The sequence below is a fragment of the Wolffia australiana genome, chromosome 9 (assembly GCF_029677425.1).
Source record: "Wolffia australiana isolate 7733 chromosome 9, ASM2967742v1".
Lineage (NCBI taxonomy): Eukaryota > Viridiplantae > Streptophyta > Magnoliopsida > Alismatales > Araceae > Wolffia > Wolffia australiana.
In genome coordinates this window covers 9,026,710-9,098,798 of record NC_135843.1, presented here as the reverse complement: position 1 = coordinate 9,098,798, position 72,089 = coordinate 9,026,710, and the positions used below count along the sequence as shown (strand labels likewise).

General features: G+C 43.3%; 1 non-coding gene across 1 annotated transcript; it reads left to right on the top strand.

Annotated features, from left to right (window-relative positions):
* The first annotated feature begins 41,109 nt into the window (after nucleotides 1-41,109).
* Nucleotides 41,110-41,216, top strand: LOC144708092 (small nucleolar RNA R71). The gene has a single exon (XR_013582640.1). It is a non-coding gene; the product is annotated as a small nucleolar RNA R71 (small nucleolar RNA).
* The last annotated feature ends 30,873 nt before the right edge of the window (nucleotides 41,217-72,089 follow it).

Here is a 72,089-nt window from a genome sequence, read left to right as displayed (position 1 = left end):
GGTAACATCAGAGACGTTGATAGTCACTGGCCGGCTGATACGATCTGCCACAGTGCAATGAAGAGGCATAGTAATACCAAGACCGGCCGCAACGTTACCCAGAGTCGAGATTCCCATCACGAGAGGAGGCATCCGCCACGGCCGAGTATCGCCCAAGAGGACCTCGTGATGACTACCAGGGAGGACTTTACGAGCCAGCCCCTGTGCAGTACTCGACCCGTGACACTTACATTCAACTATACCCATGCGGCCATCCACCGGCACACAAGGAGCCATTCTACTCGTCAGCCCCTCGCACGACTCAGGCCCCATACGGATAAGTGAAACCCACACGCCACCGTATGGCCCACATGATTACCATGAGGCACCTCATGCACCCTTGGCACCACTACAGGTGACTTTTGCTATACTGCCAACCTACGCACCGCGTGATCCCTACGCTGTCATTCAGCCATCCGCCGCACCACCGCCGCGCCCCCAGCTTATGCCCAATACGCGCCCCCTGCCCAAAAAGGCAAGCATACCCAGCCAACGCCACCCACGCCGTTGGCTGTAGATGTGCCGCCTGTACCGCGTGCAACTCAATATCACTACCTATCTCCTCGTTTCCTGGCTCCCGCGCCAGCTCTAGAGCCGTAAAACCCACACAAGCCACAAGACATTTGTCCACAACAGCCAGCGCGTCATTGATAAACAAAAATTGGGGTCAATTTTACCAAATTTAATCCCTCATCATTTTCAATTTTGGCTTAGACAATAAAATTTATGAAACCTTACTGAAGATGTATAATAATAAGTAGAAGTATCATCCAAGGGAAGCTAGTAAGGCATCCAATTTGATGATCTGCTTGAGTAATTTGGCCCTTATTAGAGTTAATTTCAACTTCAATGAAAATCAAATCAACCTAATCAGACAAGGAAGTTAAAAGGGGGGTAGAAGAGATGAGAGGAATAGAAGAAATAAGGCGCTCTAGATTGGCTTTTTACATCCAAATAGAAGGGTCAAAGGATTCAATTAGAGAGGTTGAGAGGGAGATTTTGATTTGGCTTGGTTGGTTTCGTAGGTTTGATGATTCATAAATAACTACACAATTAGATAATAAAATGTGAAATTAAATTTCCTAGAAATTGAAGTTTTTCTATAGTTTTCTTAATGTGCACTTGGAAATGCTAGGTAAATCTCTCAATCTCAATAAGGGCTTGTACATTTCCTTCAAGCATAGTGACTTAGAAGTTCAGACCAAGATCAAGAAGAACGAAGAAGAAATTTAACTAAAACACCATCTAAAATACACAAAAAGTTCAAATACAAAGAAGAAAAAGGGTATCAAACAGGTTGATCCAACCTGGAGCTCCTCTCTGTCTTGTAGGTGTGATAGAGGACCATCTTGAATGAGCTCCCCCTCTCAAAATTCAGCTTTTATACTTAGGTTACATGGTAAAAATTACTATTTTATCCTCAGTTAGTAATTAATTTTTATCTATGAATGTAGGCTTGATTTCAATGGTCCAACAATATGGATAGAAAGATGGGGTCAAGACGCGCAAATCCATAAAAAATCATCTCAATCGGACTTCATGATCAAAAGTTATTGAAAGTGATAACTGACCAATCATAGCCGTTCGTTCAGTTTCATTTACTTAATTTGAATTTTGTTTTACACGCCATAATGTGTCGACTGCTGATTGACTGGTGCAATCTGAAACGTAAATTTTGGCTTGAATCTGCGAGCGCCACGTACCCCCTGGCGAAAATTAAATCAAAGAGAAAATATGAAGAAAAAACATTGTACATATAAAATGCACTTACGAGTGCGTTTATGGCAGCGCTTGCGAATAAACAAATGCCACGTCACCGCCCTGGCGGTGAACTTACAACTTGGTGACCCCCCTCATCAAGCGTCGTCAGATTCTCATCCGACGGCCAAGATGAGGCCACGTGGGTCACACGAAAACCACTTTTCTGGTTTTGCACTTAAGTCCCTTTTAAGATGCAAATTTTTCATTTGACATCGTCCAAAAATAATTGTGCATATGCCCTTCTGCATTCTCACTCCTCCAAATGTTTTCCTAAAATTACAAAAAAAACCATGGCATAATTGTATCTATGCCCCTACCGAAACGACCAAGAGCCTTTTTTAGGGGTATAACTGCAATCCATATTTACAAAAAACCCTTAAACGCTTGCAGATTACTTTAAAACTTATTTTCACCTTATAAATATATCCTTTTGCTTTTTAAAAAATCATTTTCTCCTAACATAAATCCCAGAAAAATCCAATAAAATCCTTAAAGCTCTTACAAAATTTGCAAAAATTGTAGAAAATTCGAAAAATTCAGTAATTCATCCCCACACTAATTCACCTCCAAATTTAGTTTTAAACCTGCCATTTCCATTTAAAAATAATTATTTCAAGCTTAAATATATCTCAGAAAATTCCTAAAACAGACAGACAATTAGGGAAAAATCAGAAATCACATGGAAACATTTATTGCATGTAAATATATTATAACAACCCCAACTTAATCTTGCTAAATGCATACATTTGTGATAAATATCTTGAATTAAAGAGTGAAGTCAGGGTGTTATTATAAACCCTTCTACTTTGACATTGCTAGTCCCTTAGCAACGTCTAGGTATTTTTCCAAATTCTCATTTTTTCATCATGTGGCTGAAAGAAACGCGTGTTGGAAGAGATAAAAATATCAATCACAAGCTGAGATAAAACACTAAATGACAATTTGAGCTTCTACCTTTTCAGGAATGTGGGCTTCCTCTCTCATTGGTTTGGATGATTACGTAGATGGAAATGGAGTATACTTGTTGCTATGTATGATGCTATACTCCTAAGGCAATCTTGCCACACTCATTTGCTACTGGCCTTGTATCTCTCACAAGCAAGATCACACTCTCCCCAGGTGGCGCACACCTACTACTTGTCTCTCCTTTTATTTTCTCCTACCCAAGAATAGAAGATGCTAATTTCCTCCTTAATAACTCGCAAATTATCATGTCTAATCGACTATTACATTATATTTATGTGTTTTCATGGGCATATTTACATGTTATCATATATAAATGGAGATAAATAGCTTACACCTTGATTTTATTATTATTTTGAATTTTTAGTATTTTTACATTGTATTTTACCTCTTTGCATTGAATAGTTAATTTTTTACTGGCTTAAAATACATGGCTAAATGTTGATTAGGGCTTTCCTAATTTTTCTGGAATTTTCCATATTTTTTATAATTTTCTGACCAATATTTTGGCAAGAAATAGTTTTTATATTTAAATAATACATATTTTCAATTACTTGGCATTTTATAATATATTTATATATACATCATGTGGCATCCACGTCATTCGCCCAAAACTCGGGCGAATAAGTGGATGCAATATTTTTTTATTATAATAAGGAGAGAGGCAGAGCATTATTGGCCAATTACGGATGCCATAATGAGTGAATGTTGGTTTTATAAGCATCTAAACATGCATTCATTAAAATAGATACCTTGTACTTCGTACCGCAATCGGTTAGCCATGTGTATTAAATGCACCCGGATACGGACACACGTGCTTTAATTAAAGGGTAGTTGCACCGTATTTATACACACCTGCAATCAATTTTCAGCGTGCATTAAATGCACGCGGCAATCGACTGCGTATTACTGATTTTAACAAAAATTAAAAGGAATCTTTTGTCTTTTTATGTTTTCTGAATTAAAACAAGGCGACGTGGCATTCTCTTGTCCGTTCAAATTAAGGCATAATTAATTTATTCTTGAATTAATTTATTTAAAATTGGATAAAGTTCTTGCTTGTTGCCTCCCTGTGGCTTGACCTCTTGATTGCTCTATACATTGTATTTAGTGATTAAGCGTATTTATAAATTTCTATTGCACAAGTCTAAAAGCCCAAACAACGACGTATTTACACATCATTTTGAGGCTTATCAATTGGCGCCGTTGTCGGGAGGCACATTTAGTATTTTTTATTCATCAGGAATATTTTTTTCTGGAGTAATAAACTGTTTTTGATACATTCTTGAGTTGAATTTAATTTTGCATTTATTTTAGGAACTTTAAACGCATAGTAGAAATTGCAAAATTGTTATTTCTCTCTATCTTATATTTGATTTTTCTTTTTCATCTAAGCTGATTGTCTTAACTATTTGTGAGATTGACATTGCATGAATGGTAGGCGATCCTTTAATCCCTATTTAGTGAACCTTGAGACAATTAGTAGAAGTCCTAGCGTTGATAATATTTTTGAAAGCTCGGAAGGGGAAAATCAACAAATTGGTGAGAGAATGGAGGATAACCAAAATTGTAGAGCTGAAAAGGAATGAGAAGAATGATATTAAGAGAATATTATGATTCTACAGAGAGTGAAACTTACACTAAAATTTATGCTCCTTTACCTGAAAATGTTAACTTTAGAATTGACCCAAATATGATCAATCAGCTACCTACATTTTATGGACGATTTAATGAGGAGCCTTATGAGTTTTTAGAAGAGTATAATCAGATATGTTCTGCTTATAGCTATGCAGGTGTTCCTCAAGAAATTCTCAAACTTAGGCTATTTCAATTTGCTTTGAAAGATATGCCCAAAGAGTGGTTCAAAGGAGTAGGTCAAGAATTTTAATCATGGAGTGAGATGCAATCTAGTTTTTTAAAGAAATTATATTCTTATGGAAAGACCACTTCAACTAGTAAGGCCATAAGAGATTTCTATCAAGGAACTAACACCTTTGGAGAAGCATGGGAAAGATTCATGGCACTTAGTAGTAAGTGTCCACATCATGGAATTCCATCTCATGAGTTAGTTTAATTTTTTTATGGGGGATTGAATGATCAGGAACGACACCTAGTAGATATATCTAGTGGAGGAATGTTCCTTGACACTCATGCAGATGAATCCATGAAACTCATGGAAACGTTAGTGGAAGATTTGACATATCAACAAAGTTTTTCGTACACTAACCGAAATGCAGGTTCAAAGCGTTGAGGAATCATTCACGTCAAAGGAGTTGAACCAAAGATCAGAATGGATAAATTGGAAAGAGACATGAGCAAGATTGGTAAAACAATGGAGAATATGAATAATAATTTTAAATCTTTTTCGTAGAAAACTAAGGGAAAGGCGAATGCATATGATGGCAACAAATCTTCTAACATCCTTTGTTGTTTTTGTTCTAGTGAAAAACATTCTGATGAATATTGTCCCATGGTTGAACAGGTAAATGCATTTGGGAGATAAGATGCAGGACATGCTCAATGGAATGCAATACCTATTTTTCCAATCAGAATTGGAGCAAAGAAGGAAACAACAACTTCGCATCAAAGCAATTTGCTCCACAGCAATATCCAACAAATATTCAAAATTTCTCTAAGTCTTTTTACTCTCATCCTAACAACAATAACAAAAACACTAACTCAACTTTAATGGACTTTATCATGGAAATGCAGGAAGAGAGAAAGAGCATGCGTGAAGAAAGGAAGAGGTTGATGCAAACTTTAGAAGAGCACTAGAGAGAGATTGAAATGCTCAAGCGAGGATAAGGTGCTCAAGCACAGCAACCTTCCCTCAGAATGAAAGGTAAATTGGAATAAATCCTTCTAAGAGAAAGCCATCCATGTCAACTCCCTCAGCCTAATATTAATCCCAAGAATATCATGTTGTGTGTAGATAGGAATTCAGAATCATCCGGTATTTTATCTTGTGAAAATATAAATGAATCTTGCATAAGTGAAGATAACAATGTTTCATCATGCACTAGTTCTATGAATAATTTTTTGTATAATTGTGAAGAAGATATGAATAAACAAAATAATGATGAGCAAGTGCATGCAATTTCGAAACTTAGAAGTGGAAAAGTTTTACTTGATCCTCGTGAAAAAGGTGTAGAAATGCATGAAGCTAAAGAGAAAGAAAATGGAGAGATGGAAAATGATCAACAAAATGAGGGTTGCCAGGATGTAGAAAGGCATCCAAAAATGGTAGACCCTAATCCAGTTGATTATAGACCGCCCATTCCATTTCCTATGCATTAAATTTGACCAAGCAAAAACCAGAAAATCCTCATTTCCTTGAAATATTTAAAAATGGAACCATAACTATTCCCCTTACCGAGGCAAGACAAAAAATTCCTTTTTATGCAAAATATGTGAATGAATTGTGCACCCCTTCTAGGAAACAGAAAAGAGTACAACTTTCTGAAAATATTAGTTCAATTCTATTCAAAGATATTCCTAGAAAAAGAAAAGATCTAGGGGCTCCACTAATTAAATGTGAAATAGGAGGAACGGTTTTTAGCAAATCACTTCTTGATTCAGGTGATAGTGTTAACATAATGCCAAAAGCTTTGTATGACAAGTTTAAATTTGGTGAACTTTAACCAATTTTTCTTGAATTACAATTAGCCGATGGATCAATTAGGCAACCTTATGGAAAATTAGAAGATGTTATTGTGAAAGTACAGAACTGTAAATTTCCTGTTGATTTCATAGTTGCAGATATGAAAATAGCAGGAAATCTTAGCCATGCACCTATTATTTTAGGTAGACCATTTCTAGCAACGGCGAAAGCCACAGGGGATTGGGATAAGGGCATAGTGGAACTCAAAGTAGAAAATGAAAAAATTGAACTATCCATCGAAAAATTAATGAAATATCCAAAAGACACTAGTGAGGATGTTTGTTTTCTAGGGTTTGTTTTCTTGTGAACCTAATGAGTATTTAAATGAAAAATCACCTATCCAGCAAATATTTCATTGCATTCTAAAATTGAGCTTAAACCTTTACCTTCGTCATTGAAGTATGCTTATTTAGGACCATGTAATTCTTTTCCCGTAATTATATCATCATTGTTATCCTCTAAACAAGAATTTGAGCTATTAGATGTTTTATCTACTTACAAATCTGCTATAGGATGGACAATATATGATATCAGGGGCATTAGTCCACGCATTTATGAGCATAGAATTTTCTGAGAAGAAAACTCTAAAGCAACAAGTCAACCTCAACGGCGACTCAATCCACACATGTTAGAGATTGTTAAGAAAGAAATCATAAAATGGCTAAAAGCTGATTTCACATATGCCATTTAAGATAGCCCATTTGTAAGTCTTATCTAAGTAGTACTGATAACACATAATTTCTGTCTTTATTTCATGTTATTAGCATGATTTTATGCATTTAAAGAGCTTAAAATGGGGTTGTTATCATATATTTACATGAAAATAGTGTTTTTAAGTGATTTCTGATTTTTCCCTAATTTTCTGTTAATTCTATGAATTTTTAAAGGATTTATTGAAGCTCAAAATACCTATTTTTGAATGAAAATGGCAAATTCAATATTTAATTTCGACATTTAACAGCATGGGGATGAATCAGTGAATTTTCTATAATTTTCTAGAATTTCTTCCGAATTTTTAGGATTTTTCTGAGATTTATTTGAAGAGGAAATGTATCTATTCTAAGGAAAAAAGGTATATTTATAATAGAAATAAAGTTTTTTTATCATTTTTGAATTTTGAAGGGCCTTTTTTGCAAAATTTTGTTGCAAAAGACCCTGAAAACAGCTCTCGGTCGCCACTGCAGGCGTAAAGATGTATTTTAAAATCTTATAGGGTTTTATTGCAAATCATCTATTAATTGTTTTAACGTTTTAGAAATATACGGAGGAGAGAGAATACGCGAGGGGGTATATCTAGAACTACCTATGGGCGGCGTCAGGCGGCAACTCCAGTTTTTTTTAGGGTTTTTTTTACAAAAGCGCAGTGAAGTTTTCGACTGCTCAACTTGGCCCCATCGTGGCCGTCGGATGAGAATCCGACGGTGTGTGATGAAGACCAGCGTCGGGAGGTAAGTTCACTGCCCGCGCGGCGCGTACAACGTGCGTGCACGGGCGGTGACATGGCGAGGTATAAGTGGACAGAGAGATGAAGAAACGCACGTTTATGTGCGTATCAAAATTGATTCCAAACGCGCCTTTTGACAATTTGTTTTGTTTTTATTTTTCACCAGGGGGTTACGTGGTGCGTCAAGGATGTGCCCGCTTGGAGAAGTTGAATAATCGCCGGCCAATCAAATGAGGACACCTCAGCGTGCGAGAACAAAAATATAAATATGAATAAATGATTTAAATCCAATGGTTAATCTTGGTTTAAATTCATTATTCATAACTTTCAATCCAGAAGTCCGATTGAGATGATTTTTTATGGATTTGCTCGTCTTGATCCCCTCTTTCTATCTGCATGGTTGGATTATTGAGATCAAGCCTGCATTGGTAGATAAAATGTAATTACTCATTAGGGGTAAAATGGTAATTTTTGCCATTTTACCTAGGTATAAAAACCGAATTTTGACAGGGAGGGGTCATTCTTGATGGTTCTCTATCACAGCTGCAAGACAGAGAGCAGCCGCAGCCTGGATCAACCAGTTTGGTACTTTTTCCCTTCATTGTATTTGAATTTTGATGCATTTTGAATGAAATTAGTTAAGTTGTTTGTTCCTTCTTCTTGACTCTGATCTGAACTTCTAAATCGCTTGGCTTGAGTGGCATGTACAAGCCCTGATTAGGATTGAGAGGAGAACGTGAGGAATTTAACTAGGCATTCAACTGCATTCCCAAAGAAAAACTCTAAAAAAATTAGATTTAATTTTTAGGAGATTAAAGTTCCCCCATTTCATTTCTGAATCAGCAAACTCGCTAACCAACCAAACTCAAATCAAAAAAATTTCTTCCAACCTCTCTAATTGACTTCTTTGACCATTTTATTTGGATCAAAGAAGCAAATTTAGAGCTCCCCATTTCTTCTTTTCATCTCATTTCTTCTACCCCCCTTTCTAAATTTCTCTTCTAATTAGGGTGAATGATCCTCGTTGAAGATCAAATTTACTCTAATTAGGGTTAAACTACCAAGAATACCATCAAATTGAATTCCTTACTAGCTTCCCTTGGACGACACCCGTACTTATCACTGTACACTTTAAGTAGAGTCTTTATAAATTTATTGCTTAAGCCAAAATTCACAACGACAAGGGCTAAAAATTGCTTACTTTCTACCCCTATATTTGGCTTATCAAGTACCTAAGAAAACAGGAATAACAGTGACGAAGGATGAAAATGGAAATGAGGTTCAAACTAGAGTGGCTTCTAGTTGGAGAGTATGCATAGATTACAAGAAGCTTAACTCGGTAAGAAAGAAAGATAATTATCCATTACCATTCATTGATCAGATTCTTGAAAGACTTTCAGGCCAAAACTTTTATTGTTTTCTAGATGGATATTCAGGTATAAAAAAACGGAAAGTAACAAAAGTGATCAGGAAAAAACAATGTTTAGATGTTCAGTAGGTACTTTTGCATTGAAAAGGATGCCTTTTGGGTTATGCAATGCACCAGCTACTTTTCAAAGATGTATGACTGCTATGTTTTCTGATTTAGAAGGGGATTTCTTAGAAATTTTTATGGATGATTTTTCAGTCTTTGGTTCATCCTTTGATATCTGTTTATTTAATTTAACCAAGGCATTGGAGATATGTGTACAGAACAATCTGGTGTTCAATTGGGAGAAGTCCCGCTTCAAGGTGACAGAGGGAATTGTCCTAGGGCACCATATCAGCAAGGATGGACAAAGGGTGGACAAGGCTAAGGTCGAGGTCATCAAGAGCCTCCCCCCACCCACAACCCTAAAACAACTTAGGGGATTTCTAGGGCATGCTGGCTTCTACAGAAAATTTATTAAAGATTTTGCTAAAATCTCTAAACCTTTATCTAGTTTAGTCTCTAAAGATACATTGTATGTTTTTAATGAAAATGCTAAAGCATCCTTCTTGCACATTAAATAGGCTGTAATTCAAGCACCAATCTTACAAGCTCCAGATTCGAGTAAACCTTCTGAAATCATGTGTGATGCCTTTGAAAATCTAGTGGGAGCTATTTTAGGACAAAGAATTGACAAGAAGCCAGTTGACATCTACTACGCAAGCAAAACGTTAGGAGGAGCACAGGTAAACTACTCAACAACTGAAGAAGAATTGCTTGCTATTGTTTTTGCTTTAGAAATTTTTTGTTCTTATCGTTTAGGTAGTAAAATAATCATTTTTTCAGATCATGCAGCTTTAAAGTTTTTATTAAATAAAAAAGAAACCAAGCCTAGATTAATACGGTAGATTTTACTTTCACAAGAATTTGATTTAGAAATCAAGGATAAATGTGGAATAGATAATACAGTTGCAGATCATCTTTATAGATTATGTACAGAATTATCTAGGCCTATCCAAGATGATTTTCCTGATGAATATATTTTAGAAATTCAAGGTAAAAAGCTTCCATGGTATGCTCATATTTTAAATTTTCTTGTCATAGGGTTATTACCTAATGATTGGAATGTTAGTGGTAGAAAGAAGTTTTATAAAGATATTAATTAGTATTACTATGATGAACCTGAACTTTTTAAATAAGTGTTGACCATGTGTTTAGAAAATGTGTACCCAAGGAAGAACAATGGAGCATATTAGATGCTTGTCATTCTTCTTTATGTGGTGGACATTATGCCAAAAAATTAACAGCATTTAAAGTTTAAACTGTTGATTCTTTTGATCAAGATTTTTTTTGGATGTTTTTAAGTTCTGACCTGGTTGTTTAAAGTGTCAAGATGTGGTAAACATCAAAAATAAAGATAGAATGCCACTATATCCCATAATTGAAGTGGAAATCTTTGTCCTATGGGGGATTGATTTTATGAGACCATTCCCAAATTCAGATGGACATGAGTACATCTTGATGGGTGTAGATTATCTCTCCAGATGGGTTGAAGCAATCCCCACTAGGTCAAATGACCATAAACTAGTCCTTAAATTAATTCAACAACATGTATTTTACAGGTTTGGTTGTCCTATAGCAATTATTAGTGATGGAGGAAGTCATTTCAATAATTCTCAATTCAGGACGATGTTAAAGAAATATTGGGTTCAACATAGAATCACTACCCCATATCATTCACAAGCCAATGGTCAAATTGAGAATTCAAATAGAGAGATTAAGAAAATTATTAAAAAGATTATTTGGCCTGATGGGAAAGATTAGTCAAGTAGGTTATATGATGCTCTTTGGGCATATAGAACTGCTTACAAAACACCCTTAGGGATGTCTCCTTATAGGGTTGTTTTCGGTAAGGCATGTCATCTTCCGGTGGAAATAGAACATAGAGCTTATTGGGCTATTAAAAATATTTATCTCCCTCTAGATGCAGCAGGAAAACAACATTTATTGCAGATGCACAAACTCTAGGAGCTGAGGAATGAAGCTTATTAAAACTCAATAATTTATAAAGCCAGGATGAAGCATTTTCATGACAATAACATTAACCGCAAACATTCTCAGAAACATCAAAAGGTGTGTTTTGTAATTCTAAGTTGAAACTTTTTCCACGGAAGTTAAAATCAAGATAGGATGGACCATTTATAATTACTGACATATATGATAATGGAGCAGTTTTGATTTTTTATCCTAAGGAAGAAGTTCACTGTAAATGGCATGCGATTAAAGCCGTATTTGGAAGCAGAAAATATACCACCACTCACAACACAATATTGGTATACCCGATTGCACCCACCGAATAGGAAGCACCTACTTAGGATATGGATTCTATACTTTTCTCTTTGTTGCATTTTCATTGAGCAAATAATGGGAATTAATCTAATTCCCTAGCTTTCATTTTTGTTTGTATTGTTTTCAGTTTGTAGTTTTTCCAGGAATAAAGAAGAAGAAGTAGAATTCGCACACATAACGAGATGTCGGCTCATCATTCGTAAGTTCTTCAAAGAAATTTAAGGATCACACCTAAGCAGGTTCACAATTCTGAACTTCTGAATTATATTTATGTTCATTCCCATGCATTGAGGACACTGCATAATTTAGCGGGGGGAAGAACATTTCATATACGTAGAATTGCAAACCTTTATTTGGTCTTTGTCATATAAATTCCATTTATAATTAAAAACCCACCTTTAGGAGACCTTCATCCATGAATTCGAATTACATGTGTAGGGAAGTTTGGCTTTATATAGCGGATTATGATCATGCAAAAATCAAACAAACCTTGATTTTGGATAGTGTGGGAGTCAATTTCCAAATGGCTAGGGTATCTAGTGGGTGTGTAGGGGATAGGAAAATCGAAGGATTAAAGCACAAAGACTGAAAAAGGTCGAGAGCTGAGTGAATTAAAGACCCCCACCGCGCCACCATTCACTGAGCCGATTCTACTTGAACATTTTTATTTTTTATTTAGTAAATCTTACTTTAAGGTAGAAGATAGGCATTTCTCCAAGTTTTTAAGCACAAAATTTCCTTTCCTTGATTCTCCATCTACTTTACCATTCCACTAAGCCATTCCATTTGCCATTCTAGTTGCTATACCATATGCCATATACCTTTCCATTTCTTTGAACCTTTCTCTAACCAACAACTTTTCATATAAAATTAAATCAAAAAGAAAATAATGGTGTACATATAAAATGCACTTACGGATGCGTTTATCGCAGCGCTAGCAAATAAAAAATTGCCACGTCACCGCCCAGGCGGTGAACTTACCACTCGGTGGCCCCCTCAGCAAGCGCCGTCGGATTCTCATCTCATAGCCGAGATGAGGCCACATGGTTCACATGAAAACCACTCTTCTAGTTTTGCACTTAAGTCCCTTTTAAGATGCAAATTTGTCATTCGACGTCGCCCAAAAATAATTGTGCATATGCCCTTCTGCATTCTCACTCCTCCAAATTATTTCCTAAAATTACCCAAAAAACCATGGCAATTTTCAATTAAATCGCTGGAATGTTTTCATAATTGTATCTATGCCCCTACCGAAATGACTGAGAGCCTTTTTTAGGGGTATAACTGCAACCCATATTTACAAAAAACCCTTAAACGTTTGCAAATTACTTTAAAACTTATTTTCGCCTTACACATACATCCATTTGCTCTTTAAAAATTCATTTTCTCCTCAAATGAATCCCAGAAAAATCCAATAAAATCCAAAAAACTCCTAAAAATTTTGCAAAAAATTCAGAAAATTCCAAAAAGTAAGTAATTCATCCCCACACTATGATGTTGGACATCGCCGGGGACGTCGTCTGGCCGACACCAAATATGATGGTTTGGTGTCAATAAAGGGTGATGGTATGGAACGTCGACAGTGTCGTCATCCGACGGGAACCCTAACGGGTCGATCTAACTACAATGCAAGTATGAATGTCCAACATGTTGTACGTGCAGGGTCTGACTCGAGGGAGGCGCCGAGCTCCAAGCGTGGATGGGGTCGACAGGTGATGGCGACAGTGGCCTCTCGAACCTTGTCAGAGCAACGAAGGCGTCTCCGGCTGAACGGAGTTCTATCCGTTGGGCTCGCACGTAATGGACAGTCTCATCCGTACCGGTAAGACACTCACATAGTCGTAGTTTTCTCTCAATTTGCCTCTCTTACCTACCTTGCTCGAGCCCGGTGGAGTCAGGTTGTAACCTACTACAAGATGCAAGTAAACGAGCACATGAGAAGATGGCGTACGTGACGAGTCACAAATCAGGTATGTAAATCAACATTCATTATGAGTTTAAGAAGTCATAAAATGAACGAATTATGCATTTTTATGTTAAATTCCACCTTTATGCAATTTTTCAGTCATTATGTAAAACGTCACATTTTTAATAAGTTTTTGCGTTTATAAGCATAGAATGAAATTCGATGGTTAAATAAAAAGAAAATCACATAATAAAAAAATTATAAAGAAAAATAATACTAATAATATAAATAAAAAGGATCCTGAAGACCGGCAAGGCGCACCCAAGCCGAGCGCATTGCACGCGCCACCCAAAGCCACAGCTAAGGCTACAACCGTAGGCGGCACACGCAGCACAAGCCCAGCCCAAGGCCGCGCCTTAATACAGTCTCAAGGAATTTCAGAGTGAGCACCCAAGACCCAAGGTAAGTAGGCATTTTTGAATGTACCTTAGAAAGAACGGCGGAAATTATATACCGCTTAGACTTTTTAAAACAATCAACATGGGACTGCAAAATCCCATACCTCAGATGCGAGCAGGCCATGCTAGATCTCCCAGTAGAATAATCGTGGCCCATTGGGCCAAGATTTAAAGAGGAAGATAAATAAACGCGACCGGGCTTCGAGCCAACCTGGCCTGAAGCCCGAATCAAAATGGGCTTTACTTAAAAGCTGTGTTTTAATCTTGACCGTCAATCTTCCTTAGGAAGATCGAACGGTCAAGATCTTATTTTAAACTCTTTTCTCTTCTCTTTTATTTTCAGCTAAATAGCTCAGCGCGGAGCGCCAGCCTGGATGAATCGAACACGGACAGCTGGATGTTGAGGCTGATGTGGCGCCACTGACAAAGCAGGGGTCTGCCGGAACAGAAGGGGTCCATGGCTACGATTTAATCATAACCGTTGGATACTTCCAAGAGACAATCGGAGGGTCAGAAGCTTCTCGGTCGTTTTCCTCATCCCACCTCCATTTTCGTCACCGCCGAAGTCAATCCGGCAACGAGAAGGCAGATTTCCACCGAGTCGTTGCTAGAGACTTCGCCGGAGATATCCCATACCGGTTAGGAAGGTATTCGGACCACTCATGTCCTATAAAGTAGCCATACGTCTCTGGGAAAACATCTTTCGCCGTCGAACTCAAACACCTCTTTGGAAATAAAATTACAGGGGAAGATCCTCCTTCTTTTCCATTTTATTCTAATTCTCTCAGTCGACAGAAGTGACAGTGTTGCGTCCTGAAGGGAGAACGCGAATAGAGTGATAGAAGAAGAGAGAATCAATAGAAGCTTACCTAAAGGATGATGCGGCCGGAGCAAGGTCAGGAGCCTACGGTGACCTCCATCCACCGTTAAATCCGGTAAGTAATTTGATTTTACTTTAGTTTTAATTCATTACTCATTTAGTATAACGAAAGGATTGAGGAATCACCCTCAACCCATTACTCGAAATCGAAGAAATCCGACTTCGAAAAAAAGAATCAAAAGAAAAAAAAAATCCCTTTCAGGCATTTCTTCAAACACCTTGCATCCATGCATTCAGCTTCCAATTACTTCTATCAAACAATCTCTAAAAATATCCTAAACTCACCAATCCACTCTGATGTCGGACGTCGTCAAGACGTCGTCCGGTCCACATCGAGGGTAGCGGCTCGGTATCGAATCAGGATCTCAACCGGATGACGACGGGCAGCATCGTTCGAGAATGCAGATGAACAGGTATAAATGATGACGTGAATGCGAGAAGTCCTACGTGTAGTACGATGCGAGTGCCGTGATGCAGGGTTGCCATTCCAGAGATTGATGGGGTCGCTATGGGTGAGGTCAAACGGACCTCCCGAACCTCACCCGAGAGGGTCGAGGGCGAGTACGTCGCCGAACGGGAAAATCCCGCTAGTATGCTCACACTCGTCGGATGAGCTCGACTCGTACCAGGCAGGTAAGACTCTCGTATAGTTAATCATCATTTTCTCAACCTGTCTCGCTCACCTATATCTAACCCGAGCGCGGAGGAGGCAAATCGATAGTATACTGAAGAACGTAAGAGACGTAAGGACGGCAAGGAAAGGAGTACCTTCGTCGCGTCCAACGACGGTAACTTCGGTCAATAATCTTCAGAGAATCAGCAAGCTCGAGGGCGATGGTGGGGACTGCTGCAGGAGCGGAGGGTGGCGACGGTGCGGGCTGACCGGGAGGGCGACGGCGTAATGGGCGCAGAATGGGCCCTGGCGCACCACCAGGCGGCGAGGCACGCAGGCGGGCACAACGCGTGGTGGGCGCCGTGCGTGAGGGGGCACAGCGCGCAGGCGGGTGCGGTTTGTTGGCAACATCGCGTGGGGGCAGCACGAGAAGCGGGGCGCACGTTGCACCGCAGCTTGGCACGGGAGCGCGGTGCGCTGGTGGGCGCGATGCGGAGGTGGACGCAGCGCGGCCGCGAGGCGCGGGAGGAGGCGCTGGGCAGTGAGGCTCAACGCCGCGGAAAAAGTAGTACAGGACGACGGCGTTGGGCGGCGAACAGGGCGTGGAGGCGGCAAACCGGCGGGGGGAGGGTGGCCGGCGGCGGTGACCGTCGGGCTGCGGCGAGGTCGGCCGATGGCAGAAGTCGTGGTTGCAGCGGTGTGCCCAACCGAACAGCGGTGTTGAGGGGCGACGGAAACAGGCACAAGGACGGCGTGAGCGGCCGAACGGCGAGTTCGGCCGACGGCAGTGGAAACGACTGACGGCGGCGAGCTGACGGTAGCGGCTGGCGGTGGCTGACGGCGGCGGCTGACGGCGGCGGCGGCACGGTGAGTCGGACGGGCAGCAGGTCGGCGAGGGTGGAGCAGGCGTCAGAGCTTCTTCCTCTTCCTTCTTCTTCTTCTCTCTTCTCCTTCTCTTTCTTCCTTCTTCTTCTTCTTTCTTCTTCTTATTCTTTCTTCTTCTTCTTCTTCCTCTCACGATCATGACTCTTGGTCTCCCAAAAACGTTATAACTTTCAATTGGAAATTTCAAGAGTAAGTCTTGGGGGGGCGCCCACCCCTCCTTATATAGGAAGGATGAAAATGGGCCCCCTTAAACAACAAAGGGAATGGGGAAATGAAGGAAAATAAGGGGCTTGTAAGGCCCATTAGAGTATGTGGGAGGGGAAGATGTCCTCATATGGGCTCTTCCCCTCACTACAATGACAAAATGAAAGACGAAGAGCGAAGAAAGAAAGTAAGAAACGGATAAGTAGAATGATCCGAAGATGAAGGTGGCGCGTCGTCACGCCTAATATCTGAACTCGGGGTCGTCGTGTCGGCTGGACACGTGTTGGTGGCGGGCTCGATGACGGTGCTGGCTCCTCGAGTGACGGCTCCACGATGTCGGACGGTGCCGCACCATCACACTCCCTCTTCATACATATAAAATCTTAGGTCAAAATAACATATCTTTGGAGGACTTGCTTCATAAATCTATATCAACTACTTCATTGTTTCTCTCTTAGACATTCAACAAACACCTAGTGGTGTTTATTAACTCTCCTATTCATTAGTTGAATTCAACTCTTAATGCCAATCCCTGTGGAGACGACCTTGCTCATCTATATACGATTTTGAGTAAGTTTACATATGCAACTCTAAATCGTCAGTACCTCGTCAGTGGGCTCGTGGTGCAGGATTCATCGACATCAGCATCAATTTGGAGCGGGTGGAGTGTAGGGACGCCGGAGAGCACACGGTGGCTCGACGAGCGATGCGATGCTGCCGGAGCATACGTAAAGGTTGGAGGAGGAGGGACTACGGGAGATGGGGGGAATCAGCTCAAGCGCGCTCCGGATCCGTTCGCACCCTTATTGATGGGACGGCACGTGTGGGTTCAGGGTGGTGATGCAAGCAATGTTCTCTGGCACGTCAACACGAGCAAGTTGAACCACGGAGGCAGATCGAGGATTGGATGCAAGGATTCAGGGACATAGAGAGTGCCTGTTCGATCAATGAGAGTAGTCATCGGAGTCAAACAGTCGTGGAGGTCTCTTCGTCTTGGTAGGGAATCGATGAGCTGGAAGTGATAGGGCACCGGCGGTACCCTCTTCCCAACCAGAAGCGTCAATGATGACTGCCCTCCACGGGGGCGGAGTCCTCGTTCAGGTTCGTTTGCACTGCCATAGTGTAGTTTTCTCCTCACGTGATAGGACTGTTAACCACAGTAGTTTCCCGGTCGTGTAGACCGTCCGTGTGGCCTATTGAGGGCAGCGGATCTTGAGAACCAGCAACCCGTCGGATCAAGGCGATGGTTCACCGGGTTGTCCGATGCTGACAATATGGGGCAACTGATCACCACGGGCAGATGAATCCGCCCAAGAGAGCTCCATGGAAGGTCGAGCGGTGAATTGCATCCGCCGCTGATTCGGGCGCGTCACGAGGTTGACCAGTGCAGAATGCGAATTAACCGCAGCGACGGTCTACCGTTGCAGCCAGAAGACTCACGTTCGAGATGAATTTCATCCACTTCTTCTCTTTTCTGTGAAGGCACACCAGGGGCGTGAAGGTCCTGTCTCAACCGTGAGAATCGACAACCCAAAAAAAGGCAACGACGCTCACGATCGAGCATAAAAATATTAGGGGGAAGGGGAGATACGACTCTCTACCCCAAGTCCTCCTTTCCTCCCGCTCCCTCTTCCTCATTCCTCTCTCATTCTCTCTTGACGAGGATGGGAGAGCACAAATCGAAAACAAAACAAAATGCTTCTTTTCTTCTTCCTGGTCTGTTTCTCTTGCCGTCAGATTGACCTGAAATTTTTTGGGCATGTTTGTCTTTTCCCCCTCTACAATCCAGATGGTTGGATCTTTAAATTGAGGTGTGGAAGAGGGAAAATTCACTTTGTGAAGCTCTCCCCAAGGATTTGGCCAGGAAGGACACATGAGTGGCTTCAGAAGTCGACAATTCTTGATTATGCATTGATTGTTGTAAGTCTCTGATTTGTATTTTGAACTTCTTCTTGAGAGATTCCAAAACGCCTTGGCATGGGTGAAACGTACATGCCCTAGAAGTTGTTTTGAATGAAATTAGCATTGCAATTTGAATCTGATTCCAGATCTGATTTTTAATCTTTAGTTTTAAATACATTTGGAAAAATCCTGCATCTTTAAAATTTTCAATTAGGGTTAGATTTCACTTTTCCCCCAAATTCTTCACTTTCTCTCTCTATGTTAATTCGTCTATTTTCTCTATCTATATTTCAAAATTGATTGTTTGGTAATTTAATGCAATATAGAAAAAACCTAAATATAAAATTTCATCCAAAAATTCGTCCGTCTTGAAGTCAAATTTCAAAACCCCCTTCTTGATTATTAATTCCCAATTTTAATTCACAAAAAATCTTTTAAAATTTAATAATAAATAATTGGGAATTTAATAATCCAAATTAATCTGATCTGATAATTAAAATTATCCTATCTTTAGTGTTTTGACCGAAGATATTTAAAATCAAATTAAATTTTTACTTCATTTTGATTAATTTAAAATATGATTAAATAAAATTAAGGTTATTAATTGCAAAGATAATTCATTCTTGAATTAATTTATTCAAAATTTGATTAAATTCTTTCTTTTTGCCCCTCTGTGGTTCGACCCCTTGCTTGCTTTATACACTGTATTTAGTGATTAAGGGTATTAAAATTTTTTATTGCATAAGTCTAGAAGCCTAAAGAGCGATGTATTTACACATCATTTTGAGGCTTATCACTCTTCCTGTTGAGCACAGGATATGGAAGATAACAAGATGAATATATGGTTGAATTATGTAGATTGGGATAGAGAAGAAGGAAGTCATGTAAAAGGAATAGGATAGGCATTAACAATGGGATAAATTTGTTGTTTAAGTGATGTGGTTCTACCTAAGATAATCTACTCCCAAGATTTTAGTAGTGCGGGAGATAGAAAAGATGGGACCAATATGATGATACGTACATGTAGAAAAATATGACCATTAATGGAATATTAACACGAGAAATTTGCACAAGTCAAAACCCCCTTTTCTCTTCTTTTTTTTCAATTCACCTATATATTTTTTCTTCCTATTTCTTCTTTTTTTTTTCTTTCTTTTTCTTTATAGAAGAGGGGCATGACAAAAATAAAATACCTTACATCCTCTAAATGGTTTCTATACATCTTATCACAACTAGCATGAGTGACATAACAATCATACTGGTAAAAAAGAATGGACTAAAGAATAAGATTGAGATAATGCAGAGCGAATCATGGACACAAAAAGAGGTGAAGAGGCGATATCAGAGTGAGACCGTGGAAAGGAAGATAGATGTACTTGGGAGATAGGTATATCCTTGGTAGTGAAATTAAGGTAATGATCGGTAGAATGTGAAATGTGTGGGAAAAAATTAGGTGGTGGAATCAAGTTGACGATGAATAGGTTGTGAAGGATGTGGAACAATAATATAGATGAAGATGATTTACTCTGTGCATAGGGCTTGGAGAATGGCTCACTTCTATCATGAAATAAGAGTAGGCTAATGGTGAGACAAAATACATAAGTAGGAACGGTTACTTCTAGCTAATGGAATGGGGGACCTCAAGTCACTCATCACTCTACTAGATACTCTCCCCAGATTGAAATTGAACCCACATTGCTCAGAATCACACAATGTTCCACCTCTTACATGGTCTTGATGCGCTTTAGGAGCTTACTTCTCTACACATGTTTCCAAACCCATAAATGAAAATTTTTTATTCATGTATAGGCATGATAATTATGGTTATAGGCAGGTTGAATTCATGTAATATTTCTCAAAATTAAATGCAAAATTCACAGTTGGCATTTAAAATGAACTAGTTTCCCCCCCTACTAAAACATGCATGAACCTCAATGCATTACGGAACAAATAACCCTAACAAAAACTTGAGGGAAATAATGGCAAACAGTGGGGATGGACGTTGTGGCTTGCTGTTGAGATGATAAATATAAAAATCATTAATAAGTCTGATGGCGAGGACGCCAACGCATCAACCAAAGTCAACGCTGCCTCTACGGACACTAAGCCACCGTCAACCGAAGCCAACGCCGCCGCTACGGACACTTCGCCACCCTCATAGGACGAAGTCAACACTCTGGCATCACAGACGTCTCCATGCACGCACGCCCCTGCACACATCATGACACGTCGCCAACGACAGATCAACAACTGCTCCTTGACGTGACACGAGTCGCGTCTCTCATCTTCCATTTCTCATTTTTTTAATTTCTCATCGTTAAGTTGTATTTTCTCTTTCTGCCAAGGCCTATATGTATAGGCCATTGTTTCAAGAAACAGTTAGGCAGTCATTATTCAAGAATCGAGGTTTTGTTTATTTCTTCTTGGAGGACTGCCCAACCTCCCCTTTCTTTTCCCCAGCCCTACCACCGTCGTCACCGCTATCGCCGCCGCCTTGCATCGCCGGCCCTCCACCCCTTCGTCCTTCCTCCCTCCTTCTTCTCTTCCCATTCTCTCTCTCTCTTTCTCTCTCTTTCTCTCTCTATCTCTATCTATCGCCCTCCCAAGGTTGCCCTAGGGCCCCCAGACCGCCCAGGTTGCCCGCCAAGGGTCGCCCAAGGGCCCCTACTAGGGCCGCCCACGGCCGCCCAGGCCGCCCCTACTAGGGCCGCCCAAGGCCGCCCCCAGGCTGCCCGCTTGGGGCCGCCCAGGCCACCCCAACCAGGGTTGCCAAGGCTGCCCCTAGGCCACGCCAGGCCGTTTGCCCAGGCCGCCTAGGCTGCCCGCGAAGGGCCGCCCAGGCCGCCCCTGCCAGGGCCGTCCAAGGCCGCCCCAGGCTGACCACTTGGGGCCGCCCAACCTAGGCTGCCAAGGCTACCCCTAGGCTGTCCGCCCATGGCCGCCCAAAGGCTGCCCAGGGCCGCCCAAGGGCCGCTCCAGGCTGTCCGCCCAGGGCCGCCCAAAGGCTGCCCAGGGCCGCCCAAAGGCTGCCTAGGGACGCCCAAAGGCTGCCCAGGGCACCCTGCCAGGGCTGCCCAAGGCCGCCCCCCGGCCGCCCTAGGCCGCGTGCCCAGGGCCACCCCAGGACTGCTCCAGGAACGGCCCGTGCCTTGTCTGTCTATGCGCGCCCGTCTTGCCCATGTCTGCACTTGTCGGTCTTGCTCTCTACCAGGGCCGTACAACGCCCGGAACGCCCAGATTCCATCGTTCAATGGGCCGCTTAATGCCTAGATTCGCCCAGTCTTGTCACGGCCAGAATTCCCCGCAGCCTCTTCATGCACTACGGTGCCGAGCTACGCCTGAACTCTTTTGTGTCGAAGTGTTATCCGTCCAGTATTCCAGGAGAAGTCTCCACCGCCATCAGATTTGTTTTGATTTGGATTTTCCTACAATTCTCTTCGAGAGTCTCTTTCGTGACGTGAATTTGGGTATTGATTTTAGTGCTTCGGCATCGTCGCGGTGGGTGAAGACAGTAGTCCGGCCCTCGACAAGGATCGGAGCTCCACCACCAGTATTTCATCGGTTTTAAACTCTGAATTCGACCGTGTGGATTTCTGTGGTCTGTTTTATCCCTCCCTTACCGAGTCCATCCCTTGTCGTCTATCCGTCCTCATCATTTTCCCTTCCCTCCAGTCGTCCATTTCCTAGTCGTCCATTTCTCCTTCCAAACCCATTTGACCCCTCCTTCCGTCGTCACCCCATCCATCCCCCTCAGTTGCCCTTTTCCCAAGCTGTCCTACATCAAAGTCGTGGTTGCATCGTGCATCATAACTGCTCCAACTTGGTCATTATCCTGATCAAAAAATAAAAACACCACAACAAAACTAATAGGGGTTCCACCTGAAAAGAAATAGTTAAAGTCTTCGAAGAAAGCAAATTTTAGAGAGAAATCAGGTCGAGGACTTGCGTCCTAGAAGATCAGGCCGTGGCTAGTGATGACTCTAAAATATGTCATCAAATAATCAAGTTCTCAAGTTTAAATTCATTACAATTATCTTGTGAATTCATGCTAAGTTCATGCATATGTATTGTTTTATGAAATCACTAACCCCACTTGATTCTTTGAATCAAGTGGAATATATTTAACGTTTTATGGCTAGTGAACATTCAGAAACAGGTTAAGAAGATCAAGGAAGAGAGGAGGATCAACAGAAGTGGGCAAAAATTCAAGTGGCAAAATTACGAAAATGCCCCTGGGCATGACTTAAGAGAAACCTATAAATACTCTCTTGAGAGAGGAGTTTAGGTGTTCAGAATTTTCTAAGGAAACTAGGGCTTGGAGAAGAGGATTTCTGCACCCTCCAGAGCTGATGAGCTTTTGGAGTTGGAGAGGAAGAACAGACTGAAGATAGCTTGATTGAAGAACCACGCCGCAAGGACGTGACACCCGACGTGGGAAATCGCAAGCTTCAGCCCTGTAATCCCTCTCTTCTCAGACAATTTTGTTGGGTTGGAAGAGTCACAAGATCTTCCAATGTTTCACCTGAGGATTGTTTCATTTAGATTTGATTTCAGTTTAAACTTTGTTCCTTTGTTGTTCAAATCGTCTTCCCAAATCTTCCAAAAGAACAGAACCTCCGCATCTCCACCACGCCGTGTGCAGCAAAGCCGGCCAGCACAGCCAGACGCAGCACGCAGCACGCACTCCGCTGCAAGAACAGACGCAGCACACAGTCACAAGACAGCCGCAACGTCAGCCGCGTCATGGCAGAAATCACAGCAGCCGCGACAGACAGCCACAAGGCAGTGCACAGGCAGCAGCGTGCAGCAACAAGCGCCAGCCGCGGCGCAGTGCAGCGCGCGCAGCACAGCTGCGCGACGCCGACGCAGCGCAGCGCGTGCAGCACGCGCAGCAGCGCGCACGCACGCGCAAGACGCTGCGCTGGCGCGCAGACGCAGCACGCAGCACGCAGCACGCAGCGCGCAGCACGCAGCCGCGCGCAGCACGCGCCACGCCGTTGCGCAGGCATTCCGCATAGGGAGCCACCGCACGCTGCATAGTCAGCAGGAGGTCGCCAGCACGCAACACCTTGCGCGCAGGTTATCCTCGCACGCAGGTGTTCGATCCTTTGCCCCAAAGGGCAAGGATCTGTCTACAGAGAAATTCTCTGAGACGGCTTGATTAAGTTGCACTTTAACGCACTGAAAAGGAATTTCCTGCTGTTTTCTTTGCTCCTGTGGATCGACCTCACCGCCCTAACTTGTGAGGTTTATAAATTCTTTGAATAAGCTTAATCCTCACACATGTTACTGATAAATAACCAGTAAAAACACAGTAAAATTGAGCTTATCAATCTGGCGCCGCTGGGAGCACGGTATTACAGAGAAAATTCTATTTTCTCCGAATCTACAGTTATCTCTCTAAACCTACAGTCATTTTGGTGAATCTACAGTCATTTTTGCGAATCTACTGTCATTTCTCTAAATCTACAGTCATTTTTGTTGATTTTTCTAGAGCTGCAGGACTTGACAATCCTCAGCTCATTGTTATTCTAACCGCTTGCTGTAGATTTATGGTAGTAACACGCTCAGAGCTGGTGAAAAGTCTGCAGAGAAAGACATTAGAGACGCCACCCGGATTCTACAAAGGACAGAACCGGAAATTCAGCAGAGAAATATGGCTGAAGAGATGCACCAGCAGAATGAGAGGAGGACTATGCTGGATAGGTCCACACTGTCGAAGTTTACGCCAAACCGATGTAAATCTGAACATCGGTGACGGTATTTCCTTTCGATATGACAATGCATTAATTCATTCCTTACCTGAATTTAATGGACTGCCTGCTCAAAACCCATTAAAATTCCTTGATGATTTCCACATTAGGTGTTCATCTCAAAACGCTCCAGGATATCTACAGAAATTTTAAAATGAAATATTTTCCTCTAACCTTAAAAGATAAAGCATTTTCCTGGTACCGCAATTTAGGAATCACTTTAATTCATGGAAGAGATGCAGGAAAATTTCTGCAGAAATTTTACCCTCTCTCCAAAACTAACTTTTATAGAAGGGAAATTCACAACTTCCATCCTCATGATGGTGAGGCGTTTAGTGAATCATGGGAGAGGTTCAATGATCTGTTGAGGAAGTGCCTCACCATGGAATTGAACAATGTCAACTAGCTCAGATATTTTATGAGTCCCTCTCTGATTTTATGAAAACAAGGTAAACCTCGCCACGGTGGAACGCTTTATACTGCATATGAGGATGAAGTTTTGATATTTTGGAGAGAGTTGCAGAAACTGATTTGCAGGAGATTGGAGCCAATCAGAATGGGAGGAATGTGCAGCCCAAGAGAGCAGGAGTTCTGCAGGTCAACGCCAAGGAGGGAGAGCTACAAGCGGGCCTAAGGGAGACCAACCAGAAATTGGAGGAGCTCACCTCTACCTTGAAGAATGTCTTCCTAGGTAACTCTGCCATCATTAAAGCTAAGATCTGCTCTCTCTGTTTTAGCAGGGAACATGAAGATGGAGCTTGCCAAGCCATGGAAGAAGAGGTGAAGGCTTTCAACCAGCCGCAACAACCGTGGGCGGGTCAAGCGGTCAAATTTCCAAACGGAGAGGCCTTCCACCAAGGAAACAAGCCGGCAGCTCAACCCCTGCCCAATAGAGACAATAATTCCAGCACAGGCCTCCACAACAGTATCAGGTTTCATCTCAAACTCAACCTGATTTCTCCACATTAACTCCCGTCATTTCAGATATGATCGAAAAGCAAAATCAAAAGTTGCGAGGAAATGGAGATGCGGATGCAAGTGATGATGGAGTTTCAAACGAAGCAAATGCTGGATGCTCAAGAGCAGATGAGGAAGATGCTAGAAAGCCTCAGACCTGTCCAATCTGAACACCAAGGTATACCGTTAGATTCTCCTTGCACATCTTATAAACTTCCACGAAACCGCCCATCAATCCATGCAACTTGCATCATGTGCAGCATTCCATTCATGATGAGAATAGAGATGATCCTGAGGTTCTAGCCATCTCAAAATTGAGAAATGGGAAAGAACTTCAGGATCCCTATCGGACTTCTATAGAGAATTCTAAGAAGGGAACCGAACCACAAGAGGAAGAAGGAGAGGACCCCCCCTACGTGGAGGAGCCTCTACCTTCTAGTGGGCAGCATGTTCCCTACCCTTCCGCTTTAAATAGAAAAACCGATATTTGATTATGAAAACCGACTGCTAGAGAATTTTAGAAAAGCCACCATGACTGTTACTGGAAGATATGCTTAGGTGTGCACCTTCCTAAAGAAGTACCTTAAGGACTCTTGCACCATTAAGAAGCCTAGGAAGTGGTTAAATTATCTGAAAATGCCTCTAGCATTCTTAATGCCATCCCTATCAAAATGAGAGACCCCGAGCCCCTTTCATTACATGCGAAATAGGAGGAAACACCTTCTAAAGTTTTATTAGATACGGAGCAAGCATAAGTATCATTCCGACCGCATTATATGAGGAGAGTGGGTTTGGAGAGTTGGAGGAAATTCATATGGACCTACTCTTAGCTGACGGCACTGTTAGGCAACCCGAGGAAGGTTAACCGATGTCATGATCACTGTAGAGAATTGTGAAATCCTGTAGACTTTATAGTGACAGATGTAAAGATATCGGGAGAGATTAGCTTAGCTCCTATGATCTTAGGTAGACCATTCTTGGTTGCGGCAAAAACGATTATGGATTGGGCGAAGGGGACGGGGGAGCTTAAAAGTGGAAAGGAGCGAGTTCAACTGGATATATCGAAATGATGAAATGTCCTGTAGGAAGCAATGAGGAGTTAAAATTGTGTGCAGAAGATGAAGGAGAGGATGTGGTTAAAGAATACTTGTCACAAGTAGAGGGTAGAGAGCTAGAGGAGAGATCATAGATCCTCTTCGGTAGAGGTAGGGCCAGAATTGAAACCTTTGCCTCATCCTCAAATATGCATATCTAGATGAGCAGAAAATCCTACTGTAATCATATCTTCATCACTATCCTCTGAACAGGAAAAGGACTTGCTAGAGGTACTTAGGAGCATAGAACTGCAACAGGTTGGACCTTTGATGATATTAGAGGAATTCCATCGTTGATCTGTGAACATATGATATTTTTAGAAGAGCAAGCAAAACCTTGTAGAGAGCATCAAAGGAGACTCAACCCTTACATGAGAGAAGTTCTTGAGAAAGAAGTGATTAAGTGGTTGAATGCAGAATAATTTATGCTATATCCGACAGTAGATGGGTGAGTCCTGTACACATGGTACCAAAGAAATCTGGAATTACCGAGAAGTGAACGAAAAAGGAAGAGGTGCAGAAAAGATTGACCACAGGGTGGAGGGTGTTCATTGATTACAGGAAATTAAATAAGGCGACAAAGAAGGATCACTACCCACTACCCTTCATAGATCAAATACTAGAAAACTGTCAGGGCAGCAATATTTTTATTTTCTTGATGGTTATTCAGATACAACCAAGTAAACATCCATCCTGATGATCAAGAGAAGACAACATTTACGAGTCCCGTAGGGGACATATGCCTTCAGGCGATGCCCTTCGGGTTATGCAATGCCCCGCCACATTTCAGCGATGTATGAATGCCCTATTTTCTGATTTAGTAGGCGAATGTTTAGAAATATTTATGGATGATTTTTCAGTATTTGGATCTACCTTTGAGAACTGCCTCCCAAGCCTCACCAAAGTATTGAAGAGGTGCATTGAGTCCAACCTTGTCCTAAGTTGGGAAAAATCTCATTTCATGGTGCAGGAGGGAGTAGTGCTGGGACACACGGTCAGCAACCGTGGATTGAAGTGACAAGGCCAAAATCGAAATCATCCAGGGCCTTCCACCTCCAACCAACCTAAAAACCCTTAGGGTTTCTCGGCCACGCGGGTTTCTATAGACGCTTTATCCTTGATTTTGCTAAAATTTCTAAACCTCTTACAAACCTTTTATCGCCTAAAAATAATGATTTTGAACTAACACTAGAGGCTAAAGATGCATTTTATAAATTGAAAGAAGCTTTGGTTAATGCGCCTATCCTGCAAGGGCCCTATTGGACCCTTCCTTTGAACTAATGTGCGACGCTTCTGATTTTGCAGTAGGTGCAGTGTTAGGCCAAAGAATTGATAAAACCCGTGGTGATCTACTACGCCAGCAGGACCTTAGTGGACGACAACTGAATTACACCACCACCGAAAAGGAGCTGCTGGCCATTATTTTCGCTTTAGAAAAGTTTAGGTCTTATTTACTAGGTAGTAAAATAACTGTTTATTCTGATCATGCAGCTATTAGATACTTGTTAACGAAGAAAGAGGCTAAACCGAGATTGATTAGATGGGTGCTTTTATTACAGGAATTTGATTTGGAAATTAAAGACAAGAAAGGGTGTGAAAATGTAGTAGCCACCATCTCTCACGAATCATAGGCGCCCACCTGAACAAATTAATGATGCATTTCTGATGAATTTGTCCTAACTGCACAAGGAATATCTGCCTTGGTATGCACATATTGTCAACTTTTTAGTTTCAGGACAAATTCCTACAGGTTGGACTTCCCACGAGAAAAAGCTACTCAAGGATGCGCGATTTTATTTTTGGGAAGATCCGAGCTGTTTCACCAAGGACAAGATCAAATTCTCCGACGATGCGCCCCGAGAGCGAGCAACGGCATCCTAGAATTCTGCCACGCAAACCAGGAGGGGGTCACTCGCCAAGGTAACAGCTCATAAGATTGTTGAATCGGGTTTCTTTTGGCCTACATTATTTAATGACGCGCAGAAATTTTATAACAGTTGTTTAGCATGCCAAGCATCCATCAATATCAATAGGAAAGATAGAATGCCCCTACAACCCATCTTAGAAGTGGAAATAAATGATTTATGGGGAATTGATTTTATGGGTCCATTTCCTAGTTCTAACGGTTATGAATACATCTTGATGGCTGTTGACTACGTCTCCAAATGGGTAGAAGCCATTCCCTCCAAAACCAATGACAGTAAGGTAGTGACCAATTTTATTGAAAAACACATTTTTTATAGATATGGATGCCCACGAGCGATCATTAGTGATGGAGGTTCACACTTCACAAATTACAACTTTAGGAATCTCCTCAAAAAGTTTGGTGTTCATCATCGAGTCACTACCCCATATCATCCTCAAGCCAATGGACAAGTTGAATTGTGCAATAGAGAGGTGAAGAAAATTTTGAGGAAAATAGTGCCCAGATGGGAAAGATTGGTCCAGGAAGCTAGACGAGGCGTTATGGGCTTATAGGACAGCTTACAAAACCCTCTCGGCATGTCTCCCTTCCGCCTTATCTTTGGCAAAGCTTGTCACCTACCACTTGAGTTAGAACACAAGGCCCTTTGGGCTATTAGAAAACTCAACCTAGATTTGGATAGAGCCGGCAAGCATAGACTTCTTCAATTGAATGAGTTGGAAGAGTTAAGAAATGAGGCTTATGAGAATTCAAAGATTTATAAAGCCAAGATGAAGATGTTTCATGACAAGAGCTTGAGGAGAAGAATTTTTGTGGAGAATCAAAAAGTATGGCTTTACAACTCTAGACTAAAACTCTTTCCAGGTAAATTGAAAACGCGATGGGATGGTCCCTTCCTTGTTCAACAGGTTTTTGAGAATGGAGCCGTTATAATTTTAGACCCTACGCCTCAAAGACGATTCACTGTGAACGGGCAACGGCTCAAACCCTACTTAGAAGAAGAAGATCTTCACAGCCCCATGAATATTACGTTAGAAAAGCCATCGCATGATAGCTCATGATCCGATTAGTTTTTGTTTTTACTACATTTCATATTCTCTCTGCTTGATTACTTTCCTTGTTTTGTTTTTGTTTCTGCATTTTTGTTTCTGTTCTCGTGTGCAGCCACTCCGATCCACGCCCACCTAACACGTCACTGGACAACACGCATGCTGATCGCTGCCCTTCCTTCCATGGTTTGGTATTCCTTTCTCCTTTCTCTCATTTATGATTTGTCATGTAGGAACATGCCTTTTATTGAGGGGGGGAGGGGAGTACATTTACATGCATTATCCATGAAATTTTTTTCGTTTTTGCATTCACAAACCATGGATATTTGATGATCTTAGGAGATGATTGTCCAATGATATGCATGATAATTCGATTCTTTTCAAAAGGGTAGAAATGCAAGAGTGGCCAGCTAGGGAATCCTAGGTGAAGTAAGCCTAGCTAGGTGCACTACGATCCATACCACGACAGTCGTATCTATTACCATTATACTTCTCTCACCTCACCATCCACCTCGGGTTGAGTTAGCACTTACATGCACGAAAATTTTAGCTTTAGTGGAGAGTAGGGTTAGTGTTAGCTCATTGGCAGTATTATTATGACGTGAGTGAAGCTCCCTGACCCATGAAGGATACATAACTTCGTCGGGGGAATAAGCTGCCGGTCTACTAAGGACGGCACATGGGTAGTGGATAAGCGCCACCAAACTATCAAGTGAAAGCTGCATCGTATAAACAAGCAAAAGCTTGCATCATAGTACTAAAGTTGATTGTCATCAAAATGACCAACAAGCAGCAAATGCCAAATAAAATAAAGGTGGAAAAGCTGTCTCCGTGTGTTTGAGCCGATGCTACTATAGCCATAGTATTGAGCTAGCATTAATGCCACTCTCTACGCCTGCTCAGTAGTGCGCTTGGGGTGTTAACTCGATCTTATTCCATATACTATGTACTTACTATATGTACTCCATAGATCATGTGCACTTAGTTGAGGTTTAAGGCTGAGATAGATCTTAAATTTCTTCTACGCTGGTCAATTTTAATTGCTGAAAATACTTTGAGAAGAGCATGAATCAAAGTTATCGGAAGTCAAAATTCACCTTGAGATCATCTTTTATTCTCACTGCATGTCATTACTAAGGGACTAGTAATGATCTAAGTTAAAGTGTTTGATGACTCTAAAATATGTCATCAAATAATCAAGTTCTCAAGTTTAAATTCATTACAATTATCTTGTGAATTCATGCTAAGTTCATGCATATGTATTGTTTTATGAAATCATTAACCCCACTTGATTCTTTGAATCAAGTGGAATATATTTAACGCTTTATGGCTAGTGAACATTCAGAAACAGGTTAAGAAGATCAAGGAAGAGAGGAGGATCAACAGAAGTGGGCAAAAATTCAAGTGGCAAAATTACGAAAATGCCCTGGGCATGACTTAAGAGAAAACCTATAAATACTCTCTTGAGAGAGGAGTTTAGGTGTTCAGAATTTTCTAAGGAAACTAGGGCTTGGAGAAGAGGATTTCTGCACCCTCCAGGAGCTGATGAGCTTTTGGAGTTGGAGAGGAAGAACAGACTCAAGATAGCTTGGATTGAAGAACCACGCCTCGCCGCAAGGACGTGACACCCGACGCGTGGGAAATCGCAAGCTTCAGCCCTGTAATCCCTCTCTTCTCAGACAATTTTGGTTGGGTTGGAAGAGTCACAAGATCTTCCAATGTTTCCCAACTGAGGATTGTTTCATTTAGATTTGATTTCAGTTTAAACTTTGTTCCTTTGTTGTTCAAATCGTCTTCCCAAATCTTCCAAAAGAACAGAACTCCTCCGCATCTCCACCACGCCGTGTACAGCAAAGCCGCCGTAGCCAGCCGCGGCTGCACGCAGCGTGCGCCAGCACAGCCGCTGCGTCGCCACGCAGTCACAGCCGCGCAGCGCTGCAGCCGCAGGCAGCAGCCGCAGCACAGCCGCGCGCAGCACGCGCAGCGCATCGCACGCGCAAGACCGCAAGACGCAGCCGCGCAGCACGCTGTTGCGTGCAGGCATTCCGTGCATAGGCAGCCACCGCTGCATAGTCAGCGCAGGAGGTCGCCAGCACGCAACACCTTGCCGCAGGTTATCCCTGCACGCAAGGTGTTCGATCCTTTGCCCCAAAGGGCAAAGGATCTGTCTACAGAGAAATTCTCTGTAGACGGCTTGATTAAGTTGCACTTTAACGTACTGAAAAGGAATTTCCTGCTGTTTTCTTTTGCTCCCTGTGGATCGACCCTCACTCGCCCTAACTTGTGAGGTTTATAAATTCGTTGAATAAGCTTAATCCTCACACATGTTACTGATAAATAACCAGTAAAAAACACAGTAAAATTGAGCTTATCAGCTAGCTATTCAAACCCGTCACTCCTTATGGCATGGCTGCATTCCTCAATTTCTCCTCGTGTGGACTCAGCCTACTTGTTATGACAGCTAAAGAAGAAATTGGATAAAAGACGTGAAGGAGAATTGGAGAAGAATCCCAATTCCGATTAAGGAAAGAAAAATAAGTCAACCTAATGATTATCTCAAAGCATAAAATATAACTCAAAGCATCATCTATAAGAAACTTAATTCCCATGTGTATGTACCTATACTAAAGAATAGGTTTCCTTGTAATTTTGGTCCACAAATGAAGAACATTAACGGGATTCGACATAAAGAAAACCATGCTAGAAAATTGCCATTTCCATTCAAAGAAATTATCATGCCAATCTGTAAAAAGAATTCTGCATACGAAAGGTTCAACCTCAATTTCATTACAAATTTTTATCATCCTTGCCTTAGGTTGAACTTTAAATAATTCACTATGTGTACTGCAAAATTTTTTCTTCATTTCTATTTTCACCAACATCATCCTCATTGAATCCTTCACATTGCGATCTTCCTTCACATGATTTCTGTTATCAAGAAATAACAATTAAACGTTAGAGATTATTTTATCCACTTCTTCCATTGAAATGCTTGATTCCCCAAATTCATCCCTCCAATATCTGCCAAAAGGATCATGTATTGAGAATTCATTCCTCTCTTCTCCACGCATATAATATATATGTTTACTTAGACTTCTGAAATGCAGTGCTTCTGGAAATGGAATACAAGGTTGATACTCTTCAAGATGAGGATGGGTTTTTTCAAACTGACCTTCCTCATCTCTTTCCACTGTTTCTCCATTATCATCCTGAAAATTTATCTCAGAAGCATCTAATTGTGATTCCTCATACCCATGTATTTCATCTTCACAAAAATGTAAATTTAAGATTTCAGCAATCTCCGTCTTAATAGTTTTCATTTTTCTAAGAAAATAATCTTCCTCGAGGGGACCACTTACTGATAATAAATCCTTCAAAAATTTACAAACATCTTTCTCCATAAGTAATATCCTAAAGAAGTATTCTCCCCTTTCATAAAAATCATTTGTTTTAGGAAATCCTCTAGTCATATTATGAAGTAGACTCATTTTGGAAAGACATTCATGTTTAAAAACATCCTCATATTCAAGAAAATAATTCATCATAGACTGGTCACTCTCTTCGGAATCATCAAGCTAAGAAGTTTTATTTTGAACCATTTCAAATTCATTAACAAACACATGCTTCTCTTTGGAAAATGAAGATGAAGGAGTTTGCAATGAACTTGTAGAAGAAAATCCTAATGATGGGGATTGCCCCCTCTCATAGTGCTGATATTCCAAAGGGGACATGGCATCAGTGTGGAAGCCATGATCATGGGTATTATGAAGGAAAAAATTAGGGATTTTTGCCTCAATAGATTTAGGATAATATGAATGCTCCTGAAAATCGGGGAAGGCGTCATTTGAATGGTCAATCATACTTATCAGGATTGATGCCATGATATATTTTTTGATCATGATGCAAGGGATCTCTATGATAAAACAAAATATTCAGATTGTGAATTTTCATAGAAACAATGAGCATGGTGATAATTTTGATGCAACTCATGATAATAAGAACTTTTCCCATAATAGTGAGACATGGTTGCTTCATGTCCTTAAAAATATTATCAATTGTAAGCAATAAAATGTAGTGCAATAATAGAGATTAGATGAATAATAAGCACTTTAGAGAAAATTAAAAAAATAAGATTTTGGATATATTTATAAAGCATTATATTGATAGAAATGAAAACCAATTGCATTTCCTTAGCATTGCAACCCCAGCAACGGTGCACATTGATAAGCCAAAAATTGGGGCCAATTTTACCAAATTTAATCCCACGTCGTTGTCATCCAATGGAAGCTAGTAAGGCATCCAATTTGATAATCTGCTTGAGTAATTTGACCCTTATTAGAGTTAACTTGATCTTCAATGAAAATAAAATCAACCTAATTAGACAAGGAAGTTAGAAAGGGGGGTAGAAGAGATGAGAGGAATAGAAGAAATAAGGTGCTCTAGATTGGCTTCTTTAATCCAAATAGAAGGGTCAAAGGAGTCAATTAGAGAGGTTGAGAGGGAGATTTTGATTTGGCTTAGTTGGTTTTGTAGGTTTGATGATTCATAAATAACTACACAATTAGATAATAAAAAGAGAAATTAAATTTCCTATAAATTGAAGTTTTTTTATAGTTTTCTTAATGTGCACTAGGAAAAGCTAGGTAAATCTGTCAATCTCTCTTCTCAATCTCAGTAAGGGCTTGTACATTTCGTACAAGCATAGTGACTAAGAAGTTCAGACCAAGATCAAGAAGAACAAAGAAGAACTTTAACTAAAACATCATCCAAAATACACAAAAAGTTCAAATACAAAGAAGAAAAAGAGTACCAAGCAGGTCGATCCAACTTGGAGCTCCTCTCTGTCTTGTAGTTGTGATAGAGGACCATCTAGAATAAGCTCCCCCTCTGGAAATTCAGCTTTTATACTTAGGTTACATGGTAAAAATTACTCTTTTATCCCCAGTTAGTAATTAATCTTTATCTCTGAATGTAGGCTTGATCTGAGTGGTCCAACGATATGGATAGAAAGATGGGGGGTCAAGACGCGCAAATCCATAAAAAATCATCTCAATTAGACTTCATGATCATCTCAAGCGCTGCTGGCGGCCTTAGTTGCCGGTGGCGTGGGCTGCTGGCAGCGTGCGGTGCTGGCAGCCTTGGCTGCCCGCAGCTTGCGCTGTTGGCGGCCATGGTTGCCGGTGGCGTGGGCTGCTGGCAGCGTGTGCTGTTGGCGGCCTGGGCTGCTGGCGGCTTTGGCTGCCCACGCCCTAGGCGGGTGGCGGCTTGGGCTGCTGGCGGCTTGGGCTGCTGGCGGCTTGGGCTGCTGGCAACCTAGGCTGTAGCCTTGGTTGCTGGCTGCCTCAGCTGTCGGTGGCCTGGAAGCTGCTAAAGGAGGCGATTTCACACTGGATTGTGAAGAACAACAGTGGGTTTTTTAGGAGGAAGAAAGGAAGATCAATTTGAACAAACGATGAACTCAAATTCAAACTAGAACGAAGAACAATCTTGTCCGGAATGACTGGAAGCACTGCTGAGTACCTTCCAGTCCCAAATTCGATTGTCTTAGAAAGGAGAAGAAGACTAAAACTGAAACTAGAACCCTCACACCTCCTTGTATCACTCCCTTCCGGCAAGGCGATGATTGTCGTGCTCCAGCTATTCCTTAGCTTGCTTCTCTCCCAACTCCAATGCTCATCAGCTCTTGGAGGGTGCAGAACTCTCTCCTCCAAGCCCTAGCCTATTCAAGTTGAATTTCTGGACAACCTAATGTGAGCCCTCAAGAGGCTATTTATAGGTTTCTCTCAATTATGCTTCTTGGAGATTTTTTAGGGCTTTTCTTCCTTATAATTTTTTGCCAGCTTCTCTTAGTCACCTGCATTTCTCTTGATGCTTGATCCATTTCTGAACTCATTAAATCCAATAAGTGAGAGCTAATCCACTTGATTCAACGAATCAAGTGGGTTTAGTAAGTAGGAAAATAATGCACATAAGATATAGCCGATATGGATTAAATGAATGCAAATGACACTTTCATGCTCAAGAAATCCTTAATATTTGATGACACTTTCATGGATTAACTTTGACTCATGTTCTCGTCAAGGAATGTCTTTGTCAATTGAGCTTGGGCAATTTAGGGAGATTCCTGAGGGTCTATTTCAGCCTTCAACCGCAACTAAGTGCACTTCTGATCTATGGATTACACATAATAAGTACGTATTATATGGAATATGGTCGAGTCAACACCCCAAGCACACTACTGAACAAGGCGTAGAGAGCGGTGCTAATGCTGGCTCAATACTAATGGCTATAATAACATCGGCTAAAACACATGGGAGACAGCTTTTCCACCTTTTTTTCTTTTCAATTACATTTGCTGCATGTTGGTCATATTTGATGACAATCAACTTGATTTCTAAGGTGCAAGCTTTTATGCTTGTATTGCTTAATGCAGCTTTTTTTACTTTGCATTTGATGGCGTTTATCCACTACCCATGTGCCGTCCTTAGTAGACCGGCAGCTTATTCCCCCGAAGAGGTTTTGTATCCCTCTTGGTTCAGGGAGCTTCACTCACAACAATAAATAATAATACCGTTGAGCCAACACTAGCCCTACTCTCCACTAAAGCTAAAGGTTTCATGCATGTAAGTGTTAACTCAACCCGAGGTGGATGGCAAGATGAGAGGAGTATAATGATAAGATTTATGGATTGTGGATAGTATGAATCATCTGTGCACCTAGTTAGGCTTAGTTCACCTAGGATCCCTTAGCTGGCCAGTCTTTCAACTCCAATCACCCTTGAAAAGAACACTAATGTCGCGTTTATTATTGCTTGAATATCTCCTAAGATCATCAAGTATCCATGGTTTGGTTCATGCAAAAACAAAAAAATTTTGGTAGATGACGGAGCAGTTATTCATGCGACTCTTCCCTCCCCCCCCCATAAAAACGGCATGTTCCTACATGATGGAAAGTAAAATGGAGAAGGAGAAAGAGAGACCAAACCAAGGAATGGAGATCTGCGATTGGCGACTTGAGTTGTCCATTTTGTGATGTAGGCGAGCGTGGAGAAGTAAGGCTGCAACATGATGGAGAAAACAAAAACAAAGAAGCAAAAGCAGAACAAAAGGCAATATAAAGAAAATAAGAAAACAATCAAACAACTCTTCAGATCATGCCACTATCATTAGGAGGTTTTCCTAGAGGGATATTCATAGGTACTTGCAAATCTTCCTCTTGTAAATAAGGTTTGAGTCTTTGTCCATTAACAGTGAATTATTTTTGAGATTGAGGATCTAAAATCGTGACTGCTCCATTCTCAAAAACTTTTGTACAATGAAGGGACCATCCCACCTAGTTTTCAATTTCCCGGGGAATAATTTCAACCTAGAATTGTAAAGCCAAACTTTTTGGTTCTCTACAAAGGTTCTTCTCTTTAAGCTTTTATCATGAAATATTTTCATTTTGGCTTTGTAAATCTTCGAATTCTCATAAGCCTCATTTCGGAGTTCTTCCAACTCATTCAATTGCAGAAGTCTTTGTTTGCCGGCTTGATCTAAAGCCAAATTAGTTTTCTAATAGCCCAAAGTGCCTTGTGTTCTAACTCTAAAGGTAGGTGACAGGCTTTCCCAAATATTAGTCGAAATGGGGACATTCCTAGAGGTGTCTTGTAAGCTGTCCTATAGGCCCATAATGCCTCGTCTAGTTTCCTAGACCAGTCCTTCCCATCCGGACGCACTATCTTTCGTAAGATTTTCTTAACCTCTCTATTGCACAATTCCACTTGACCGTTAGCTTGAGGATGATACGGGGTAGTGACTCGATGATGGACACCAAATTTCTTGAGGAGGGATCTAAAGTTATAGTTGGTGAAATGAGAACCTCCATCACTAATTACGGCTCGTGGGCATCCATATCGATAAAAAATATTCTTCTCTATGAAATTGGTCACTACTTTACTATCATTGGTCTTCGTGGGAATGGCTTCTACCCATTTGGACACATAATTGACCGCCATCAAAATATATTCATATCCATGAGAGTTAGGAAAAGGGCCCATAAAATCTATTCCCCACAAATCAAAGATTTCTACCTCTAGGATGGGCTGTAAGGGCATACGATCTCTCTTGTTAACATTAATGGAGGCTTGGCAAGCTAGGCAGTTGTTATAAAATTTTTGGGCATCTTGAAATAGAGTGGGCCAAAAGAAACCAGATTCTATAATTTTATGTGCAGTTACCTTAGCCGAGTAGTGCCCTCCTCCTGGTTTTGCATGGTAGAATTCCAAGATGCTTCTTTGCTCGCTTTCGGGTACGCACCGCCTCAAAATTTGATCTAGCCCTTGGTGAAACAACTCCGGGTCTTCCCAAAAATAAAACCTAGCGTCCTTCAGCAGCTTTTCCCTCTCGTGGGATGTCCAACCTGTAGGAATTTTTCCTGAAACAAGAAAATTGACAATGTGTGCAAACCAAGGAACCGGTGTTCCTTGTGCCGTTAGAACATGCTCATCAGGAAATTCATCATGTATTAATTCAGATTGGGTGCCTGAAATCTTAGATAGGTGATCCGCAACTACATTCTCGCACCCCTTCTTATCCTTAATTTCTAAATCGAATTCTTGTAGTAAGAGCACCCATCTAATGAGCCTAGGCTTCGCCTCCTTCGCTAATAAGTATCTAATAGCTGCATGATCAGAAAAAACAGTAATTTTACTACCTACCAAATAAGACCTAAACTTTTCTAATGCAAAAATAATTTCCAGCAGTTCCTTCTCTGTGGTTGTGTAATTCAGTTGCGCATCAACCAAAGTTCTGCTGGCGTAGTTATGACCATGGGTTTCTTATCAACTCTTTGACCTAACACTGCTCCTACAGAAAAATCAGAAGCATCACATGTTAGTTCAAAAGGAAGGGTCCAATCGGGCCCTTGCAAGATAGGCGCATTCACTAAAGCTTCTTTCAACGTATAAAATGCATTTTTAGCTTCTAGTGTTAGTTCAAAATCATTATTCTTAGACGATAAAAGATTAGTAAGAGGTTTAGAATTTTTAGCAAAGTCCAAAATAAAACGTCTATAGAAACCCGCATGGCCAAGGAAACCTCTAAGGGTTTTTAGGTTGGTTGGAGGTGGAAGGTCCTAGATGATTTTGATCTTGGCCTTGTCTACTTCCAATCCACGGTTGCTTACCATGTGACCCAGCACCACTCCCTCTTGCACCATGAAATGAGATTTTTCCCAACTTAGTACGAGGTTGGATTCGATGCATCTCTTTAATATTTTGGTGAGGCTTAGGAGGCAGTTTTCATAGGTAGATCCAAATACAGAAAAATCATCCATAAAAAGTTCTAAGCACTCTCCCACTAGATCAGAGAATAGTGCATTCATGCACCGCTAGAATGTGGCGGGTGCATTACATAGCCCAAAAGGCATACGCCTAAAGGCGTACGTCCCTACGGGACTCGTGAAGGTTGTCTTTTCTTGATCTTCAGGATGAATGTTCACTTGGTTATATCCTGAATATCCATCAAGAAAATAGAAATATTGTTGCCCCGACAGTTTATCCAATATTTGATCCATGAAGAGTAGTGGGTAATGGTCCTTCTTGGTGGCCTTGTTTAATTTCCTATAATCGATACACACCCTCCATCCTGTTGTTAACCTCTTCTGCACTTCTTCTCCCCTCTCATTCACTTCTACAGTCACTCCTGATTTCTTGGGAACCATGTGTACAGGGCTCACCCATCTACTATCGGAGATAGCATATATGATTCCGGCGTTTAACAACTTCAAGATTTCCTTCTCAAGGACTTCTCTCATATAGGGGTTGAGTCTCCTTTGATGCTCTCTACATGGTCTAGAATCCTCTTCCAAGAAAATTCTATGTTCACAAATCGAGGATGGAATTCCCTTTATGTCATCAAACGTCCAACCTATAGCTTCCTTATGCTCTCTAAGGACCTTGAGCAGTTCATCTTCTTGTTTTTGGGTGAGTGATGAGGAAATGATTACTGGTAAAGTTCTATTATCATCCAAATATGCATAATTGAGGGATGAAGGTAGAGGCTTTAACTCTAGGTCTGCCTCGACCGAAGGGGCATTCGTCACTTCATCATCTTACTTCCTCTCTTCTACCCGCGATAAGTATTCTTTCACGACTTCTACTTCTCCTTCATCCTCTATGCACAGGTGTAGTTCTTCATTGCTCCCTATGGGGCACTTCATCATTTTTGATATATCAATTTGAACTCTCTCTTTTCCAATTTTGAATTCTACAGTCCCCTTTTCCCAATCCATAATAGTCCTTGCCGTTACTAAGAACGGTCTTCCTAGAATGATGGGAGCCAAACTAATGTTTCCTGAAATTTTTACGTCAGTCACTATGAAATCCACAGGGATTTCACAGTTTTCTACAGTGATCATAACATCAGTTAACCTTCCTTCAGGTTGCCTCATAGTTCCATCCGCTAAGAGTAAGTCCATGTGTATTTCCTCTAGTTCCCCAAATCCATACTCCCCGTATAAAGCTGTTGGAATGATGCTAATGCTCGCTCCGGTATCTAATAAAACTTTAGAAAAAGTTTTTCCTCCTATGTCACATGTGATAAAAGGGGCACCTGGATCCCTCATTTTGATGGGGATGGCATTCAAAATGCTAGAAGCATTTTCTGAAAGTTTCACTACCTCCCTAGGTTTTCTAGTAGTGCAAGAATCCTTAAGGTATTTCTTTAAGGAAGGTGCACACCTAAGCATGTCTTCTACAGTAACGGTCATGGTGGCCTGTTTAAAATTTTCTAGCAATTTGCTTTCATAATCATGGACAGGTTTTTTTCTATTGAGGGCAGAGGGATAGGTAACATCTCGAGCACTAGTGGAAGGTAGAGGCTCCTTCACATAGGAAGGTCCCTCTTCTTCTCTTCTTTGCTCACTTCCCTTCTCTGAATTCTCTGCAGAATTCTGGTAAGGGTCCTGAAGTTCTCTCCCACTTCTCAGTTTTGAGATTGCTAGAATTTCAGGATCTCACTAATCTCGTCGTAAATGGAGTGATGTACATGGTTTAGATTTCATGGATTTATCATGGGTTTAGTAGGGAATCTACTAGATGTGCAGTTAGGTTCTATTTGTGTACCTTGAGGTTCAGAAGTTCCAGGCTTAAAGCTCGCTAGCAGCTTCCTCATTTGTTCTTGCGATTCCAGCATTTGCCTCGTTTGGAACTCCATCATTACTTGCATCCGCATCTCTATTTCTGCTCTCAATTTTTGATTTTGCTTCTCTATCATGTCGGAAATAACCGGGGTTAGTGTAGAAAAATCAGGTTGAGATTGAGAGGGAACCTGGCACTGCTGTTGAGGTCTAGGGTGAAACTGCTGTTTTTGCTGGAATTGAGACTGAAATGGAGCCTTATTCCCTTGGTTGAAACTCTCTCCACCATGGAAACCAATCTTCTTTTGTCCAGCCCATGGTTGTTGTTGTTGGTTGAATGCTTTCACCTCCTCCTCCATGGACTGGCAGGCTCTATCTTCATGTTCTCTGCTGAAACAGAGAGAGCAAATTTTTGCTTTAATAATAGGAGAGTTATTCAGGAAAACATTCCTCAAGGTGGAGGTGAGCTCCTCCAGTTTTTGGTTGGTTTCTCTAAGGCCTGCTTGCAGCTCCCCCTCCTTGGCATTAACTTGCATCACTCCTGCCCTCTTAGGCTGCAGATTTCTCCTATTCTGATTTGCTCCAATTTCCTGCAGATCAGTTTCTGCAACTCTCTCCAAAATATCAAAAACTTCATCTTCATATGCAGTATAAAATGTCCCACCAGTGGCTAAATTAACCTTATTTTTCATGAAATCTGACAAAGATTCATAGAAAATTTGGTCTAATTGACAGTGCTCAATTCCATGATGAGGGCATTTCCTCAACAGGTCATTGAACCTCTCCCATGCTTCACTGAAAGCTTCACCTTCATGGGGATGGAAATTATGGATTTCTCTTCTATAAAAACGAGTTTTGGAGAGAGGATAAAATTTCTGCAGAAATTTTCCTTGCATCTCATCCCAAGAATTAAAAGTAATTCCTAAGTTACGATACCAAGAGAATGCATTATCTTTTAATGTTAAAGGGAAGTATTTCATTTTCAGTATTTCTGTAGATAGCCCTGGAACGTTTTGGGAAGAGCATCTAATATGGAAATCATCTAAGAATTCTAAAGGGTTTTGTGCAGGTAAGCCATTAAATTCAGGTAAGGAGTGTATCAAAGCATTGTCATACCTGAATAAGATACCCTCACCTATGTTCAGATTTACATCCGTTTGTCTTAGACTCCCAGAGGGTGTCGATCTATCCAGCATGGTTCTTCTCCTCTCATGCTGTTGACGTCCTTCTTCTGCCATGTTTTCCTGCTAATTTTCTGGTTCTATGACTGTAGATTCTGGAGTGGCGTCTCGCGCAACATTCTCTGTAGATCTTGCACTGGCTTTGGACCTTGTCACTACCATAGACTTCAGCAGAAAATTAGAAGGACAATAAGCTGAGGACTTTTAACTCCTGTAGCTTTAGGAAAATAAATCAACAATAACTGAAAATAAAAGAAAAAAAAACTACTGTTCTACCGTGCTCCCCGGCAATGGCGCCAGTTCATAAGCTCAAATTAGGTAGTTTTTTACTGGTTAATTACTGGTTAATCGCGTGACAATTGAGCTTATGCAACGATATTTGTAACCTCACAGCCGTAGGGCGAGTAAGGTGTCGATTTACAGAGACCAGTTAAAACAGCAGTACTTTCTTTTCAAATCAATATGTGTATTCAGATCTATATATTCAGTCGCAAAAAGTCAATTAAAATTTTTCAGTAAAATCTATAGAGTGTTCTTTTTTAAAGTTTCAGTTCAACAAAATCTTCAGTAAAGATTTTCTTTACTGAAGATTTTACTTTTACCCTTGGAGGCAAATCCACGAACACCCTATGGGCGCCCTGCAAATGTCTCTGCTCGCGGCCTGAGCTGCTTGCAAAGGCGCAAGCAGGGCGTCCGTGTGCTGCCCTGGCTGCCTGGGCTACCGGTAGCTTGAGCTACTAGCGGCCTTGGCTGCCTGCAGCTCGCGCTGCTGGCGGCCTTGGTTGCCACCAGCGTGGGCTGCTGGCAGCGTGCGCTGCTGGAGGCCTTGGTTGCCGGCGGCGTGGGCTGCTGGCAACGTGTGCTGCTGGCGGTCTTGGCTGCACGCAACTTGCGCTGCTGGCGGCCTTAGTTGCCGGCGGCGTGGGCTGCTGGCAGCGTGCGCTGTTGGCGGCCTTGGTTGCCCGCGGCATAGGTTGTTGGCAGCGTGTGCTGCTGGCGGCCTTGGCTGCCCGCAGCTTGTGCTACTGGCGGCCTTAGTTGGCGGTGGCGTGGGCTGCTGGCAGCGTTCGGTGCTGGCGGCCTTGGCTGCACATAGGTTGCGCTGCTGGCGCCCATGGTTGCCGGCGGCGTGGGCTGCTGGCAGCGTGTGCTGCTGGCGGCCTTGGTTGCTGGCGCCGTGGGCTGCTGGCAGCGTGCGCTGCTGGCGGTCTGGGCTGCTGGCGGCTTTGGCTGCCCACGCCCTTGGCGGGTGGCGGCTTGGGCTACTGGCAACCTAGGCTGTAGCCTTGTTTGCTGGCTGCCTCAGCTGTCGGCGGCCTAGAAGCTGCTAAAGGAGGCGATTTCACACTGGATTGTGAAGAATAACAGTGGGTTTTTTAGGAGGAAGAAAGGAAGATCAATTTGAACAAACGATGAACTCAAATTCAAACTAGAACGAAGAACAATCTTGTCCGGAATGACTGGAAGCACTGCTGAGTACCTTCCAGTCCCAAATTCGATTGTCTTAGAAAGGAGAAGAAGACTAAAACTGAAACTGGAACCCTCACACCTCCTTGTATCACTCCCTTCCGGCAAGGCGATGATCGTCGTGCTCCAGCTATTCCTCAGCTTGCTTCTCTCCCAACTCCAATGCTCATCAGCTCTTGGAGGGTGCAGAACTCTCTCCTCCAAGCCCTAGCCTATTCAGGTTGAATTTCTGGACAACCTAATGTGAGCCCTCAAGAGGCTATTTATAGGTTTCTCTCAATTATGCTTCTTGGAGATTTTTTAGGGCTTTTCTTCCTTATAATTTTTTGCCAGCATCTCTTAGTCACCTGCATTTCTCTTGATGCTTGATCCATATCTGAACTCATTAAATCCAATAAGTGAGATCTAAACCACTTGATTCAACGAATCAAGTGGGTTTAGTAAGTAGGAAAATAATGCACATAAGATATAGCCGATATGGATTAAATGAATGCAAATGACACTTTCATGCTCAAGAAATCCTTAATATTTGATGACATATTGAGAGTCAGCACCTATTGACATTTCTGGCATCAGGATTGGAGGAGTCCTTAGCCAAAAAGGACATTCCATTGAATATTTCAGTAAAAATTAGAACGATACACAAAGGCGATATGACAATTATGATAGAGAATTTTACACCTTATTGCAATCATTACGCCACTGGCGACACTGCCTCCTGCCTAAGGAGTTTGTTCTGTACTCTAACCATAGTGTGTTATGTCATTTACAGGATTAGATGAAAGAAACCGATAGACACGCCCGTTGGATAGCTTACTTACAAGACTTTACTTTGTCATCCCCCACAGGAAAGGAAAGAGTAATGCCATGGCAAATGCACTAAGTAGACACCACTAGTTTCAAATATGATGAGGACCCAAGTCCTCAGGGTTTGAAAAGCTACAAGAAGGCTACCACGATTGCCTCGACTTCGGGAAGATAACCCAAGCCATTATGAGCAAAACGAGCAACGAGCTCCGTGATTACTACATATCTGATGGCTATCTCTTCAGCGTGAAATGACTATGCATTCCTCGCACTTCACGCCATAATTTTGCAATTTGGAAACACACGCTTGAGGACTTAGTGAACGATTTGGGGTTAATAAGACCATACAAGCATTGGACTATCAGTTCTACTGGCCTTCGCTAAAATGAGACATCGGAAAGATCATTTCACGATGCCTTACATGCTTAAGGGCTATGTCAACCAAGCAGAACATGGGACTATATACGGCCCTACCCGTTCCTACTCAGCCTTGGGATGACATTACTATCGATTTTGTCTTAGGCCTTCCCCAGACTTCGTGCAGTCACGACTCAATTATGGTCGTGCTTGATAGATTATCTAAAATGGCACACTTTTTGTCTTGCTCCAAGATGGCTGATGCATCACGAGTAGCACAGTACGTCTTCAACAATATCTTCAAATTACATTGAGTACCCAAGACTATCATCTCGGATCGTGAAGTATGACTTGCGAGCTATTTATGGAGAACCCTTTGGGTTCTTATGGGAACCCAATTGAAGTTGTCCACTGCTTACCATCCTCAGGATGTTCAAACCCAAGTTGTCAGCCATAGTCTTGGCAACTTATTAAGAGCAATCATTGGTGAAAGGATTTCTACATGGGATCAGGTCTTACCTCGTGCGGAGTTTCCCTTCAACTACTCGTTGAACTGTACTACCAGTAAGGCACCCTTGAAAACCGTGTATGGTCAACTACCGTGTAAACCCTTAGACCTCATACCATTAGAGTCACATGCTAGAATTTCATAGGATGCATATGATTTTGTTGAGCATATTAGGAGCATGCATCAAAACATTCATTCTCTCATTGCATCTCTTAATAAAACATATAAGGCACGTGCTAATTTAGGATGACAGTCCATTTCATTTTCAAAAGGAGGTTTAGTCATGGTTAGATTGAGCCTGAGAGACACTCTCTAGTGATTGCTATAAAGCTTCATGCTCGTAGTGTTGGGCCTTTCCCTATTGCCCGTAAGATTAACAACAATGCCTATGTCGTGAGTATCCCGCCTGATTGGGGGATCTATCGGACTTTCAATATCAGTGATTTAGTTTGATGCCAACCCATGCCACCCATCAATGAGCCTCACAGCCACTTAAACATTATTAGGGATGAGCGTAAGTGTAACCCGTTACTACTTCCGATCGCGACACTCATACATCAATAACAGATAAAAACGGTACTGTATAAGGTAATTCACACTACAGGGGAGCGGTTGGACCACACTTTCTCAGTGCATTGGTAGGAATGGCCTTCACTGGATGACACTTGGATCACTGAAGTAGATCTTCTTCGACTTGGCCCGGAGCTGGTCAAACCCATCAATGACATCATTGTCATTCACTCACCGTAGTCTTCTTCCCACCTCAGGATGATGATGGGGGACAATCACGCCAACCTAAACACATAACAGCGTTGTCTACGTCAAGCAGCTCGAGCCGATGTTTGCGACCTCGACTCCAATTACTCGGCATTGCTGGTGTTAGTAGGAATAGCATTTAGTATATTGTATTTGAGTTTTTCAGAAATTTTCAGAATTGGGCAACCATGTTTTAGGCCTTATCCAGTGTTTTCGTTCATTTTTCTCTTCATTGTACGCTAAAGGGATTCTCATCGTGTGACGATTTTCCCCTTTATGAGCCCACTTAGGAATCCTCCCTCCCCTATATAAAGAGATGGTATGCCCAAGGACGGCTCTGGTTGTCATTTGAAAATTGAAAAGTATCTTTCTTCTTTAGAGTCGCCTTTCCCCACCTATAGAGTTGTAGTAGTTGTAGATCTGTAACGGATCGAGATCGTGGATCCTTCAAGAATGCCCCTGTTCACCTTGGCCAGAATTGTTTAGGGCCTTCCTCTTTTTCTTCCTTCTCCCACACCTCCACTCTACTCACAATTCAATCAAGATGACGTAACAACCACGATAGAGGTTGTACAAAGCTTGTCAGGGTGGAAGAAGATATTTGATGTGCCATGGCCTGTGTGGGTACATTTACAGACTTACTCCATAAGCAGCTCGATTCCTCACACTTAAGGATCCATGAAAAAATAGATGTAATCCATGTCGACGTTATTTATTTCATGATTTTTTTTGGTGTTGAGACAATTTTGTTTTAAGTCTTCCGCTACATCAAATCCTTACGTTCATACAGATCAATGCCTCCAGCAGCCAATAGTTAAGTCCCAAATATGTTATATTAATATGAAAAGATGTGTGAAAAAACAAATGGAAGAAAATGATGTTATTATAAGAAACACTTCATAGGAAAGAGGGAATAGATAACTATAGGGCCATGTTGAGAGTCTTGTAGGCTTGAACCAGAATATTTGATAAACCTAAATTAAGGTCTCATAATGTTTAATGGTTATTATGGTAAATGACTAAAGTTGTGTAAGAGTTTGAGTACCTAGTGATCAAGAGGGGTCATCTCAACAAGAGCCGTATATTTGGAATTGGATGCCTTTGTATATTGTTATCAAAGGATGATGGAACAGTGTTTCAAAGTATAGTAAAATGAGATGATAATGAGTACTCGAATAAAATAGCTCACTTATACAAATGAAATTTGAGTTAGCATAGTAGGTAATGTGATGGAGAATGCCAACCCATTCCATCAAAGACCTCTTCACAGGCACCACCATCCTTATTAATGGCATCAATCAGTTCACGTCCAGCCCAATAGGCACGCCAAGGCAAAGGTGAAGGCACCCAAGTTCAAATACCTCGCGTAAAGCACGTTCGCCCATTTTGGTTTTTCGCACGTGCTTGTTATGTTTGTCCTTTCTTCGTGTTTGTTACAGATCGTGTCATTTTATGTCAGTGCGTAGTATGTCATGTTTGTTTTATTTTTTTTAAGAACTGTATAAGACCCCCCCCATAGTAAGGGCCCTTGGACCCTTACTTAGGGATGGTGTACCCTTGATATGGGCTTTCATGCCCCAATATAAGGGCCCAATGAATGCCCTAACCGACTAAGACCTTGACATCATTTTGAAGTGTTTTTCTTAAATCCTTGGACTCACAAAGGAAGAAGAAATGGAGAAGAAGGGAAGGAGAAAGAGAGGGAGGAAGGTACAGTAGCTGTTGCCTACCTGATTGCCTCTACCCACTGCTCGGAGCACATTTCCATGCGCAGCCATCAGCCATACCCTTACGGCTAACGTCAATGCTACGCACCCCGTGCAAATGGAAAGCTCGTCACCTCAACACAGCTAGCCTTGTTGCGCGATACCTGTGTGCCGGTCCATGCGCGGCACATACAGAATCATTGCACTCCCTGAGCTGATTGTTCCGCGTGGAGCTGAGCCATCCCTCTTGGCACTACTACTTCCCGCAGTGACCATTGCCTCTGCAAGTCGGGATTGCACCATTGTCGCCGGGTAGCCTCAACACAACTGACCTCACTTAACGCAGCCAATGCCGTGAGTGGCGCTATCTCTGCTCGAAAGCCCGTCCCAAATGTCACATTCGATGCTGTCAAACATCATAGCTGGACCACCTTCACTAGGCTCCATCATCACTAATGGCCTCCTTCCACGCCACAAAACGTGTGAGTTGCACTATGCCGCTTGGACGCAACGCTGCCACTGGCCATGCTCAAAACCCCTCGTGTCGTTAGTTGTCCCTTTCTGCTCATTTTCCCTACCTCATCAGTCATGTTTGATTTCACCAGTTTTGGCAAGTTGCACCGCATTCGACGCTGCGGGTTGGTGCGGCTGCACCGTAGTCTAACTGCCACGACAAAGTGTGGTTGCACTCAACGTGTGAGCGCCAACAAAGTTATTCCGCTTAGCAAGTCACCATCATCGTCACCGGTCACCCACCCTAAAGCATGGAGCTTGGCAAAACCCCACGAGTCGGGATCTGCACGTAGATCCGCCTAGGATTACTGCATCATGTAGTTTCATAACCATAGGAAACTTACCCGTCAGACTATGTCACCGATGACATCGACCATTATAATGATGATACATAATACTAATGTGACGTATATAGATTGGAGTGTGTTGAATGATATAGTTAAAGGGACGTCAAGATTAAATGGATCAGTTAGGCCTAATAATGAGAAATTAGACATCAGAATATTCAGCAAGGGTAAAGGTTTTTTTCGTAACATGGAACAACTACATCGTCACTTTTTCTTTCCAAAATTAGTGGATGATGAACATAACAAAAACTCAAACTGATTCTAAAATTACATTTTTTCACTCAATATACCAGTCTAGAGCCAATTAATTTATATTTTGAAATGAATATAATGTCTATTTATATGTCAAACATCATGGATTAATAAAAAGACAAACAGCTAGTGATATACTAAATGTTTAAGCCGAAATAGCTCTTTGACCATTAGATATCACATTTTGAGTTTGTATTATTCTTAACCATCTGATTTTTTCTCTTTGTTGATATAGGTTTATGTGTGGCTCCTAAATAATTTAATAAAGCTCCATAAAGCTATACTAAACAATACTTAGATTTATATAACTTATATAAATTTATGTTGCATCTTAGAATTTGTCTTTCGTACATTAAGGTATGAACATTCTAAACTTATATTTGGTCATAGAACATATTTTTTCTTCACAGATTTTGGGTCATTAAGTTCTATAAATATTACAAAATTTAGATAAATTTCTATAAATATAGTTAGTCATCTTATATCTGATGGCACATAGAAACAATGATATGATTGAAATAAATATGAATAGTTATAAAAAAATACAATAATAAGGTAGTTATTACTCTTACATGAGCCCTTCATTTTTTTTATTATACCATCGTGGCAATCCACATAACGTTTTGTATAGGATGTTCGAGTTGTTTGTAGGCTTCTAGACGATTGAGGCAGCTTGGGCGATGGGTCAGCGGTGATATAAAGGGGACATGTGAGGTACAACAATGGTATTTGGAGATAAAATCAGTAACATATATAAAAGGGAGGAGTATTGATCCTGGAAGTCGTCGGTGAAGTCGTATGATGGGTAAAGTCCATATTGATATGAATCTATGTGATGCAATATCTTAGGTGGACGTTCGTTCAGGCCCCAACTCGTGGGGTTTTGCCGACCTCCTAACTCCGGGGCGAGCGGCCGGTGCTGATGTCGGTGACCTTCTGATCCATTGTCATAGCAATGACGGTGACTATCGCCAAACCAAATAATTTGGTAGGTGTTCACACGTAATGGATTGGGTTAACCCAGACATTAGCAATCACCCAAGTCATAGTTTTCCAATTATAAACTCGCACCTATTCTAACCTAAGTGCAGTTGAGTGCAGTCAAAGGTATACTGAAGAAGATAATATAACCGACGAGCAAGGGGAACGACGTACCTCATCGATGGGATCCATCGTCGTCAATATGTTCATAAATGCAATTGCCAGTGTGGATAAATGCGGCAGACTCGTGATAGAGACAGGCACGGCATCACTCAAAAGGCAGCAGAGTTGCGGTGCTGGAGCAAGGAAGTGGGGTAGTCAAGGACGAATAGGGAGATACGGTGGCACACAACATGGGTACCCAGGAACACTCGGCTAGCGCGGCCAAAATAAGAGAGCACCAGTGGAGCGGTGCAGCGGTTGGCTGGCAAGGCATCTTAGCGCTGTAGTGGAGCGGGTGCGTCAGTAGCAACGCGTGAGGTATAGTGCAGACACAAATATGAACAACAATGTGCAAGGTGCTGCGTAGGTTAACACGATAAGCATCACAAACAGCTTGAAATGACACTGGTGGCACCGTTGAACCCGCGCAGCGGTGGCAAGGGGGGCACGGTGCGGCTTTGGCAGCATGCAGCACTGACAGTAGACCCGCGTGGACAGTGCAAAGCAGACTGTGGGCGCAATCCTATTTTACACGCACCGAAAATAGTGACGATGTTAGTGCGATTGTGTTGACCTAGCGTGGCAAAGTGGGCATGGCGCGGTAGAGCGGGCATAACGGTCTCGCGAGCCGATGCAACGAGCAACGTGTGACCTTGATTGAGCCACAAGAGCATGCAGTGATGGATAAGTGGGGCCCTAGCAGCACCGCATGGTCACACAATAGCTGTTCAGCGGGCCGCGATGAGGCAATGATAGTGCGTGGGGAATGACTCAGCGGTGCAGTAGGATCACACAAGTGTGTGTTGATCGCTTAGTGGGTCACTGCTTGGCAGGGTGCTTGATTGGGTATGGAGGCATCACGTGATCACAGGCATTGGATCGCGGCGGCTCCAACAGTGTGGTGCTGTCTTGTGGCGTAGATTGTTGCGCGCGCGAGTGCGGACGAGGGAAGGAGAACGACGTGGTGTCTGGCACCCAACGGCCATAGTTGCTGTAGTGGTGGCTCAAGGGCGGTGTTCTTCCTTCTTCTTTCTCTCTTCTCTTCTTCTTCATTTCCCTCCCCTTCTTCTATCTTCGTGAAATGAAGTCTTGAACAAAATTCTCAGAATGATAACATGGTCTAAGCGGCTAAGGTATCATCGTGCCCCTTAATAATAATATGCGATTTACACATCTTTATGTATGACCATTCATGCAGTTCTTGGGCTAAATTGATAAGTTATACTACATATTGTCATTTTCTTATCTAAATTGTCCTAAAAATATTAAAATAATTATTTTTAATATGATTTGATTTTTAAAGCTATTCTAATGGAACATAGACTTCTAAAGGATAAAATTTGGTCAAAATTTCATGTTTAAAGGATGAATAAATTAAAAGATATTTAAATTTCAATTTTCAGAATTTATATGGAATTTATTGAATATTTCTTAGGTAAAATTTGCAAAACGGAGGCCCATTAAACACCTGGCTGACATGGTAGGGACACACCTGCATGGTGTGCCATGGCAGCAACCAAAGGGAATAAGTAGCGCTGATGGGGCAATCATGGGCGCACACATTTGCATGTATTAGAGGAGCAATGGGCACAAATGATGAGTTTTAATAGATAACACGCGTTGTTATTTATAACCAATATTATTTGAAAATTATTCCATATAGGAATAACCTGGCTATCTGTTTAAGAGGTAAGCGTACCTCCTCTTCTTTTTTTGTTTGTTCAGGTCAAGGGTGCATCGATCTGACGCTCCACGATTGATCTGCCTATAAAGAAACCAAATCCAATGACCAAAAAGGAACCCATCTTTAAAGAAGAGATCTAATTGTGAAAACTGATCCCGATCATGGTGTGGTGGCGACGACGTCCACGCATCGACACCGGACGCGTCACCACCAACGTCCAAAGTCAACATGACCGCTGAAGAATTGCCGCCTTCGTCACCAGACCAAGTCAACACGCCAGCATCAGGCACGTCTCCACCCACCCACGACCCTTCACGCGTCCTGACACGTCGCCAAAGGAAGATCCAGAACTGCCCCCTGACGTGACGCAAAACCATGTCCCTCGTCACTTCGCTCGTCTTGATTTTATTTCTTTAAACTATATTTTCTCTTTCCTCCAAGGCCTATATGTATAGGCCATTGTTTCAAGAAATAGTTAGGCAAGTTTATTTCAAGAATTGAGTTATCTTTCTCTTCTTGGAGTACTTGTCCCAACCCTAGCCTCCTGCTCGCTTTCTCCGATCTCCACCGCCGCCGCCGCCATCGCTATCTCGAGTCGCCGGCCATCTCTGCTCCTTATCGCCATCCCCGCTCACCCAGGACAGCCCTCGGTTGCCCGTCCAAGACCGCCCTCAGGCTACCTAGGACAACCTAAGGCCGCCCAAGGCTACCCCAGGCCGCCCGCCCAGGGCAGTCCTAGGCCACCCCAGGTCGCCCGCCCAAGGCCGCCCCAAGCTGCCCTCCCAGGGCTGCCCAAGGCCGCCCAGGCCGCCCGCCAAGGGTCACCCTAAGCTGCCCCAAACCGCCTGCTCAGGGCAACCCTAGGCCACCCCAGGCCGCCCTAGGCCATCCGCCCCAAGGCCGCCCGCATGCCGCGTGCCCGTCACCCGCGCTTCCAAACGCCCTCGAAGCTTATTACCGCGGCGCACACCGTTTAGGTTTCAGGGCGCTGCCTCGAACCCTGCAAGGGGGCGACTCCCCCCTTGACCCCCCACCAACTGACCGCGCAGTTGGATCCGCGACACCCTGTCGAAGCGCGCATCAATCATCCTGCCAACGACGCCCCACGCCCAAGCACTCCGGCCACTAAAGCACGAAACGTCTCTTTGCCAGGGCCGCTCAATGCCCGTAACATCCAGATCTTCTCGTCCAGTGGACCATACAATGCCTGGATCGCCCAGTCTCTTCACGACCAGAATATGTGAATGTCAAGAGGGCATCACTCACACAGAGGTGAAAGTGATGGTAGGTTAATAATACGTTTTCTTTTATTAGTTTTATTAGAACCAATTTAGGTCTAGATAAGTATCCATAATTTTACTACACCACTTAGATCATTATGTTTTGATCTACGAAAGGGGATAAATACATAAATATAATTACATCCTCCTTCTCATCTTTCCATATCATTAAAGAAATCATAATTAAAATCTAAATACCTTTCCTCTCTCTAGATCGATCCTTGCTCACTGTATATTAGGTTATTTAGTGGTTAAAGAGTTATAAGTTTATTGGATAAGTTGATTTGCCTAAAACAATACATTATAAAAACTTAAAATTGACTTATCTCTTATAGAGGGGCACGCTGGCCCTTACCACGACACACTATCCCTTCACGACAGAAATGACATGACACATGACAAACACGAACACAACACCACAAACACAGACACGACGAACAGGAACACACAAAGATAGAAAATCCATGAACAGAACGAGCACATGCACACTTGCTTTTGCATGGAGTATTTGAACCCGGGTGTTTTCACCTTTGCCTTGTCTTGCTGGTTGGGCTGGAGACGAACTGGCGGGGCCGTCTATGACGATGTTGATGGCTCCAAAGATGTCTCTCATGGAGTGGGATGGCACGCTCCATCAAGTATCATGAGATTGATGGTTTATAGTGCACATAAAAAATGTCGGGCACACAAAGGAATGCTGAGTGCTGCAACAGACTGTGCACAATGGTAGTAGAGGAGGCGAGCAATGACATGTTGCAGGTGGCCAGCACCAGGAGCAGCAATACCTAAGGCAGTTAACGGACGATGGTTACAACATGGGAGAAAGGATTTAGTTTGCTTGATGGCAGTCATTGTATTTGAATGGCACAACCATAGGGGTAATCAGAAGATGACATATGAGATGGAGTGACCATAGCACGAAGGTCTACATATGAAGTTTCCCTCCAAGGGCAATGGCTTGAGAGAGAAAATCAAGGGTGAGAAAATTCTGAAACTCACAAAATGATCCATTATCATATATGTGTTCACAAGATATCAATGAGCTTGATTCATGCCACACAAGTAGATGATTTGTTAATCTGAGACACCAATGTCATATTGTGTATGCATGTCTATGTTTAAACTAACAATGTATAGGTATTTAATTATGAGAATAAAAAAAATCAGCTCAGACAAAGCATGAAGTACACGAAGGTGATTAAGTTTTTAAGTTGGAAGTGTACAGCATGGTTAATAGAGGAGATTTCCAAAGGTAAAATGATGTATTGAGTTCAAATGCATAATAGTAGAGATACTAGAGAAGAACTCCTCCAGTGATCAATGTAATGGAACATTACTTCCTCATTGAGCAACTAGAGTATTATGACTAACCATACTGTAAATCATTCAGCAGTTGTTCTTAACATTAAAAGTCTTTAGTGACTATAACTATGATGGAACTATGGTTGATCATTGGTTAGCAATTGACTGCCTTATCTTCCTCATGCCCAACTTTGAATTGTAGGTGTTGAAGAAACAGTCAACTGTAGCCCATTCAAGCAGCCACTTCTAAAAAGAGTAGTCATCAGTCACAAATGGCACCGTGGAGTTGCTGTGGGCACGACATCTCTTCAACTAAAGTCATCTCTCATGTGATAAGAATCATATCCTTGGTGTGACCATTTGGAATCAGAATGATGATGGACGTCGTCAAGACGTCGTCCGGTTGACACCGAGGGTAGCGGCTTGGTATCGAATCAGGATCTCAATCGGACGACGACAGGCAGCTCGTCCGAGAATGCTGATGGGCAGGTATAAATGATGACGATGATGCGTGAAAGCCCTACTTTGGTACGTGCGTGCGCCGAAATGCGGTGTTGCCGTTCCAGAGAATGATGGGATCGCTTCTAGTGAGGTCAAACACACCTCCCGAAACCTCGCCTGAGAGGGTCGAGGGCGAGTACGTCGCCGAACGGGGATACCCCGCTGATATGCTCACACGCGTCGGGAGAACCCGACTCGTACCGGCCAGGTAAGAGTCTCGTATAAATTTGTTGTTTTCTCAACCTGTCCCGCTCACCAATGTCTAACCCGAGCGCGGAGGAGGCAATACGAAAGTATACTGAAGAAAGTAAGAGACGTAAAGGGTGCAGGGTAAGGGGGGTACCTTCGTCGCGCTGGCGACGGATATCTCGTATCAATTGAAACCCGGAGTGAACAGCAGGGCCGAGGGCGCCGATAGCTGACGAGTGCGGGAGCGAGCGAGACGGCGGCGGGGATAAACAATGGGTGGGCGGCGTCCGGAGCACGGTAAGGAGAACGGGCACTGCGCAGGGTGACACTGCGCACGGCAGCTGTGGTGGGCAGGCAGCGCGCGGCTGGTGCACCATGGTGGCAATCGGACGCGGCGAGGCACAGGCGGCGCGCGTGCCAGGGCCACGGCAGCACAGTGTGGTGTAGGCCAGTCGCGGAGCGAGCGCACGGTAGTGCGACTCAAGGAGAGCACTCACGGACCGCTGGCAGCAGCGTCTTGGAGATGGCAGCGAGCGCCCGAACGCGAGGGTGCGGGGTGCACAAGCACGGCGACCGGGCACACAAAGGGGGACCGGCGGTGCGTGCGATCCTGCAAGGGCACGAGGTGTGGTCAGTGGTAGCGGTGCAGGCGGTGAGATAGCGGCGTGAGGATGGCGGGGTGCTGTGGACGGTGCTAGCGTGCGGTGTAGGCAGAAAGATGGCGACGTGCGGATGGCGGGACGCTGTGGATGGCATTGGCGTGCGGTGTAGGCGGAAAGATGGTGGCGTGCGGGTGGCGGGGCGCTGTGGATGGCGTCGGCGTGCAGCGCGGCGCAGGGATGGCGGCGGCGCGCGTCACGGCATTCGGGTAACAGCGGCGGCGTGCATCGCGGCATTTGGGCAACGGCGACGGCGCTCTGGGCAGGGCGGCGATCGGCGGCCGAGCGGCGGCGGACAGGGCGGCGGCGGTGGGGCTCCGAGCAGGGCGGTGGTCGGCGTCTTCCTCCTTCCTTTCCTCTTCTCTCCTTCCTCTTCTTCTTCTTATCCTCCTTCCTCTTCTTCTTCCTTCCTCTTCTTCTTTCTTCTTCTTCTTCGTTCGTCCTCTTCCTCTTCACACGATCGTGACTCTTGGAATTCCAACGTTATAATTTTTCAATGAAAATCAAGAGTGTCTTTGGGGGGGCGCCACCCCTCCCTTATATAGGAAGTGTGAAATGGGCCCCCCTTAAACAACAAAGGGAAAAAGAAAAGAAAAGGGAAGAAAATAAAGGGGCTTTGATGTAATACGATGTCAGCGGGGATCGATCGGCTCGTATTACGTGACACGAAGCGATGAATGGGTTCGTAATTAGTATGGATGAATGCTGAGAGACAAAAATTTCCCTAATGAGCAATAAGCGACGATCACGACAAGGGAAGGAAATCACGTCAATCAGTAAAGAGATATTGATCCCAAATTAAACTCCCAATGACCCTTCGGTCCAACTAGACGTCTAAGGAATGAGGGGCATTTTATGGCCCGAGAGTGTTCAGCGTCTAGAATCAACGTCTATCCTTCTACCACAAGAATAGACCTACCACTCGATGAGATGGCTGTCCTATCAATAAGTCGATGAAGATGGGCACAGGACAAGATAGCGGAGGACGAGACTGTAACAGGTAATAATACTAGGAATTGAAGGAATGGACCAGCGGTGAGTGGTGAGTCTGGACCAACGGACGAGGGGGGGCTGGTGGACGGTGCGAGCAGGGCGAGCAGAGTTGGGACCTCGCGGGGGCACATGGGTGGACGTGGGGGCCGCCCGTAGCGATGGCACGCGGTTACGGGCGAGTGCGGGGTACGGGATGGCGCACGGGCAGGCGCGCGGCACACGGGCACAGACGGGTGCGTGGGCACGGGTGACCGCATGGCACGTGGGCACCGGCGGACGCATGGCGTGGGCTGGCAAACGGCGCGCGAGCGAAGGCAGGCGTGCGGGTGCGGACGAGCGGCTGGTGCAGGCGCGGGCTGGCGAGTGGCTCACCAACGAGGGCAGCGCGCGGGCGTGGGTGGGCGCGCGGATGGCGACGGGGACGCAACGGGCGAGCGGGCTGGACGGCGTGCGGGCGGAGATGCACGCAACAGATGAGAGGCAGGAGGCGAAGGCGACGGCGGCAGGGTGGCGGCGGGCCGGAGCTGACGGCAGCGGAGGAAATCTTGAGCCCGGGAAAGGGTTTCTTGAACTGTAACCGCCCAAGAAACCTTCAAGAAGATGGATTTCTTGAGCGTTCTTGGAGGCTCCCTTGGTGGGATGCTGGGTATCCCGTGGTAGGAGGGTATTGGCGAGGATTCTCGAACCTCTGGCACCTTCCGAGTTTCTCGACAAAGGACGCTTCAGCTCCAGGCGGCGTCGACTTCTTGAATCTTTACTCGTTCCAGAGTGATCTCGACGAAACGATTGGACACGTCATCATAGAGTGATCTCGACGTGACGGCGCGGGCTCTATCCACGGAGTGATCTCGACGTGGGCGACGTTAGCCAAACCTCTCTACGCTCTTCTCTCTACGATAGGTGGAGACACAAGTTGGATTTTCCTTCAACAAATGACTCAACTTTCCACTTGGGCATGCTATCCCCTTATATAGTGAGGATAGGTGCCAAGTGAACATGGGGGAGGACGAACCGTCGCGAGACGTGGTTCGGCCTCTCCTTACAATTTGAAGATAGAACTGAAAATAAAGAAACAGGAAAAGGGACAAGGCTTAACACCGGCCTAGCCCATAAATCCAAGAACGAAAACACAAAACAAGTAACAGATAGGATGCTTACGCGGGGTACTTAAACCCCGGGTGGCAAGCATCGGCGCGAGCAGCTCGGCGAGGCTGACGTCATCCTGTCGTGGCGTCTCCTGGATGGTCCCCCATCAGGCTTGTAAGGCCCACTAAGGTAGGTGGGAGGGGAAGATATCCTCATATATGTTCTTCCCCTCGCTACAACGACAAAATGATAAAGATGGAAAGTGATGACGAGAAAACAAGAAACAAGTAAAACGATCCGAAGGTGGCGTGTCATCAGGCCGTATATCTGAACCCGGGGTTGCGCATCGATGCTGCGGCTCGTCGTGTCGGCTGGACACGTGTCGGTGGCGGGCTCGATGACGGTGCTGGCTCCTCGCGTGACGACCCAGCAGTGTCGGACGGTGCCGCGCCATCACAGAATACATTACAAACAAATCAAATATTTCATGTACAGAATAAATACACTGAAATTCAATATCAAGTTGTCCGCCAACGTGCAGCCAAAAATGACCTGCTCACTCACAACGGAACATTCAAGTGGCTTGTGTCCAATCTTAACCTCATCCAAGACGTGAGCTTGTCAAGACATGTTAAAGACATTAACAGGGGAAGATGAAATGCCAATAACAGACCCATTGAAGCCATAATCCAATACTCACCTTATCAGGGATATCTTTATGCAGATCAAAGCTATAGTGCAGTATCTTGATGTCGTGACTTCCCTGTTTTCAAGGGAATATATTACTTGATACCACAGAGTCAATGTTGAACACAAGCACAGTGGGTCTTCTCGTACCCATGAAGGTAGATGAATCCACGGCCACTGGACATTGTCAGCCAGAGCAAGAAACAAGACCAAGTCGCTCGTGTTAGCACTTGTCTCGACCATTGGATGTTATATTCATGGTTTAGAAAAGCCAAAGTGAAGTGCTACAACTCTTCTTGGAGTTTCAGAAGGTTCTTATTCCATGACTTTAGGACTTCTTTCCAAATAAATTATTTGTAACATTGATTTTAAAAAATGTATATGATAACAAAGTGCGATACTGGATGACAAGTCAGCCTCCGGCTGAGCATCAAGGGACGTATATAATTTATCGTAAGGCTTAGCTGGAAAACTGAGTTGTGTACCCTATACTTGTTATGCACAATTACTGGATATGATTACTTATAGGTTCAAATATAGATGGCGAGGATTAAACATATATAGGAAATAATCTGGCGGTTAGGATCAAAGGTAAATAGGAGATAATCCAAATGTCAGGATTCATCATAACACAGACATCATGCTTCGTTATAACATCTATGATTAAGTGTCTCATGGTGAAATCCCGAGCTAGGACAAATGCTCAAATCTGACGCGTGCAGTCCTCAGTGCTTGGAGCAGAACACTGAGCAACTTTGATCTCTTGCATCGGAAGTCTTTAGAATAGCATAAGTATGCATAAAAGGGTTTAGAAAAGAGGGTGAGGACGCAACCCAATTGGAGAATAAGATCATAGCATTAATATCATAAAGAGGTTACATTGTAGTAATGAACATTACATGAAATAAGATGAAGAATGACACCGAAGTAATGAGACGAGGCACATTGCACCTTGGTAGTGTCACTCCTATACCTTGAGATCGCTGCTCCACACGCGTGAGCCTGCCGGTTCCACTGCTACACGTGTGCCCTCGAGCAGGGCACCGCACGCTTCAGGGTCTGGTGATCACACACCCCATCCCAGCCTTGGCGATCACACACCCCATCAGCACCCATGGTGGCACCTATTCTTGGATTCTATGCTCTGGTTAGTCGATGGAAAACACGATTTAATGGATGCCAAACCGTGTTAATCGTTTGGCAATCGTTCTTTAAAAATCATACATTGAGTGTACCTTTTGGGGAACTAGTTCCACCCTTGACATTGCTTCTCCGATGTCGTTCTAAAGCAATCCACGCGTCCGACCTCTAGAAGTATCCACCGGATCACTCGGCGCTTGGATCTGCATGTCTTCTTCTTCAACTCTTCTTAAAAATATAGAAGATCTTCTTGGACGAGTGGATAAGAGAATGGAGAAAGGGAGGGGCCCTAAAATCTGGCTGTTCTAGGTGCGTGAAATGAGAGCCCTTTCCCCCTTTATATTTCACTTAAATGTTTTCTCAAAAATGCTAAAAGTAAAATATGTCCACTAATGCCCATTTGACCTTATGCGTCTGACCCTGTAGGCCCATGTATAGTTATAGTTAATACTTTTATTTGCCTAATAACAATTTCTGACCAACCTTATTAATTAACCATATCTACGGATTGATTAATTAAATAATGATCAATCTAAGCCAATCGATATGTTATGTTTCCAGCCTGTTAGGTGCCAAGCTACACCTTGTGCTCTAGAAGATACCAAGTATTCTCAAAATCTCTCATGGAACCTTTACTGTCATCGGTTACTGTAAATGTACAATCCATCATTTGCGCGAAACTCTCAAATGACTTAGGGTATAGTTTATCGTCAAACGCTAGTCTGTCATTCAATTAGTAGTGATGCTTAACGGGGATCATTGGAGAAGGCATTCTCCAATATCCTCACTTCCCTGGCTAGGTACTTTTCTACATCATCTTCCCTAAGTTAATCTCCACTTTTTTTGAGGGTGGATGATCTCGTCTTGACCACTCAATTATCTATGTAAGCTTTGTAGTACATACGAGCTATGACTTGTTTGAATCCCATAATTATAGGCTCGTAAGTTGTTGTCAAAATGCAGTCGTCCATTCACAAGATGTCCTTGGTGTCTCAAGTTAGTGGATCACTTATAGAACTATGACATGAATCAACCTGATTCACATCTAGGCATAATAGCGTTCAAGGATTCAGGGAACTCTTTCTCCAAAGAGCACCCACTGTATGTCCGTAGTGTCGCAATACTAATAGCCACAATATCAGCTAAACTTATCGTACAAGTAGGATCATGTAGCGCTATACTATCTGGACAATGCGATGTTAGTCTATGCTATCTGATGTCACATGTCATCGTAGATGTCGTCCAAACGGGTATTGAGATGATGAACTGATACCAATTTGATGCCAAATGTCGTCGATGATGTCATCTAGTCGGTACCGAGATGATTCTCGGATACCTAGAATATGTCAAACGTCGTCGGAGACATCGTATGACAGGTAAATTCCCAAAGGGGATGTAATTGTGTGAAGCAATGAATCCTAGGCGAATGTACGCGCAGGCACTAACTCGTAGGGTTCATCTAGCTCTGAGCTCCAAGATGGGCGATCGATGACAGTGATGGTGACCTCTGTGATGACGATGACCAATAACTACGTGCTTTGAATTCTGATGAGACCATGGCTCTTTCGCTCTGTGCTATTGCACCATTGTTGTCGCACAACAATCGAATAGGTTCCGAGATCGAAGGAACAACACCAAGTTGTGTGATGAATTTCTTCAACCAAACTGCTCCCTTGGCATCCTCGGTTGCTGTAATGTATTTAACTTCTATCGTCAAGTCTGTCGTAGTACTTTGCTTGGAACTCTACTAATATATCATGCATTTGTTCAATGTGAACAAGAAAACAGATGTAGATCTGCCATCATCTGGATCTAACTGGAAACTTGAGTTAATATAACCTTGTAGCTTAAGCTCGAATCCTCCATAAATTATAAATAAATCCTTAGTCCTCAAGTACTTAAGGATGCATTTCACTACTTCCCACTTTTCCTCTCTTAGGCTGCTGAAAATCTGCTCATAACACTTTGAGCAAAGGCAACATCACGCCCAGTACATAGCATTGTATACATGGTGGATCCAATGGCTGAAGCATATGGAACTTTAGATATCATCGCTCTATCTTCAGGAGTCTTAGGTAAGTGTTCATTAGATATTTGAACTCCATGTCTCATTTGTATGAGACCTCTCTTAGAGTTTACCATGCCAAACCTTTTAACAAGGGTATCTATGTAGATAGATTGGATAATCCTAGCAACCTTCCCGATCTATCTCTCTAGATACATATCCTGAATAGGTAGGTTGCCTCTCCCAAACCTTTCATGGAGAAGTTCTTGGATAACCATGTATTTATCGATGATAAGGTTTCTACATCATTCCCAAGGCATAGAATGTAATCCACATGTAAAATCACGAAAGTGACTGCACTCTCACAAATTTGTTTTGTGTACACATGGTTCATCTTCATCCTTAATGAAGTCATAGTATGAGATAGCCGCATCAAATCTGAGATTCCAGCTCCTCAAAGCTTGCTATAATCAATAAATGGATTTTTGCAACTTGCCAACCTTATCTGGAAATTCCTTTGATGCATAAACCTCAATTTGTATCATATACACCTCTTCTTCATGGTTTTCAGCAAGGAAAGCAGTCTTGACATCCATTTACCAGATCTCATTGTCATGGTGTGCAGCTATGGTGAGAGGAATTCTGATTGACTTTATCATTGCAACTGGTCATAATGTCTCGTCATACTCAACTCCTTGCCTTTGGCGATTACCTTTTGGAAGTGTTTTGCTTTGTATGTGTCAACTTGTCCCTCTGCATTGATCTTTTTCTTAAAGATCCACTTTCACCCTATAGGTACTATACCTTCGGGAGGTGACGAAAGGCAAAAATGCATATAATTTTGTTGTCCTTGTTACTTTTGCTTCGATCAAATAAATTTTTATTCTGTAATCTTACTCAGGAATGTATAGTTGTGAGTAAGGTCATCTCCACAGGGATTGGCACTTAGAGGTAGAATTTAGCTAATGAGTAGGGGGGTCAACAAGCACCACTAGAACTTAGTTGAAATCTCTAAAAGAGTTTAGAATCTCTAAAAGCGTTTGCAAAGTCCTCCCTAAAGATTTTATTTGGACCTCAAATTTCATATATGGGTAACAGATATTATTAGTGATTTTGAAAAGAAATTGTAGAATTTTTAGAGGTCTTTTAGTGGGAGAAGGTTGAGGGTCAATGCTTGAAGTCAAACTATTTGTTAAAATGCTTAAAATAATATTTTTAATTTCTATGGATTTTTCATAGGAACGAGAGTGAATTTTTCAGATATTTTATCAGAGTATGTGTATATACTAAGGAGTATATCTTCCTATATTTTATTATATTTTTTAGATATTTTAAATGTGGTTTAAAAGATTTAAACTGGTTGTTTAAAGATCATTTAGAAAACAGGTACACTAAATATTTGAAGTAATGCCTAAACGAGATTTTTTATAGTTTGGCTTTTGCTCAAAATCGATTTAATTCAATGTCAAGGGAATGGAGTGAGGGGATGATTCTTCAATTGTTGAATATACTATAATCAATTTCACTTAAATGACTAACCATAAAAACGAATCACTTACTGGATTTCTACAGCAGCTCGGCATTGGCAGCAGCTCCAGACCCTGTTCCGTCACATTGTCCTTCAGGTAAGCTTTCTTCTCCATCCTTCACTCTTCTGTCTCACTAATCCCTCTTCAGGTCATGACGCTGTCACTGCCGTTGACCGAGAAACCGAGGAGAAACGATAAGAAGGCAGAGGATCTTCTCCTCCGGTGATTCGTTTTCAAAAGATTAGTTCAATATTCTAGGGACAAAAGATGATTCTCTGGTGACTTCCAGCCAGTTTATGGGTCAGGAATTGTACAAAGACCTTCCTGACTGGCATGGGACAACTCGGGCGTGGTGTCCAGCAACGAGTCGGCAGAAATCTGCCTTCTCGTCGTCGGATTGATGTCGCTGGCGACGGACATGGCAACGGGAAAATTATTTTGGTCAAGTCATTCTCAACCATTGGATCGAATGTTGGGGAGTTCAGCGGCCATGATTAAATCATAGCCATGGACCCCTTTTCACTCCAATGGACCCTTGCTCCATCAGCTCCGCCAACTCAGCTTTCAATGTCCACGTGTCTGCCTCAGATTTGTCCACGTCGTATTTGTGTGCTGAGTTGTTACTTGAAATAGAAGAAAAAGAAGAACAATATAACGTCATATTTATCAAAAGCCTAAACTAGCACGGGCTTCGGGCTGAGTTGGCTCGAAGCCTCGTCTGGTTTTATTCTATTTTACTTAAGATTGCAGCCCGATGGGCCGCAATCATACTCTGGCCCCTTCTTGGCCCGGCCCGATCGTGTTTAAGATATGAGGTTTTTGCAAGCCAATATTGCTTGTTTTAAGAAGATAAATCAGCATATAAATGACGAATACAATAACCATATGAATCAAAATAAACCTCCTACCTTGGGCACTGTCCAAACTTACCTCCGGACTGCTTTGAGGCTCAACTTTGGTTGTGCCTGTGTTGTGGGTGCCACCTGTGACTATGGCTTTGGCTGTGGCTACGGGTGGCGCCTGCGGTGCGTCAGCCTTGGCTGCGCCTTGGCGGCTCTTTAAGTGCCCATTTGTTTATTATCATATGTATATTTTTATTAATACTTTTTCAAATGAATATTAAATTGTTCATTTTCTCTCTATTTCATCAACAAATTTCATACTACGTTTATCGATGCAAAAACCCATTAAAAATATGATGTTTTACATCATAACTGAATAATTGCATGAAATTGGAATTTAACATAAAAATGTTTCTTCATTTCATTAAATGACTTCACAACCCCTTAAATAATGTTGATTTACATGCCTGATTTATGATAATTTAGGAGGGTCAACCAAGTACCATACTTGATTTTCGTGCATGGATTGGATTTCAGAATCTATCACTTCTCGTCATCTCCGAGAGTCAGAATCTTGAAATGCATCATCGTATGTCAAAGGATCATTATCCTTAAGATGTAGTGTCTTGACTTCACCGGATGCAATATGCACGATACTGTGATCTAGTTGTCTCTCTACTCTTCCTGACTTACATGGCTCTAATGCATTTTCCTGAACATATTCATTAACTGTGTGCTCGTCTTTGTGTCTTGATTTGTACTTTCTTTCAAAACTACTTTACTCCCACTATCTTCTCTTAGAAGATATTCATCCTCTAGGAAAACAATCCTCTTAGAAACAAAAACTGTGTTCCTCAGGCCGGAAAAAGCAGTATCTATGTGTCTCTTCTGGATATCACACAAATCTACACAGCTCAGTTCTGGGTTCCACCTTTCCTAGGTCATGACTCTTCACGTGGGCAGGACATCCCCATACTCTAGAATACAAAAAAATTGATCTTCTTCCTCTCCATAACACGTTCAGTATATGCACTATTGTTTCAAGTGCATATTGATGTAACACGACGTGCTAGGATCAAGTGGCTAGTGTTTCACCACAGGGGATGGACGAGAAAATGGGATGCAACGGAATTAAGATATGCGATCACTTTAAATCCCACGAGAAGTACGAGAAATTGACACACCTAGGGCATTCAAACAGATGTCGACATGATGGGTCGTGTCACGAACAAGCTCCCAATGACTTGGGTGTTGGCTCAAAGGTCGACAGAGTGGGGGACGATCATTGTCCGTGCATGTCCATGCAGTCGCCGCAGGTGACACTGATCCAACACTATCAAAGAACTATCCTAACATATGACGATGGCAAGTCCTATAACATGTATAAATTCTCTCGGGGTAGAGGAGCACTCAAAAACTGGCACTGAAGGACATAATAATATGGCAAAAAATAGGGGACAATGTAACCTCCAGACCATGACCCGGTCGTTGGATGGTTCGTGACCGATGAAGGAACGTGAAGTAGCCAGGCTGCATTCTCAGTCACCGTCGATGGTGGCTGGTAGTGCTATAGGCCGTGATTCAATCGTCGGGACAGGTCGTGTTTGTCATAGGATTGTGAAGTAGTCCGGCTCCAGTCTAAATCACGGCCAATGGTGAGTAGTAGTACTGAGGAGAGAGAGAGAGAAACCATCATCACCGAGTGCCAGTCTGAGCAATCCCAATGGACCTAAGGAGCAAAGATGCGCATGCGGGTCCATGGGCAAGCAGATTCACCACCACGATGGCATGGAGAATGATCGTGGACTGCCTGGGACGTTCATTGCAGGCGGATCGTGATTGGTGAGAGCAGAATAGCATACGCAATCGGGGTTGGTGGCACACGCCATCAAGGATCGTCATCCGCGCCCTGTGCCCGCGACGTTGAAGACCGGGTGACCTTGCTTCGGTTATCTTCCTCGCTTTCCGTTCTCTTTCTTTCATGTTTTGTTTTATGCCGCCTCTTTCGTCCGTTTTGCCTTGTTTCGTCGCCCCCACGATGGTCGTGTTTCGTTGTTTTCACTAAGGGGATGGATCTCTCTATCCACCCCTTTTCCCCCTTGTTTCTTCCCCTAAATTCCCCTTCATTTCCCCTTATTTCGTTAGTTGTGTCTTGTATTTGTTAAGGGGAGCCCATTTAGAAGGGCCCCCAAGTCGGACCCGTTATGGCCCACTTAGGGCCCGACTCTTCTCCCCGTTATAAGGGAATAGAGGGCGCCCTAGGTTAGCAGACCCGTTTTTTTCCTTTGAGGCACTTCATCGAATAGAGGTTGGGGTCTCGTTCCTCATTTTGAGAAGAACAGAGAGAAGAGGAAGAAGAGGGAAGAAGGAGAAGGGAGAGGAAGGAAAGGGAAGAAGGAGAGGGAGAGGAAGGAGGAAGGGGAGCCGCCGCCACCGCCGTCGCGCGCCGCCCCCACACGCCGTCGCCGTTCACACGCCGCCTCGAGCGCCGCCCGCCGTTCGAGTGCCGCCCCATGCGCCGCCGCCGATCGCGCGCCGCCCCGCGTGCCGTCGTCGTCCGCATCGGGAGCGGCGATGTTGTCGTCTTACGATACCCTAACGGGTATGTAACTACGGGAATGAATGCCCTACGTGTTGTACGTGCAGGCTTCGACTCGAGGGGCACCAAGCTCCAAGCTTGGACGGGTCGTCGTGTGATGGCGACGGTGGCCTCTCGTACCTCGTCAGAGTGACGGAGGCGTCTACGGTCGATTGGACTCAATCCGTAGGGCTCGCACGTAACGGGCGTACTCGTCCGCACCGGTAGGACACTCAAGACGTAGTTCTCTCGTTTAACCTCGCTCACCTACCTGGCTCGAGCACGGTGGAGACGGGACAAAAATATACTGCAAAGGATAAATGAACGAGCGACGGAAGCGGACGGCGTACCTCGTCACTGGCGTACCAGAGCAGGTTGGGTGATGGGGCGCCGGAGAGATCACGGCGGCTCGGCGTGCAGCAAAGTGCTGGAGCGACTCGTAAAGATGGGTTGTCAAGGGGTCTAGGCGTCGGAGCGCCTGTCAAGCGGAGTTGGCGGTTACGCGCGGACGGCGCAGAGCGGTGCAGGGCGGCGTGGTCGTCGGCGAGCGGCGCGGTGGGACAACGTCGCGAGCACGGCGGCGATGTAGCCGCGGTCGGATGATGGCGGTCACGGCGAGCGCGACACGGAACGACAGCTTGGCGAAGGTGTGAGCGGAGCGGCGGCACAGTGGTGCGGGGGCAGGCGGCGCGGCGGCGCGGCGGCGGCGAGGACGGCACGACGGCATGCGGGTGGCGCGCCGACGCTGCACTCCAGCGATAGGTTTCTATTGATACATCTTGGTTGGCACTCCAAACGGTGCTCGCACGAGCGAAAATAGTCGTACTCGCACCGTACGCCCTCAACCCGTCGTCCAGGTCATATGGAGGCTAACGGCATTCCCAGGTCACACTTAGCGTAGCATAGTGGTCGTTGGTGTCCGTCGACACCAGATTTATACTTCTCAGTGATTTTATCGTTGCATCATCACTTGCTTTACGCTTATGTTAGTCATGTCCACAACATTACATGATTACGCTCGCCCTCCCTATGGTGTATCTGATCCTAGGGCTCGTCGTGTTACATCAGATTGGTATCAGAGCCATCATGCTCACCTCCGTGCTTAGCACTATTTGTCCAAGAAGAAAATTATAATTTTATCTCATCCTTGCATGTCTTGCATGCATTCATATTTTTAAAATTCATATCACGTGCATTTATGCATATAGTCATCATTTCATCATTGTAGGAACCAGATCCGATACGTAATATCTGGCTAGACAATGGGTCCGAATCGCAGCCCCACTCAAGGAGACTACAAGATCGATCATGGACCGGAGAATGAACCCATCACTTACGATCTTAAGATGGAAGTTCACTTATGGAGTAAGCCCGACAGGTGAAACGATCTTTTCACCACCATCTCCTCAACCCATGCGTTCGCTGCAATAGTCAAACAACCGTTATCAACAAGGATACGATCATTTCGAGGACGATCACCATCAAGATGATCATGATCACTAATAGGATGACCATTACCAAGACGATCACCATTAGGGCGATTACTCTTGCTACCAAGATGATCGCCATCAGGACGATCCTCATTAGTACAATCACTATCGACATCAGAATGATCACTATTGAGACGATTGTTACCAGGACGATCGCCATCCAGACAATCACTATTGCTTCCAGGATGATCATTACCAGGATGATTGCCATCAGGGTGATTACTATCGCTACCCGGGCGATCGCTACCAGGGTGATCGCCATCAGGATGAGCATTATCAATAAAGAACGATCGCTATTGGTACGATCACTATCAGGATGATTGCCAGCCAGATGATTGCCACCAGGACGATCATTATCAAACACAAGATGATCATTACCACCAGCAGGATGATCGCTACGAGGACTACCACCCCCAAGATGATCACTATCAAACGCAAGATGATCATTACCACCAGCAGGATGATCGCTACGAGGACTACCACCCCCAGGATGATCATTATCGACAGCCAGACGACCGCTATCAACCGTAGGATGACAATCCTAGACAGTATGATGATCTCTACCGATGTGAGGATGATCACTACATTAACGATCGCAACATGGATGATCCCTACCGCCCGCATGATGATTACTATGGATATCGGCATGACCTTCCCAGGCCACAAGATGACCGTCACCAGCAGCAGGACATACATCAGACAAGACGACCATCCTACAACCACCAGAGCCTACATCAAAAGCCGATCCCTGTCTAGTACCTAGCTTCGGGTGGACCATATCCACCCTCGGTCTCTTATGTTGCCCCGGCCCCGCATGGGCAAGGATACCCCCATGTGCCACCGATGTCTTACACTCCACATGCACCTACTATGGTGCACACTTATGGGGCCCCACTCTCGCTCGCTGCCCAACATATCTCTTTTGAACCTATCGTGCCTGATGACCATAATTATGTCATGAAATAATCAGGTAATTGCCATTAATCAAATCATTATTTGCAAGCATTAGCTCCATATTTACCATTCAAAGCATGATTTTTACTAACCCCACTTGATTCAGAGAATCAAGTGGATTGGATCTTATCTTTCATTTAAATGAGTACAGATTTAGATGAAATCCAACAAGGAAGGCACCTGATTAAGCAGACTGACTTATCCTCTACAAGATGAAGGCCAAATTCTCAAAGGACTGAAAATCACTTATTTGGGCCAACCCTAAAAGCCCAAGAAGCCCAAGAGTTGTGCCCATGACAGGAAACCTATGAATACTCTTTCAAAGAGTTATTTGAGGTTGTCTAGAATTTCAGCTAAAACAGGTTTAGGGCTTGGAAGAGAAGAGTTCTGCAAACTCTCCAAGAGATGATGAGCATTGGAGTTGGGGAGAAGAAGCAAGCTGAGGAATAGCTTGAGCAAGAAGATCACATTCTCGCTGAAAGGGTCGTGACACAAGGTATTTGTGATTGCTCAGTTCAGTCTTGTGTAATTCTCCCTCTAAGACAATCTAAGTTGGGTTGGGGAGCACCAATCAGTGTCTTTCCAACATTTCCAACTAAAATTGTTCATTTGTTCTAGGTTAATTTGAAGTTTATTGGTCAAAAATTTCGTGTGTTCCCTCCATTCCATCCAATTCAATCTTCACAATCCATTTACATCACAATCCTCTCCACCAATTCATCCCTCTTGACCAGATCTTCAGTTCAGCAACTCAGCTCAAGCTGCGCAAGCAGCAGCCAGCGCGCATCCCCCACGCGTACAACGCCAAACGCACAACCAAGGCCGCGCGCAGCCCCACGCGCAGAAGGCTAAGCGCGCAACCAAGGCCGCGTGCAGCCCCGCAAGCAAAAGGCCACGCGCAGCCCCGTGCGCAGAAGGCCGCGCGCAGACAAGGCTATGCGCTTGACCTGCTCTCGCCCAAATTACAGGCGAGAGTCTGTAATTGAGCAAGTTACACGCGAGAGCCTTTAACTGAGCAATTTTACAGGCGAGAGCCTGTAGTTGCGCAGTTCCATCTGTAACTTCATCTTCTAAATTAAATCTAACTTCGTGAAGATATTTTCTAAATTTAATTTACTGAAGATAATTCTAAACAAAATCTATCTTTAACTTACTTATTGAAGATCATTTCACTACTTATGTACTGAAGATCTTAGAATTTATTGTCAGAATAAATTATAAGAAGTTGATAAGATGATAAGACAAGTTAAACTGAAAGAAAATTACTATTTCATTACCTGCTCCTTGTGGTTCAACACCTTACTCGCCCTACAGCCGTGAGGTCAATTTTATTTGTTGACTGTCTCAGTACTCACACGACAAACTAGTAAAAACCAGTAAAAAACCCTATAATTTGAGATTATCAGTGCCCTGCGTGCAGCCTGCACCCTATGTTGCGCCCGACATGCCGCTGCTGCGTGTCTACAAATCGGCCATGCATACTTCGTATGCCTCACATGCAATGCCAGTTCCTTATGGGCACAATGATCCACCAGCGCTGCCCGCGCCTTATGCACCGACTGCACACTCTACACCACCAACGGAGTATTACCAGACCTCGGCGCCCTCACCACCACATGTTGCGCTAGTGCCATATGCATCATTCGCACCGTGGACACCCTTCAAATAGTATGCCTCAGTGGCACAGCATGTGCCTCATGCGACTTATACGCCCCTGGCCACATACCAGCCTTCTTACATTGCTTTAGAGTATGATACTCTGTATGATGAGCCCCTGCGGAATTATGAAGACTACTATGGTCCACAGTATGATGATTCATATCGGCGATTGTCCGACGACGAGTATTACGATGATGCTATAGAGCTCCTCGTAGACTCCGTCATGATAGGACCACTAGGGGGACTAGGAGAAGTGCTCGTAACGCACTAGATGCACACGCGTTCATGATTTCTACTGAGTCCCCACCAGTTTCCCGTGTCCTTGCCACACCTAGGCGAGATGAGCTCAAGGTTGCCCATAGTGTTACTTTCCTAGTAGACCCACCGGAAGGGCCTTTGCCACTATCGAGGCTATAGTTTACTTTCGTTACTGAGCCAGAAGTAGATGTGCTCGATGTCACGCCTAGTGATGCCCTTCCACTAGAGACTCCGATAGAGACTCTGTCACAGCAGACCATTCGAGGTAGTTTACCCACAGATTCAGAGCTAGTAGAGCTCGATGCTACGAGATGTTACGATTTCCCGGAAGACTGTCCAGAAGAGTTTCCTCTACTTGGGAAACTTCAGTTTACCTCTCCGGATATGCCTGAGCTAGCTGCACTCGTGGCTAAGTCTAATGATGGATTCCCGGACGAGTAGTCGGAAGACCCTCTGCCACTATAGACACTAAAGTATATGGTTCCCGTAGTCCTAGAGTTAGTTGAACCGTTGGTTACCTTTAGTTATTGATTCCCGGTAGGGCCTCCAGAAGAGCCTCTGCCGTTGTTGACATTTATGAGAGGAGGTCTGATGCACCTCTGTATTTCCTTTTCGATCAGGATGTTCTATTCGTGAGGTACTTCTGGAAGCCGATGTGGCTTCTTCGAGATACACGAGTTGGTCTTACTATGACTTACCACTCTGCCATGGAAAGATGGACTGAGGCAGACTCGTCTCCTGTATATTACTTAGTATGTTCTTGGGATACAAGAGATTTCATGATGTGGGAATGGGTTATTTTCTGGAAAGAATTTGCTACCTTATTGTTAGTAATTTATGTCATTGAGTTGATTATGTTCGATACCATGTATGGCCAGATACCACGTAAGCCTCCTGACTTCACCCTCTTAGTCATGCAGTATAGGCTCTCAGATTATGGAGTTGCATTTGCGCATCATGCGAGAGAGTCACGTCATAACATTCATACATGCATTGCATTCCAACACAAGAAGTATGAACTCGTTGTCAATTTACTTCGACGTTCATTTAGTTACTATGAGGGTAGCTTGGCTATGGATAGGTTGAGGCCTAAGAGATACTCACCAAGAGTCGCTATGATGCTCCGCGCTCGTAGCGTCGAGTCTTTCTCGATAGTCTGGTTAGTTGGGAAGATTGCATGCATTGTGAGTATTTCCCCTAATTGGGGAATATGCCCCATCGTCACCGTGTCCAACCTTGAGTCATACCAACCCATGCCGCCTCTTTTCTTCACCAAAAAGCCATCCCCTTCCAGCCCTAGTAGTCTATGATAAGTTCAAAATACGTGTTATATACGTCATTATTTTAAGGGTTTTCTGAACTTAATCACTAAATTTTATTTATACCTTAGTGCTTTGGTAAGGGGTCGAACCCTTGGGAGGTGATAGGGAAATTCAATTTCTATCAAAGTAGGTTTAAGAAATCTTACTTGGACTAATGATGATATTACCGATATTAATTTCTAAAAATTGTTTTCAATGAGAGTCAAATTTATGATTAGTTAGAAATTCTTGATAAGAATTACTAACTAATCCCCTAACTAGATTGTTTATGTTTCCAATTGATCTAAGATTTTTAGGATGTTACAATTACTAAAATCTAGATCAGAAGTTTCACATTATTCATGCTTCACTTATTTAACCCAAAGACTTAATTCAGCTTGATTTATAATTTTGGGTTATTCAGTGAATTAGAGATGATTTGGAACAGATGGCCAATGCTCGTTGGTTTAGCACCAACCCTTTTTGCAAAGTCTATTCCAATTCCTCACGGATTTAAAATGAGAAGGTCACGCTTAATTGCAATCTA